The sequence below is a fragment of the Hemiscyllium ocellatum genome, chromosome 23, assembly GCF_020745735.1.
Source record: "Hemiscyllium ocellatum isolate sHemOce1 chromosome 23, sHemOce1.pat.X.cur, whole genome shotgun sequence".
Taxonomy (NCBI): domain Eukaryota; kingdom Metazoa; phylum Chordata; class Chondrichthyes; order Orectolobiformes; family Hemiscylliidae; genus Hemiscyllium; species Hemiscyllium ocellatum.
The window spans coordinates 28,082,714-28,154,802 of record NC_083423.1 but is presented as its reverse complement, the minus strand read 5'-3'; positions in this window follow the sequence as shown (position 1 = coordinate 28,154,802).

Here is a 72,089-nt window from a genome sequence, read left to right as displayed (position 1 = left end):
TATAATCCTTTACTGTGTTATGTTGTTTTATAATTCTATTTTATATTGTCAATTTTGGTAGTGTTTCTATAACGAACTGTAAATCTGTAATGTGTAATATAATCTAAAAATCAACATCAGGACAATATTATTCACATCTTCTTTACTCATTTGACTACTACTTGCCTTTTTAGTCAATTTTCACATGTAATTTGTCCAAGATGGCGGAGGAGTAGGTTGTACCAGCCGAAGCTCCTCTGTGCTATGTTTATTTCTCATTTTCTTTTCTTTTTTTCCCTTTTTATTGGTGTTATTCACCTCCCCTGTGGCAGGTCTCTCAGCCTGGTCTTACGGTGGCCCCCAGGCTCGTGGCGGGTCTCAGCCAGGTCTCTCAGCAGTGTATTGGCCCAGTCTTTTGGCAGCTCATGATGGCATCTCATTCTGGTCTCTTGGCGGCTCTCAGCCCAGTCTCTTGGTGGCTGGTGGTAGGTCTCGGCTCAGCGTGCAAATGGGTCCTGCCTGGGCAAGTTTCTGAGGCACCGCATGAGATTGGAGAGGTGGCAGCTTCATCAGCAGTGGTGGTATCTGTGGAAGCAGCATCAAAACAGGCAGCTGAGGTCTTCTGAAGAGCAAGATAAGTGGAGGACTCATCAAAGACTTGAATTTTTAAAGTTTGTGAGAAGATTTGTAGCTCGGGTGCTCGTTGTTGTGGTTCTGTTCGCCGAGCTGGGAATTTGTGTTGGTATGTGGCGCTTAGGCGGTTGGCACAGGATTCCCATTTCCTGGCTTAGCGTTTCTCGCCCATAGGTGTTCAAAGTCTAGGATGTCACCGAGACAGGGGAAGAAACGTCTGCAACACAAATTCCCAGCTCAGCAAACACAACCACAACAACTTGAATTTTTAATTTAGAGTCATAGAGATGTACAGCATGGAAACAGATCCTTTGGTTCAACTTATCCATACCGACCAGATATCCTAAATTAATCTAATCCCATTTGCCAACACTTGGCCCATATCCCTCTAAACTCTTCCTATTCATATATTCATCCAGATGCCTTTTAAATGTTGTAATTGTACCAGCCTCCATCACTTCTCCTGGCAGCTCATTCCATACATGCACCACCCTCTACATGAAAAAGTTGCCCCTTAGGTCCCTTTCACATGTTTCTCCACTATCCTGAACCTATGCCTTCTAGTTCTGGACTCCCCACTCCAGGGACAATAGACAATAGGTGCAGGAGTAGGCCATTCTGCCCTTCAAGCCTGCACCACCATTCAATATGATCATGGCTGATCATCCTTAATCAGTATCCTGTTCCTGCCTTATCTCCATAACCCTTGATTCCACTATCCTTGAGACCTCTATCCAACTCTTTTTTAAATGAATCCAGAGATTGGGCCTCCACTGCCCTCTGGGGCAGAGCATACCACACGGCCACCACTCTCTGGGTGGAGAAGTTTCTCCTCATCTCTGTCCCAAATGCTCTACCCTGTATTTTTAAGCTGTGTCCTCTGGTTCGGCACTCACCCATCAGCAGAAACTTGTTTCCTGCCTCCAGAGTGTCCAATCCTTTAATAATCTTATATGTCTCAATCAGATCCCCTCTCAGTCTTCTAAACTCAGGGGTATACAAGCCCAGTCGCTCCAGTCTTCCAGCGTGAGGTAGTTCCCGCCATTCTAGGAATTGACCTCGTGAACCTACGCTGCACTCCCTCAATAGCCAGTATGCCTTTCCTCAAATTTGGAGACCAGAACTGCACACAATACTCCAGGTGTAGTCTCACCAGGGCCCTGTACAGCTGCAGAAGAACCTCTTTGCTTCTATACTCAATCCCTCTTGTTATGAAGGCCAGTATGCTATTAGCCTATCTGTTGTACCTGCATGCTTACCTCCATTGACTGGTGTACAAGAACACCCATATATTTTTGTACTGCCCCTTTACCTAAATTGATTCCATTTAGGTAGTAATCTGCCTTCCTGTTCTTGCCACCAAAGTGGATAACCACACGTTTATCCACATTAAACTGCATCTGCCATGCCCCCATCTGACCACTCACTTAACCTGTCCAGGTCACCCTGTAATCTCCTAACATCCTCCTCACATTTCACCCTGCCACCCAGCTTGGTATCATCAGCAAATTTGCTAATGTTATTACTAACACCATCTTCTATATCATTCATATATATTGTAAAAAGCTGCGGTCCCAGCACTGATCCCTGCGGTACCCCACTGGTCACTGCCTGCCATTCCGAAATGGAGCCCTTTATCACTACTGTTTCCTGTCAGCCAACCAACTTTCAATCCAAGTTAGTACTTTGCCCCCAATACCATGCGCCCTAGTTTTGCTCACTAACCTCCTATGTGGGACTTTATCAAAAGCTTTCTGAAAGTCCAGGTACACTACATCTACTAGATCTCCCTCTTCAGAGTTACATGCTCAAAAAATTCCAGAAGATTAGTCAAGCATGATTTCCCCTTCATAAATCCATGCTGAGTCTGACCTATTTTGTTACTTCTATCCAGATGTGTCGTAATTTCATCCTTTATAATAGACTCCAGCATCTTTCCCACCACTGAGGTCAGACTAATTGGTCTATAATTTCCTGCTTTCTCTTTCCCACCTTTCTTAAAAAGTGGTACAACATTAGCCACCCTCCAATCCACAGGAACTGATTCCGAATCTATCAAACACTGGAAAATAATCACTGACGCAGCCACGATTTCCCAAGCCACCTCTTTCAGTACCCTGGGATGTAGACCATCAGGCCCCGGGGACTTATCAACCTTCAGACCTAACAGTCCCTCCAACACCAATTCCTGGCAAATATAAATTCCCTTCAGTTCAGGTCCTTCAGCCATTGTTACCTCAGGGAGATTGCTTGTGCCTTCCCCAGTGAACACAGATCTGAAGTACCAATTCAATTCTTCAGCCATTTCTTTGTTCCCCGTAATATATTCCCCTGTTTCTGTCTTCAAGGGCCCAATTTTATTCTGAACCATTTTTTTGCCTTTCACATACCTAAAAAAGCTTTTACTATTCTCCTTTATATTTTTGGCCAGTTTACCTTCATACCTCATTTTTTCTCTGTGTATTTCCTTCTTAGTGATCCTCTGTTGTTTACCCTATCCATGCGCCTCATGATTTTATAAACCTCTATACCATCACCCTCAGCCTCTGGTGCTCCATGGAAAACAGCCCCAGCATATTCACCCTCTCCCTATACTCAAGCCCTCCTTTATTTTGCTAGTTTACATTAAGAAAGACTTGAATGTTAACTATTTCTTTATTCTTTTATTTTTCTCTTTATTCTATGAAGTATGCTCAACTTTTTAACTGTGTTTCTCTTACTACTTACTATGTATCTATGTTTTTTTGCATCTAGGTACCTAAGATGGCATCTTGTGTGACAACATTGTGCACTTTTCACTGTACTTCTGACAATAAAATCTAAATCTAAATTCCTTTTAAAATTGGGGTCTTAATTTTATTCCCAACTTCCCATTAGTGGCAACTTACTAATCGCCTTCACAAGATCCATCAATGAGTTATTGTGGGAATAAGTGATACAGTGAAAGGAAATGCCAGCAAAGAACTTTCATGAATTTGTCAGGAATAATTGGCCTATTATGAATTTATTGACTAGCTTTAATTAACAGTATTTTTCATAAGCACATAAGGCTGAATGGCCAATTACTCGTCATCAAACCTGTCCACCATAGGGCTGATGACCATCCTTGGTCTCCTACATTGCCGCAATGAATCAGATCGTAAGTTGGAGGAACAGCACTACATTTTCTATCTGGGCAGCCTATAGCCCGGAGAACCCACATTGAGTTCTCCAATTTCAAATAACCTCCCTTCCCATCACCCAACTCCCTTCCTAGCCCCTCCCCCTCCATTCCATTAATCTCATTGACCTTTCCTTCTAGCCACCAACCAGATTTATTCCTCCCAGTGACCAACTAGGTCGTACCCTCTACCTGTGTTCATCTAGCCCCACCTTACCATCTAACCCCCCATCCCCTTTATCTGCAGTTCCCCTTACACCCATCCCCACTCCTGAAGAAGGGTCACATCCAAAACATTGACTTCCTCACCTCCTGATGTTGCCTGACTTGTGTTCTTCTAGCCTCCTGCTTGTCTACCTTGGATTCCAGGATCTGCAGGTTTTTTTTGTCTCTAATTAATACTCCTAAAGCCAGCCCATCACTTACAAAGCACAAGTCACAAGTACTGCCATCTTGCCAGGATAAGTGAACTTCTGATGACATTCAAAATCTCAAAGCAATCCAGAATAAAGTAGCTTTTTGATTGACAACATCTCCACAATCTTAAGGATTCATTCCTTCCACCACAAGTCTGGCGTATGTACCATCTACAAGATACACTACAACAATTTGTGAAGACTGTTTCAGCTGTATCTTACGAACCCAAGACCTTCACTACTCAGACAGATACTGAGAGTTCTGATACAATTTTACCAGATCTGAGCTGAACTCCTTCCCAAGCTAAGGTATACTACTCAGAATTGTACACTGTACTCCATTTGTGGTCTAGCCAGGGTTTAGTATAGCCGTTACAAAACTTCTTCACTATGATATTCTGTTCTTTGGTCATAAATACCAACAGTCCCTTAGCTTGTCTTTATACCTTCTAGCTTTTCACAGTTTGTGCTCAAGAACCCAAGTCTCTTTTGATTGACACTGTTAGCTTTTCACCATTTAAAGAAAATCACTGATCTATCATTTTTGATCCAAAGCAAATGACATCACACTGGCCTTCATTAAATAAATCTTCCACAGCTTCTCCACTCACTTATCTCGCCAACAAATTTATGATTTTATTGTCTTGTTATTAATTGCTGTACTGCTCTGTGTGCCAATAGGAAAACAAAGATATAACTTTTGATTATGTTGTCATTAATAAATAAACTGAATCATTGAGTCTGCTGTACAGATATGTTTAGATCATTCATAACTTTCTTTCAATTCAAATCCATTAACACTGCTCTTAAATCTTCTGTCACCTGTGCAACTGTTCAACTGGATCAGTAATTTGTCTTCAGTCTCATGAGCTTCTAATTCAAGTGGCAGTCTTTTAATATGGAACTTCATTGAATGCCTTATTATAATCTTAATAAATTACTATTGTTGACATGCCCCTGTTTAGTCCATTAGTTATTTTTTCAAAAAAAGCTCATAGATTTGACAGATACACACGCATGTTAATTTGAAACACTGATTTATTTCTTATTGTGACAACTGGAAATTTTACAGAAAACCATCTAATGGTAACATTGTATTGAGCATTCATGTAATTTTCACCAAAAGCCTCACATGGATGTGCACAAAAGAGGAACAGCTAATAGTGTAATAATATGCACAGTCTCATAGCAGAGAAAATATATTCAAGTATTAGCCCAAATAAGGTGTGGCTATTTTCCCTGACTACATGCATCCTTAAAATCGGTATATATAATTTTTTTTACCTGTTTTTTAAAATTCATTTTTGGGACATCATTGTCACTGACAAGGTCTTTGGTCTTGAGAAGGAGCTAAACTGCCTTTTATAATTCTTCAATCCATGGTGCATCCATGCATTACACTAATAAGGATGTTGTGCAAGAAACAATCGTGGACAGGTGAGATAGTTAAAATGGCGTGCGACTAAAGGGGATCTTGCAGTTGATGATATTCCAATGCATCTGCTGTCCTTATTCTGGGTATTATAGGTATATAAAAGGGAAGGGAGTAGCAAAAGTTAATGTGGGTACTTTAGAGGATGAGGCTGGGGAATTAGTAGTGCTAAGCATAGAAATAGAGTGACATTATATCAATATTTTGCCTCCGTTTTCATGGTAGAGAACACTAGTGTCATCCCAATAGTAACAGATAATGCAGAGATTATAGAAAAGGAGGAACTTGGAACAATCATCATCATTAGGGAAAAAGTACTGAGCAAATTACTGTGATTGAAGACAGACAAGTCTCCAGGGACTAATGGCCTACATCCTACGACTTTAAAGGAAGTGGCAAGAGAGATGCATTGGAGACAGTTCAGAGGATGTTTACTAGATTTACATCAGAGATGATGGATTTGTCTGATGAAGAGATTGGTCAGTTTAGGCTCATTCTGTCTAGAGTTTAGAAGAATGAGATGAGATCTCATTGAGATTTATAAGTTGCTAAAGGGGTTCAGCAAAGTAGACATAGAGAGGATGTTTCCTCAAGGGACAATCTAGAATGAGAGGTCATAGTTTAATATAAAGGTAGGAGATTTAAAACAGAGATAAGAAATTACTTCCCTCAAAGGGTCATGAATCTATGGGGTTCACAAACCAAAGCGCGGTAAATGCCAGGACTTTGAGTAAATTTAAGGAGGTGATAGACAGCTTTTTAATTAGTAATGGTCTAAAAGGTTATGGAGAACGAGCAGGAAAGTGGAGTTGAGGCTGAGTTGACATCAGCCATGATCGTACTCAATAGTGAAGCAGGCTTGAGGGGCTAAATTGCTGACTTTTGCTCCTACTTCATATATTCTTATGCTGACGTTTGCTCCTTTTTCCTCGGAAAAACGTTACAGGGCACTGATACTGAGATATTGTTTGCAGTATCTGCATTTACATTGGTAGACTGCACTGTCCAGAGTCCCAGGATTAAGTTCAGGTTGTTGGATTGTAAGCAGTTATGCTTTAAACTATCCATTTGCTTCAAGGTAAAGGGTCTCTCGGCAATCTTGCCTGGATATCAAACCCTTGTGATGCCACATGTTGGGCTTTAAGAGGACAAGAGTTCGAAGATACCTCTAAAAACTCTAAAATACAGTTAGTCTGTGAAGGATATAACTGGAGAAGAGCAAAGAGTCTGAAAGTCTGTATGGTTCACTGTGCTGAAAAGTGGGAGGAAGCTTGTGTGTGGATTGGAAAAACAAAATTTGACAGATTAACGCAGAGCTAAATTGTCCATAGTGTTAGGTAGGGGGTAAATGTAGGGATATGGGTGGGTTGCGCTTCGGCGGGTCGGTGTGGACTTTTTGGGCCGAAGGGCCTGTTTCCACACTGTAAGTAATCTAATCTAATCTAGCTGTAAAATGTGCCTTCCTTGTTCTTGAACATGGGGAACATGGCTTACTGTGAAGAACGGTTCTGAAATGAAATGTTAATAGTCAAGAAGGGAAAAGAACAAAAGTAAGTCCTTGGAAGCTAAGCATAATTTTGAACCAGTTCCAGAAGAATTGACTATCTGCTTACAAGACAGTATTAAATATATTAATGTTGTGTTTTTTTTCAGTTGTGCTAAAAATTAAAAAAGGAGGACTTTATTCTGTAGTTTAAATTAGGAGTTGTTTAAAAAGAGATTTAAGGTTTTTGTGTTTTGGGACTTTTCCTTTAACGAAGACTGAAAAGAAAGGAGTTGTAAGACCTGTTCTGAAGTCAGTGGTTCTTTTAGACTTTGGTTACAGTGAATGTCTTAAATTGTGAAATCTTGTCCTGTTGTTTTTGTTTTAGCTCTTGACTGGAATTTTTAATTTTTAAAAAGATACTTATTACTCTCTACAAGGATTGTGGTGCAATGTCACTAAGTGACATAGGAAAATGGATAGATTCACACTTGTTGGAGATGGTCAATGCCAAGCGCTTGGGTACTGTGAATGCAGCTTGCCAAATATTAGCTAAAGCCTGAATATAGACCAGGTCCTGCTACATGTGTGAATGGACTACTTCAGTGTTTGATGACTTGTAAATAAAACTGAACGCTATATAATTGTCACCAATTATCCCCACTCCTGACTTCAGCACTCTCCCCACACTCTTGTCAAACACTCTGTGCCCAAATGAGAGACTTGGCATCAGGAAGGAGGGGCGTGAACTGCTGAAATCCTTTTCTCCAATTCCTCTCTCTTCCTTCTCTTGTGATTTTTTTGTCTTTGAACATAGAACATAGAACATTACAGCACAGTGCAGGCCCTTCGGCCCTCGATATTGTGCCGCCCTGTGGTTCTAATCTGAAGCCCATCCCACCTACACTATTCCATGTACATCCATATGCCTGTCTAATGACGACTTAAATGCACTTAAACTTGGCAAATCTACTACTGTTGCAGGCAAAGCATTCCACACCCTTACTACTCTCTGAGTAAAAAAACTACCTCTTATACCTATCTCTCCTCACTTTAAACTTGTGTCCCCTCGTGTTTGCCGTTCCCATACTTGGAAAAAGGCTCTCCCTGTCCACCCTATCTAGCCCTCTGATTATCTTGTATGAAGTCACCTCTCAACCTTCTCTCTAACGAGAACAGCCTCAAGGCCTTCAGTCTTTCCTCGTAAGGCATCCCTTCCATACCGGGCAACATCCTAGTAAATCTCCTCTGCACCCTTTCCAAAGCTTCCACATCCTTCTTATAATGCAGTGACCAGAACTGTACACAATACTTCAAGTGTGGCCGTACCAGAGCTTTGTACAGCTGCAGCATAACCGCCTGGTTCCGGAACTCAATCCCTCTATTAAAGGCCAAAACACCGTATGCCTTCTTAACAATCTTGTCAATCTGGGTGACAACTTTCAGGGATCTGTGTACATGGACACCGAGGTCTCTCCACTCATCTGCACTCCCAAGAATCTTACCATTAGCCCAGTACTTTGCATTCCGATTACTCCGTCCAAAGTGTATCACCTTACACTTGTCCACATTAAACTCCATTTGCCACCTCTCAGCCTAGCTCTGCATGCTATGTCTCTCTGCAACCTACTACATCCTTAGTCACTATCCACAACTCCACCAACCTTAGTGTCGTCCGCAAATTTACTAACCCACCCTTCTAAACCCTCATCCAGGTCATTTATAAAAATAACGAACAGCAGTGGACCCAACACTGACCCTTGCGGTACGCTGCTAGTAACTGGACACCAAGATGAACATGTTCCATCAACTACAACCCTCTGTTTTCTTTCAGCAAGCCAATTACTGATCCAAACTGTTATGTCTCCCACAATCCCATTCCTCCGCATTTTGTACAATAGCCTACTGTGGGGAATCTTATCGAACGCCTTGCTGAAACCTATATACACCACATCAACCGGTTTACTCTCATCTACCTGTTTGGTCACTTTGTCAAAAAACTCGATAAGATTCATTAGGCACGACCTAACCTTCACAAAACCGTGCTGACTGTCCCCGATCAGATTATTCTTTTCTAGATGGTTATAAATCCTATCTCTGATAACCTTTTCCAACATTTTACCAACAACTGCAGTGAGACTCACTGGTCTGAGTTTTTCCATTTCTTACACCAACATACCTCACCCCCCCTCCCATCGCACTTACACATACCTGAGTCCAGGGATCCAACAATGATCCTTAGTGAAATTCCTGAAGCACCAGTTGTGCTGCTAGTAGGTCAGACATGCCTGTTTCAACAGGCAAGATTTTCCCCACCAGGATATCATTTTCCTGGGAAGATCCAGCAATGGTAGTTGAGTATCTAAGATGCACTTGAAATGTTTGGATTTCTTCCACAGAATCAGAGGATTTCCAATTAGTTCTTAAACTAGTGGATGGGACTTAAATGAGAACATTGAATTTCCTCCAATCTGGTGGCAGAATCAAAGGCATTGATGTATAGTTTTGTGATACATCTGTCTCACATTAAATAATGTACTAAAATTTAATACTCGATGAAGTTCATGACGCAGCAAATACCACATATTTATCCACTGGACTATGAGAAAACTTTTTTATAAGATTGTTACATTTTCAGTTTTTAACAATCAATATTATCTGGCATTTCATAGCAACAACTTCCTTTGTTTAAGAGGATAAGTTCAAATATTTATTCTGATTATAATTACTTTACTACAACTGCAGTCCTATGTTGCAGCGTTGTATTTGCAAAGTTATTTGTGTTGCATTGCAGTATGCTCAATTCTGTACATAGATTAAGTTTTGATTTAGCTGAGTTCCTTCATTTTTGACTGAAAATTAGCATAGATTTTGAGAATTAGAATATGGTGTGTTTTCCCTCGAACAGGCCAATACTTATATTAGATTTAGATTAGATTAGATTTCTTGGGGATCCAAGATGGCGGCAACCCAGCAAGTCTGAGTCTGTAGTGCTCTTCCCAAGACTTGGGTAAAGTGGGTCACCCCCACCCCCACCACACTCACCAAATCATTCATAATAGCTGTTAAATTTAAATAGTTGCTTACTATTACATTTAAATAGTCTAATATTTAGTGAAAAATGACCAAAGGGAAGGGAGCTCGCAGCTCTCAACAAGCAGGACCCCCTCCCCCACCCTCTCCCTCTTCAGCTGCAGCAGAGGCGTCCACAGCCGCCCCGGGGGACTTACCGACGGTAACAAGCCTTGTGGAGATGATCACCAAGCTGGACGCAAGGATCGATGCCTTTATCGAGGAGTCCTGAAATCGATGGGAATCACTCTTGGCCGCGCTGCAGAAGCACGGCCGAGACATCCAGGAACTCGAGCGCTGAGTCGGAGGGGCGGAGTTAAAGGCCGCGACCTCCGAAACCGCAGCTCAATCGGCCGTGGATCAGGTCCAGACTCTCGAACAGCGAGTCCGGACCTTAGAAAATCATATTGGTGACCTCGATAATCGAGGTTGTCAAAAAAATATTCGTTTGCTGGGCCTTCCCGAATGGGAAGAGGAAGGCCAGCTTACAGCATTCCTGGAGCAGTGGCTGCCACAGCTTTTAAATCTGCATGCTGGATCAGGCCAGGTAAGGGTGGAATGGGCCTACCGGGTCGCAATACGTGGGCCCGGCTCGAACCAGCACCCACGCCCGGTCCTGTTCCGGCCGCAGAGCTATAGGGAGAGGCAGATTCTCCTAGAAGCCTCTAGAAATCTTGGAAAAGATCCCCAAGCTATGATCTATAAAGGGTCCAAGATCATGCTATTCCAGGACTTTTCCCCAGCTCTGGTCCGAAAGAGGAAGGCATTCGATGAGGCGAAGAAGCGTTTAAGGGACTTAAATATTCAGTACTCCTTACGCTATCCAGCGACGCTACGCTTTAACCACGAAGGATCCATATATAACTTCGGATCACCAGAAAAGGCTAAGGAATTCTTGGACTCTCTTAGATAAACTATAAGAGATAGTGGATGTTGGTTGGCCTTTCCCCCCACTTTGCTCTCTATCCCCCCCCCCTTTTTTTCTCTTTTTTTTCTTACCTTATTGTTTAATATTATCATAGGGGGGCGGGGAGAGGGATTTGATTTTCTCCCCCCCACCCCCCTTGGGGTTGTTTTCTTTTATTACTTTATGTATATATGTGGGTATGTATGTATGTATGTATGTGTATGTGTATATGTATATATAAGTTGGTTAATGTTGGTGCGGGGAGGTGTTTACCTTATTCTATTTTACCTCTGTCTTTAGGAGCGGAGTTGTTTCTCCTTTGTTATTTTGTATTATTATATTTAATTATTACTTGTTGAGATTGTAATTTTATAGTTATATGTTTATATATGGTATTAACATTCCCAAATATATCCAGGTGTTGGTGTGGGCAGGGGTGCCACTGTTAACTCTAGCTTTGTATTATATTTGAATTCTCCTCATTTTATTGAGGAGCACCTGGGTCAAGGGTGGGGCATTGGTTGGGAGAGGATAAGATGGACTTTTGGAGAGGAAGTGACACCCCCTGGGAACAAGGGGGAAAATCTCCACTTAGGTACGTTTTATATTTTTTAAATTTAGAAATAGTTTTTTATTATACTGTTGTGAGTGTATTAGAGAGCCTTTATTTTTGTAAATTTTATATGCTCTATGCTCGGGATGTTCCAGATAGGGTTTCCCCTCCTGAGGGGTCTCGGATTTGCCCATATGATTATGGTTGATCAGTCTGTTAAGTGGTGCACCTGGAATGTCAAGGGGAGTAATTCGCCAGTCAAAAGGAAGAAAATATTATCAAATCTTAAGAAAGAAAGAGTTGATATAGCTCTCCTACAGGAGACACACCTGTCGGATAAAGAACACTTGAAATTACGACAGGGTGGATTTGATCAGGCCTTTTTTTCTTCTTTTAGCTCAAAAAGCAGGGGAGTTGTTATTCTTGTTCGGAAGAATTTCTCTTTCACAATCCTAAATCATATAAAAGACGAATCTGGATGATATATTTTGATTAAAGCCCTCATAAATGGAGAGGAATATGGGATTTTAAATTTGTACCGCCCCTCGGCACACCCCTTTAAATTTATAACGGAAGCTTTTTCTAAATTGATGGCCTTTGGTGCCCATCATACAATTAAAGTCTCCCCCTATAATTGTATTATGGATCCAGAAATAGATAGGATTCCCAAGAGTGCTGCAGGAGTATCTCCCAGATCTAGACAATTGGCGGATCTGAATAAAGAATTAAGATTGGTAGATGTATGGAGGTGTCTTCATCCACAGGGCAGAGATTTTTCTTTCTACTCTAATCCACATAAATGTCATACCAGAATTGATATGTTTTTTGCCCCCTTGATTTTTTTAAAATTCCATATCATCCTGTAAAATAGGTACTATAGCAATTTCCGACCACGCTGCTGTATATATGGAAACTAAGGCGAGGAACAATGGGACATCCGCTTGGCATTGGCATATGGACCCCTTCCTGATAATGATAGTAAATTTGTAAAGTACTTCTCCCAAGAATTTAAAACTTTTTTAGAAATTAATTCAGGTATGGCTAGCAATCCATCAATGATGTGGGAGACCATCAAAGCTTATGCACGAGGTTTGATCATCTCCTACTCAGCGACCCAGAAAAAATTGAAGGGAGAACAACAGCGTCTGCTCGAAGCACGCTTAAAAGCAGCTGAAACAGCATACGCTGATAGACCTTCTATTATAAAATTGCAAAGGATTACGGCTCTTAGGACAGCTCTAAACACTACGCTTACTCAAACGGCTAAGAGGGAAATATTATTTGCAAAACAAAGGTTATATGATTATGGCGACAAACCGGGTAGATACTTAGCATTTCTTGCAAAGAAAAAGAAGGCCCCTCAGACTATTACGTCTATCAAGGAAAGTACAGGTACTTTGACTCATGATCATAAAAAGATTAATGCGATCTTTAGAGAATTTTATTCTGAGTTATATAAATCGCAGGATTGTGAAGATAGGACTAGGAGGATGCAGTCATTTTTAAAAAATTTGACCTTTCCGGGCCTAACTCCAGAACAGGTATCAGTCCTAAATGCTCCTCTAACAGTCCAAGAAATACTTGATGCAATTAGGCAACTCCAGAGTGGAAAGGCACCGGGCCCAGATGGTTTTCAAGCTGAATTCTATAAAGAATTTACAGAAATATTGGCTGGTCCACTTATGGACATGTACAACTATGCATATAGTCAGGGCTGTCTCCCACCTTCACTGAAAGAGGCAAATATCTCTCTTATCCTTAAAAAAGGAAAAGATCCAGAAGACTGTATGTCATATAGACCAATATCCTTGCTAAATGTAGATTTTAAAATCTTTTCTAAAATGTTAGCACTGAGACTAGAAAGGGTACTGCCACATATTATAAAGGAGGATCAGACGGGATTTATTAAGGGCCGTAGATCATCCAATAATATTAGAAGGGTTTTGAATATGATTTAAGCCTGCCATCAGGGAAAGATACCGGGAGTAGTAGTTTCATTAGACACGGAAAAGGCATTCGACAGGGTTGAATGGTCATATTTGTTTTACACATTGGAAAGGTTTGGCGTTGGACAGGTGTTTACCAAATGGGTCTCAACATTGTATAGTGATCCCAAAGCAGTTGTGGTTACCAATGGATTGGGCTCGGATAGCCTCAGTGTGGGTAGGGGCTGCCATCAAGGATGTCCTCTCTTGCCATTGTTATTTACGCTAATAATTGAACCACTAGCAGAAGCTATACGGACTGATCCTAATATAACGGCCCAGAGGATTGGTACAGGTAAACATAAAATTACCCTTTATGCAGATGATGTTCTTTTATTCCTCAGTAATCCTCTGATGTCCGTACTTCGCCTAATCCAAGTTATTAATACATTTAGTGCATTCTCAGGCTATAAAATTAATTTCTCAAAATCGGAGGCTATGCCAATGGGTGGCCTGGCTATGACACCCCACTTAGTGGACGGATTCCTTTTTCCCTTTCATTGGTCCCTGGAGGGCTTCTTATATTTAGGTATTTTTATTACTCCAGTATTTGGTCAGTTGTATAAGGCTAATTTTGTGCAATTACTGGAAAGGATAAGGCAGGACCTCCAGCGATGGGGAGACCTTCCAATTTCCTGGTTGGGTAGAATAGCACTAATTAAAATGAATGTTCTGCCCCGTCTCCTATATCCTATGAGAATGCTCCCGGTGATGCTGCCGAGGCTGGCACTACGTAAATTATATGGCTGGCTGGGTTCCTTTATCTGGAATCATAGACGGCCCCTCATTAAGCTGAAGAAGCTACAGCTTCCACAGGCAAGGGGAGGACTGGACTTCACAGATTTTAGGAAATATCAGTTAAGTTCCCTATTAAGTTACATAGCTGATTGGGTCTTGTCTGATCCACAATCAATCTGGCTGGACATCGAGGCCTCTCAAGTAAAATACCCATTTATTAACCTCTTATTTTCAGACAAGAGGAAAATCATTACAGATCACTGTAAAAACCCCATAATACTAAACACAATTAAGGCTTGGAATATAATGCGGCAAAATGAGGGTAATTTACATAAAACATCCCCCTATGCACCGATAGTGGGAGCATGGGGATTCCAACTGGGGTTTACAGATGCCACTTTTAAACTCTGGAGATCCAGGGGTATCTCATGTTTAGGGGACCTATTTAAAGATGGGGTCCTGATGTCTTTTGAACAGCTGCGTCAGAAATTCGGATTACCTAATGGCGACCTCTTTCGATACATCCAAATTCGAGATTATATACAGAAGAAGACTACGTTATTAGATAGTCTTTATAAATCAGATAGAGAATGTAATGTCCTACGACCAGTGGGGGTATCCTCCGTCAGTACTATTTATCATTTACTACATGATGAAGTATCGGGAGATATGGACAATCTGCTTAAAACATGGGATCAGGATTTGGGACTAGAAATCTCTATAGAAATGTGGAATGATATTTGGGAAAATGCTAGGAGAATTACTATCTGTAACAGAACCCAGGCTATCCAGCTGAAGATGCTTCATAGGACGCATATAGCACCGGATCGATTGGCAAAATTTAAGGCAGGAGCATCTCCAATGTGTCCCAAATGCAAAATAGAGGTGGGCACTCTTGTACATTGCCTATGGACGTGTCATAAGATCCGTAGATATTGGACTAAAGTAGCAAGTACCCTGACAGAAATTTTAGGAACGGAAATTAGAGTGGACCCTATATCCCTCCTTTTGGGCTTTTCGAACTTTCCCTCCCTGGATATGCACGGCAAGAGACTATTTTCTATTCTCTCTTTCTGTGCAAGGAAAAATATTTTGGTGAACTGGGTGGCTGAGGGCCCCCCTGGACTTTCAAATTGGCACAGATTAATTATGGAATGTATTCCCCTTGACTTCCTTACAAATATGGTGCACCGAAAGACTGAATTACATAAATACAGATATTTCGGCCATCCTAACAAGGGCTTTTATTTAATGGAGATTATAAACCTGGCTGCTCCGGGGCCCGTTAGGAGAGGAATCCCGCACGAATATGGGTTTTATTACATTTGATGTTAATACATTCCGAAATGTAAGAGACTTAAATATACACTCTGGTTAGTGTAGGTTAGATTAGTGGAAAGTTGAGTTTTGTTTTTTTTTCTATTTCGGTATTTTTTTTCTTTTCCTTTGTTAAATTTTGACTATTGTATATTTGATTTAATTGTATGTCAATGTTTGTATTTGAGAGTTTTGTTTATTTTTGTAAACTTGTAAAAATGTTAAATTTCTAATAAAAATATCTTAAAAAAAATTAGAATTCTTACAGTGTGGAAACAGACCCTTCGGCCCAACAAGTCCACACCGACCCTCTGAAGAGCAGCCCACCCAGACCTCTACATTTACCCCTTCATCTAACACTACCTGCAATTTAGCATGGCCCATTCACCTAACCTGCACATCTTTGGACTGTGGGAAGAAACCAGAGCACTTGGAGGAAACCCACACAGACACGGGGAGAATGTGCGAACTCCATACAGACAGTCACCCGAGGCTGGAATTGAACTTGGGTCTCTGGCGCTGTGAGGCAGCAGTGCTAACCACTGTGCCACCGTGCCACCCCTCGCTAATATCTTTTTATATCCATGTAGGAGCTCTTACCGTCTGTGTATTTTTTAATATCATTTGTTGTTGATGATCATATTTAATTGTTCCTTTTTCTTGAATTATTCATTATTGGTTTCTAAAATGTTCTGAATATTTTGGACTACCATTAATCTTTGTAGCATTGCATGCCTTTTCTTTCAATTTGATGTCTTTCATTTCCTTAGTTAGCCACAATCATTCATCCTTCTTCTAGAGCCTTTCTTTCTCAGTGGAATATGTCATTGAGAATGTATGAAATATACCCATAAATGTTTGTCACTGCTTCACTACCACTTTACTTTCAAACTTTTATTCCCAGTCTATATAAAGTAACTGTGTTCATATCTTTATGTTTGCCTTTAAGTTTAAGACACTAATTTCAAAACCAAGCTTTTCACTCTCAAATTGAATGTAAAGTTCTCTTGTGCAATTGTCACTCTTGACTATGGGATTCTGTTCCCTGAGACCTCTCATTAATTCTGATTTATTACAGATTACCAGTCTGAAAACAAACTGCTTCTTAATTGTATTGCTCTAAAAGACTGCCCTAAATATACTCTACGAACTCATCCTCAAGGGTACATTTGCCAATTTGATTTGTCCAATCTATGTGAAGACTAATCACACACAGATGTGGTGTATCTTTTTTAGAAGCGCCAATTTTTTTTTCAATTGTACTGTGCCCTGCAGTGCAGCTATGAGACTTACAATTTATTTCTACTCCTGATGTTTTTCTTTCACTGTTTCTAATTTCCACCAAAATGGATTCTGCATCTTGATCTTACAAGCCAAGGCAATCACTGTGCTAATTTCACCTTTTTATTGACAGACCTACCCTATCTTCTTTTCTTTCTATTTTATTGAAAAGCCAAATAATCCTAAATATTGTGCTCCTTGACTTGATCATATTGCAACCATGCCTTGCAATGGCTGTCAGTTTATACTCATTTATTTATTTTTCTAATATCAATTAGTTTTGTTATGAATGCCATCCACATTCATATAGAATGCTTGGAACGCTGTCTTGTTACCGTATTTCCTTACTCTGATCCTATTTGCTAGCAATCCTCCATTTGTACGGTCTAATGCAGAGTACACTGCCTGAAACATTAAAGCCCACCAGTTCTTCTAAGTAAGTCTTTGAAGGTGATAACTTCTCTTTTCAGAGCAAATTTATGTTGAAAACCTTCGAATAACGTTTTCAAAATAATTTATTTAAAAAGATAAAAACTGGAAGGGCTCAAGTGAGTATTGAAAGAAAATCAAAGTGACTGAAGTCCAAGTAAGGAAAAAAAATCTGAGGTAAACAAATAGAACATTAGTTTGAATGAAAGAATCAAGGGAAAAAGTAGATAGTCTTAAGACGAACATGAAAGATGAACATGTATTGCAACACCTAAGTTTACAGGAAATAAATTAGAGAATTTTAGAAATAGTTAGGTTTAATGTAGGGGTAGAATCATTCTAATTGCATGGGAGGCCAAAATTCAAATTCCCAAAGTCAGACTGAATTCTCAGAATCATTTAAGGATACAGCCTTCCCAGCAGTAATAGTCAGGAAAAATATGTGTCACTCCACAGCCCATAGATTTAAATCAATGGATACAAACGTGCTCGATTGATAAAAATAAAACAAGTCCAGTTGGTTCTGATATAATACAATATTTCCGTTCTCGTGCAATCTCGTGTTATAAGAAAATTGCACAATAGCCGCACCTTTTAAACTAATGGGGCCGGTATCGTATTATAGCCAACACAGCTAAGGAAAGTTTGTCTTCCGCAAATAATGGTCCAAATTCTTCAAATGTGTTACAGCTAATTTGTGTTGACAAAACACGTGTTATAACAGAACAAACTGTATTCACAAACCCACCAAGATAGGATTTCTTTATGGAAGCTTTAGTAAATATTACACTTCTTCAGTGGTATGAGTCTTTCATAATTAGTTCTTTGTTTAAACATTTCAATGCAAGGGATGCAGATTGCCCAGCTCATGAGAATTCGCATCATAACTGCCCTTGGTAAGACATTGCTATTGTCTATTGCGAACGGTATATGGGATGTAGACTATTTGGTCCATCCGGCTCAGGTGAAGTCTAATTGATAACTGGTTTTACAAGGTTTTAGTTCTGACTGTCGCCAACATTGTAAGGGATGTATACTGTATAGCCTACTTATCTGCCCAAGTGAGGCAACCACACAAGCGAATAACAAATCTGACAGGCCATCATAAGGGACTCAAAAAGAAAAGGACTCAATGGAAAAGTTATAAATAAAGATAGGCATGTCGACCAAAGAATTAAACATAAAGGGCATGGCTGTTAAGGGTGCCAAACGAATTCTGGGAAATGGAGGTAAGCAACTTCTTTTAGGCCATGTCCTGAAAACTGGGACTAGTGTAGATTAGAGCAGTCTTTTGTCAGTGCAGACTCCATTGGCCAAAGGACCTCTTCTGTCCTCATGATTGTATGCTTCTAATTGGAAGGCAGAGGAGAGCGTCACCACGATAGGGAAAAAGGGCACAAGGTAAAGCTGGAAGCTACATATTGAGTGTGGGAAACTAATTAGGGTAATGAGGTGCACTAATGAGAGTAAAGGAGCATGTGAATTGATTAAGAAGTTGGCAAAGTCTAAGAGTGTCCTGGGAACTGGATGGCTGTGATCCTGAGGGAAAGCTGAGGAAGGGAAATCAAAATTTAGGCTATGATTACGGAGGAATAAGAAGATAGGAGAAGGCCATTGATAATGATGGGGAGAATTGAGGGTGAGCAAATCGAAAGAAACAGTTCCACAATCAATCTCCCTTCAGTTGGGTCAACATGGTCCCTTTCTGAAAATACACAGTAGAAATAGGAGGGATCTAAGATCTGTTTGCACAAATCAAATATCCAAATGTGTGTAAAATGAATCAGAAACCAAAACAAGAACTGCATGAGCGTACAATGAAGGACTGTACATTGAAATGAAGCACTCAGTGCAATACAAAGATTAACAGACTCTACCCATTCTCAATGACATTCCAATCATTCCATCCCAACGTTTGTGGTGATGATGGACAATTGATCCCAGTGAAGTCATGCAGGAGCCTTCATTGGCTCAAGTGTCTGATGGAGATTGGTATGAAGTAATTATGCATGCTGCTGATTGTAAAGTTAGATGGGCTATGCCACCAGGGATAATGAAGTGTCTGAGTGAGCTAAATGTCACATGGATGGAATGCATTTTAATTCTCAAGGCTTCAAATTCCTTGTACATGACAAAGAGGGCAAGCAGTCATGCGGGATAGGCGTCACCATGTTCAGATAGCTGCAAGGCAGGTATTTGGGTAAAATGAAACAGTCTGACAAGGTTCCAAAGGTTGTTTTGACTATGGTGAGTTTTTCAAGGAAAATCAAACATCTCTGCCCCACTATTTGTTCACAGATCCATACTGCAGTGTAAAATATTTGATTAGTGTAGGACTGTACATTGAGATGAAGCACTTCATGCAGTACAAAGATTAACAGACTATATCCATTCTCAATGACATTCCAATCATTCCATCCCAACGTTTGTGGTGATGATGGACAATTGATCCCAGTGAAGTCATGCAGGAGCCTTCATCCACCATTTCCCAGAATTCGTTTGGCACCCTTAACAGCCATGCAGTAGAATTACTGGTTTTGTTGGGTCAATGAAGGAGGAGAAGGAAGAAAGTCCAGCTTCAACAGCAACAGAGAACAGAAACTCGGAGAGATCCAAACAGCACTTGAAAGAGAGGCAGCCAGAATTTATAGCATTGTTAAGCATTGTATTGTGAAATGGTCTGCAGAAAGCACTGTGGCTTTCTGAAGATAAGTATATGCTAAATCTGGAGACATTTTTGCATGATTAGGAAGTCTGTCATATACATCTGTTCCCTTCTGAAGGAGGATCTGCTGCACCTGTGGTGCTGACAATTTTAGTAAAATCGAAGATCCCCACCAATTTCTATTTACTACAACTGGAACTTGTGTGCTACCTGCAAATTAGCCACCACAAGTAGACTCATGAGTTCACAGCTGCCCTGCTGTGGAAAGTACATCTTTTTGCAGTTCACCATAGACCCAGAGAGCAAAGCTCCCGATCGGTCAGATTTATCTCCATTACTAGGTTCCCTCCTGGGTGATCAACTGCATAAGTGGATAGCTTAGAGTATCCTGGCATTTTTTTACATCCTGACAGCAAGATGTTTCACTCACCCAGTGTCCAACTTGTTTATGACCACAAGCATCAATTTAGGAGAAGAGTGCCTGCTCTCCAGACAACTATCACAATGCTCATATTCTTAGACAAATCCTAGATGCCATGAATGTTTGATCACCTGCAAAAGTTCCACAACTGGCTTGACCAAGGGGTATTCCCATTTTGCATAGCTAATGCTGTCAGTGCCTAACTCCCTGGATTGTAGAACAGCAGTACCTCCCTGCTCATAAATCCATCAAGGCCATCATTGAATATCACTGAAATGAGCTTCTGTTGCTGAACTGCTCAAAAGGAGAATCCAGTACTCACTGGCCTGTGTCTCCAGGACGCATGCAGCTGAGGTCTATGATGGAGTTGAAAAATGTGTTGCTGGAAAAGCGCAGCAATACATTTTTCAGCTCTGATCTCCAGCATCTGCAGTCCTCACTTTCTCCTAGTCTATGCTGGAGTGACAACTTTAGAAAGGGGAGATTGATTGATTAGTGTTGTGCCTCTTTATATGGGAAAGAAACATAGATGAATGGAGATGTTGAGGGAGTGAAGTTGAGGTTGCTGCTTCTGAATAAATCAGGGCAGTTGTGGGAGGTGGTATACAAACCCATGTAGAGATCATAACGTTTCAGTTGGGTAAAGGACTGTTTGAAATCTAAGGACTCTGGAAAGGATTACTGAAATTTTCAAAAGCAAGCTATAAGCACTTATTGGAAGTACTGTTAGCTGTTTACACTGATGTTTGCTCAAGTAGTAGGTCGTTTTCTTGCAGATCTGTATAAAATGAAATTCAGCTGGCAATGAGTAGCTGATTGGTGTGAATATTTGTGACTAATTGTTAATGACAACTTTTGCTTGCCAACAACTATGTGATTGGGGGATCTGGCCTGGTCCATAACAAGCTGGAATTTATAAACGTGTGAGAAATTTAACTGCTAGAATTATGCATTGGTAGTTCATAGTTGTTTATCTGTAGCTAAAATCAATTTATTTGTAATAAATAACAATTCTTTTAAGCACAGGAACCTATGGAACCTGGTCCGTATTTTCTGTTAATCTGAATTTAAAAGACAGGTGAATTGTGAAATTTTGCAAATTTTGATGAAATCTTTAACTTTCGGCGTCTTCTAGAATAGTGAAACTTGATTTACAGCGTGCTGTGCAAGTGAGAGCTTGACACTAGAGAGAATTAAATGTTGGCTAGATTTGAGACTGAATGACTTGTACTAATGTGAACACTCTGAGCCTGGACCCAACTGTAATTGAGAGGAATTCCTGCCCTAAAGGGAATGTTTATTTTCTAATATAGAATTTATACTCTGTTATTTGGCAGTCAATGAAAGTTATTTTGTTAGCTTTGCTATAATGGCAGTTTCTGGGCAGAGCATCAGGATGGAGTTACACTGGAATGCATCAGGATTGTGCACACATTCAGCAAACATCAGTGAGCAAAGGTCATTCATTTATTGAAGACATGTAGATGGCCAACAGAATGTGAGCAATTCTTCATATCCACACATCTAGATAAAGATTGTGCTTCCCCAGCATCATGTTCCTTCAGCAGAGAATGGCATCTTCAATGTTCCAGACACAGCTTCACAGGATGTGAATCTGAGTGCTGTGGTGATCAGCAGTCTTCAAATTTGGTTCTGTTACTCCTATAACCAATCAGAAGCATTAATAATTTAATACACACTGTATTAATATAGTGTGCAGTGTAATTTTATGAACAAACTTGGTTCCATGTAATGTTGATACCCATGCACCCAAACTACGAAGGTAATGAAACATCGGAACTGGGTTCAGTTAGAGTTGAAGCCGCTTGAGCAGGAGGAGAGAATGAAAAAGCTAGTAATGAAAGTTCAAAGGAAAGAAAGGAAAAGGCAGAAAAAGATAAGGAAAGAGAAATGGCTGTGGAAATGAGAAAACTAGAATTTTTGTTTTTATTATAAGTACAGAAGAAGCATGTAAGGTAGGTAAGGGATATGAAGGGTTTTTATCTAAAAGAAAGGTAATTCCTTTTTCTTTAAAGGAAGCATCCAAGCTCATAGCAATATTACAGGATATGGGGATAATCAGACTTTCTTGCTGAAAAAGGAGAATAATTTGGCAGGAGTGAAAGCCAAAGCTGTGTCAGTAATCATGGGAATTCCAGTTGAGATTAAGGAGACAGGTTGCAGGAATAGGTCTCAGGTATTTTTCCATCGTGTGTGGTGACCAGAGCAATTGCTGAACAAAGTCCAGCGTTACAGCTCTCAGTAATAGCACAAGCAGATATTAGGATAGATGAACCTCTGTTTAAAAATAAGGATACTTCAAAAGAGGTGCAAGGCATGTCTTTGTTAATTGAGGCTCAGGATGCAGATCCAGAGTGAAGTAAGTTAGCCTACACAGCTAACACTGAAGCAAGGCTGAAGAGATACTAGAATGTTATTACATTATAAATAGAGTTTTGAGGAATTAGAGGCATCCTTGCAGACTTCAGGATGAAGGATGGTTGATTGTTCATCAAACACTGATACTGCACAGATAGCTCTCCAGTAAGGAGTTGTTGCAAGTAGCACATAAAGCTCTAATGGCAGGGCTTAAAGGAATATGGAAAATGCAGCATCAATAACATGTTTTTCACAAACATGTGAACAAGAACAGGCCATTTGGCCCTTGGAGTCTGCTGATGTGATTTCAAACTCAATTCTATACTCCTGTTTATTCCTCAAGAATCTTTTGGTAATCAAGAATCTATGTAACTCTGCCTTACAAGTATCTAAAGATTCTGCACCTGCTGCCTTTTGAGAAGCGAATTGCATTGATCTAGATTTTATTGCCACATGTACTCGAATACAGGAATACGGAATTACGGTGGAAGGTGTACAAAGTTGCCATACTCTGATGCCATCGTAGTATACAAAGACAGAATTGAAAACAGAAGCAGAAATAAGAAAAACCACCAAAAGAAAAGGAAATATCCAGATCACTGGATATCCACCTGCATCATAAGGCCTACCACCAGAAAAACAAAGCTACAAAGTCTATTCTTCAGTCTACAAAAGCTCAGGTGCCTCAAATTCACACATGCTGCTGCAACTGGAATACCATTGCCTCTGCCATCAGGCAGCTGGACCCAGCCATGTCCTGGAGCTGCAGAGCTAATGTCTTTATTTTAAAATTCTTCCATGGCTTCACTTCTCTTCTCTCTACCCATTCACAAACTCCGCCTCATCGTCTTGGAAGCCCACACCGCCCGGTTCTACCTCTTACCCAAAATTCACAAACTTGACTGCCCCGGCCAACCCATTATCTCTGCCTCCTCCTGCCCCACTAACTTATTCTACACCTTGACACCGTCCTGTCCCCCTTGGTCCAGGAACTCCTCACATATATTCGGGAACCACACACACCCTCCACTTCCTCCATGACTTTCATTTCCCCATCCCCGAATACCTCATCTTCACCATGGACATCCAGTTCCTATATATGTCCATCTGCCATGGCAAAGGCCTCCAGGCCCTCCGTTTCTTCCTCTCCTGCCGACACACTCATTCGATTGGCTGAACTGGTCCTTACCCTCAGCAGCTTCTCCTTCAAATCCTCCCACTTCCTTCAGACCAAAGGGGTAGCCATGGGCACCAGCTATGCTTGCCTCATCATTGGATATGTGGAACAGTCCATCTTCCATAGTTACACTGGCACTATTCCCCACCTTTTCCTCCACTACATTTATGACTGTATGGGTGCATCCTCGTGTTTTCCATGGGAAGGTTGAACAGTTCATCAACTACATGAACAACTTCCATCCTGATCTCAAGTTCACCTGGACCAACTCGGACACCTCCCTCCCCTTCCTGGACCTGTCTGTCTCCATTTCCAGCAACCAACTCAACACTGAATCTACTTCAAACTCACCAATTCCTCCAGCTACTTGGACTACACCTCTGCCCACCCCACCACCCTGTAAAAACAATATCCTTTACTGCTAAATCCTCTGCCTCCACCGTATCTGCTCCCAGGAGGAATAATTCTACTCCATAACATCCCAGATGGCCTCCTACTTCAAGGGCGATAATTTCCCCTCCCACGTGGTCAACAATGCCCGCTCATGCATCTTCTCCACTTCTCGCACCTCTGCCCTTGAACCTCACCCCTCCAACTGCAACAAGGAACGAACTCCCCTCCACTTTCCACCCCACTGATCTCCGGATACAGTGCATCATCCTCAACCATTTCGGCAAGCTACAATCAGACCCTACTACCAGAGATATATTTCCATCTCCACCCCTACCAGCATTCCACAGAGACTATTCTTCTGTGACTCCCTCATTTGGACCACGTCACCCCACCCTCCACTCCTGGCACCTTCACTTGCCACCATGAGAGGTGTAAAACGTGTGTCCCCACCTTCCCTCTCACCTCCATCCAAGGCATCAAACGATCCTTTCACATTTGGCAGAGATTTTCCTGCAGATCCAAACACCTCACCTACAGTGTCCATTGCTCATGATGTCGTCTCTTCTACATTGGGGGCTCAGGACGCCAACTGGCGGAATGTTTCAGAGAACATCTGTGGAACATGTGTACAAACCACCCCTACCCCCTGTGACCAACCAATTCGACTTGTCCTCCCACTCCACCAAAAACATGCAAGTCCTGGTCCGCCTCCACCACCAAATCCGAGCCACCCAATGGCTGGAGGAAGAACACCTTGGGACCGTCCAACCACAAGGTATCAATGTCGATTTCACCAGTTTCCTCATCTCCCCTCCCTAAACCTCATCCCAGATCCAACCCTCCAACTTGGCATCTTGAACTGTCCTGCCTGTCCATTTTCCTTCCTACCTATCCACTCCACCCTCCGCTCTGACCTATCACCATCACTCCCCAACTGCGTCTACCTATCGCCTTCCAAGCTACCTTTCACCCAGCCCCACCCCCCTCCTAGTTATCCCTCAGCCCTCTTAACCCTCCACCCGCCCCATGCACACGCGCACATGCACGCGCACACACATTGCTGATGAAGGGCTTATGCCTGAAATGTCGACTCCTCTCCTCAGACGCTGACTGACCTGCTGTGCTTTTCCAGCGCCACACCTTTCAGATCTGATCTCCAGCATTTCGGGTCCTCACTTTTTCCTTCACTTCTCTCTACCTCTAATAACCTCCAACCCTAAAATCCTCAAATATCTGTACTCCTCTAATTCTAGCCACTTGCGTATTCACCATTTTAATTCCACTACCGTTGGGAACCCTCCTTTGGGTTTCAAATTCTAACCCATAGAATTTCCTCCCTAAAGTTTTTCCTCCTTTAAAACATACTGCATTTATTTCTGGTCTATCTGCTATATTGTTAAACTTGAAAGGATTCAGAGAAGATTTACATAGGTCTTGAAACTACATTGTTTCAGTCCAACCTGCAGGCTAGCACTTTTTCTCAGTAAGTGGCTGCTTCTGGTTGGGCCTGGGAGTCAGTTTGAATAGTCTGCAGTTCGTGAAGATAAGTGGGTACACCCAGTGTGGCCCTGGGCACTGATCATGGCATATGGCGCTGCAGAGGGTCTTGTTCTGTGTCCAGTCAGTCCTCAATTTTGGGTATTATGATGTTGGTTAGGGCGTTGGGTCCACCCCATGGAGTCGGGTCGCAGATCAACATCTGGGTTGGGCCTTCGAGAAGCAAGTAAGTGATTAGTCACTTTGTTGTTGTGGTCCCAATTCCAGTGTCAGCAGTTAGGCACTCGGAGGTCCTGGTCTTCATTGGCTCAGATCCAGTCAGGCTGTTGTTTGTTTCCGGAGGTTGAAAGATCGCAAGCCCTGTAAGTAGACTTACGAGAGCATTGTTAGTAATTCTGACAATTGAGATTTATAAGAGTGGAATGATGCAAAGAACAGAAGAATCTGCAGGTCCAAGGTAGAAGTATGGTTGACATTGCAAATAGATGGTCTATCGTGGCCATCCCAGGTCTGAGTTAAGCTGCTTATGCAATATTCAACTAGATATTGAATATTGCATAAGTCAAAGCAAAAACTCTCTTGTGAGAAAGAGAAAATCTTAAAAGGTGCGGTAAATCAGGCTGAAAAGGAATCATATTTAAACATTGCAGCTCCCATCAGGCATCACTGCAATGTGCAGAAACCACAATGTAGGGCTGGAAACAAAAATAAAAGGACTATGGGTGAAGACTCAAACATTTCAGGAGCAGAGCATAAGGAAACCACTTACCAGTACTTTTAAAGGTGATGATCATTAGATAATTTAGAGAAGAATAGGATTCTGTTCTAACACAGAAATGTTTTTGGGTGACAAAAAGAAGAGACTGGGACTCTTAGTGAGGCTCCAAAGTATGGAAAAACCTCAGTTACTGCCATAAAGCTTGGGAAAAACCTCCAGTACAGCTGCAAAATGCAGAAAATCTTTCATCACTACATTCCTTAAACATCTTTAAGGAAGATCAAATGCTTATTCAAATTTGGAGGCTGTGGCATCAGAAATAGCATTGCCAAAAAGGTTTAGTTTCAGAAATAGGCCACATGGACACAAAGTTGGATATTCTGGAGAAAACAACTCTTGAGGTGTGGAATAGCTTCTGAATTAGATGTTAAGATAGAAGCTGAAGTAATAAATACACTTCGCACACAATTGTGAGCATTGCACATAATGTTGTTACCTTCCAAGAAATTAACAGCATTAAATTCAGAGAGGGATTGAAAAAAGGGAAGACTTTAGCAAAGCAGGAAAAGAATCTAAATACTTCCATTGGTCAATGGTACACTGTATACTAAAGGGATAGTAATGCAAGTTGTGAGACATTTCTATTACTGTAGCAATGTAAGAAAGCAGAAGACCTACAAAGAGATCAGAGATGGGAACAGTGGTTGATCTAGTGATGCCAGATAGATTTGAAATTGCATGCTAAAGTGCAGAAGTATCAGTTTACTACGTTCTTATATGTGGTTAGACTATAGCCCACAACATCCTTGACGAAACTACTAGCGATTTTGAATCCATTCTCAAGTAATTTGATACTTATTTTAGCCCAAAATGGAACCTCATGATTGATCAGAAGAAAGTTAATCAAGTTCCAAAAGCAAGGAAGTCATTAGACTAATTCCAAGGAATGCAGGGTGTCATGGTTCCAGAACACTAAAAGAAGAGCTCATAAAAGATTGAGCCAACGTAAGCATCAGTTATGAGAAACTAGCAGTTTTTTTTTATATTTGAAGAATGAATTGACTTTAGAGCAAAGGTTTCAGAAGTCAACACAGGCCAAGGTCAGGACTCGGACCATTATCTAAGGAAACACTGAGGTTTCATACAAATTGGTCAATTGGATAGGCCCAAAATGATGATGTTATCCTCCCAAAAATGTACTAAGATGATAAAAATGCAGGAAAGAAATAAAACCCCATATTAAGACATTCATTTTGCAGAGCAATGTAATACGATAAACAAGTGCCCAGTCGAAGGACCCAAGCACCTCAGCCTGAAAGTACCGGACACTGAAAGCATTACTGCAAGTTTTGGAATATAGCAACACTACAGAAGCAGCTTTAAAGAGAGAATTCCTCAAAAAGCAAAAGTACTTGGACATGACGAAATCCGGGAAATTGAAGATGAGGATCAGCATGGCCATCCAACATTTTTAGCTTAAGTCAGAGAATGCCCACAGAGGTTCTGGAGAGTCACACTGCAAGTTAAAGGCTTCAACAGAGAAACTAAATTAGCTACCAGTGCAGCTGTATAAATTTTGAGGCCAATTACTGTGATTTACATCGATTGGATGTTCATCCAGCTAGCATCAGACTGCAAGGTCATTCTGTGTCACACTTAGCTACAAGTTGTGAGAAATCAAAGAGATTTTTCTATGTCTTGAGAACTAAGCCAGATCTATTTTAAGCTTGAATGCATGTACTTTTAAAAAGATTGGAAGCAGCCTAAATATTACAAGAAGAAAATGGTAAGGAATTTTGTCCAGAATTCACATAACCTTTTAATGGTTTAGGAAAGCTCAAGCAAGAATATTGCATTGCATTACAGGGATGCCAAGCCAAACGGTTGATATATATTTTCTAATTATATTTTCCAGTCAATATATTTAGAATGTTTATACCTCTTAAAAGCTTCTGTCATAAGAGCCCACAGTGTTGGGGGTAGTATATTGTCATGGATAAAGAATTGTGACATGGGCAGGAAACAGTGAGTGGAGACCAGGGGTTCCTTTACAGGCTGGTGATCTGTGATCAGTGTGGTTCTGCAGGTATAAATGCAACATTTTATAATATATATTAACTTAGTGGAAGGAAATGAATATACTGTAGCCAAATTTGCAGATGACACAAAAATAGATGGAAAAGCTGGTTGTGTGAAGGATGCAAACAGTTTAGAGACATGTTGATAGTTTAAGTAAGTGGGGAGGAAGTTGGAAGCTGGAGTATAATGTGGGAAAAAATGAAGTCGTCCATTTTGACAGGGGGGAGAAATGAACCAAATGTTATTTAATTGGAGAAAAACTGCAACACAATGGGACTTGGGGTACTAGTTAACAAAACTCCAAAAGCTAGCACAGAGGTGCAACAAGTAATAGGTGCAACAAGATCTAATAGAATATTGTCCCTTATTTCAAGGGTGTTGGAATGGAAGAGTAGGGAAGTCTTACTGCAATTGTACAAGGTGCTGGAGTATCATATCTGGAGTACTGTGAACAGTTTTGGTTCCCTTATTTAAGGAAAGATACCATGTATTGGATGCAGTTCAGAAAATGTCTTTTCCCTAGGAGATGGGAATTCAAGACCAGGAAGCATTCTTTTTTTAGGTCAGAGAAGAGAAACTTAAGAAAGATGATGGGCAATTGTTTTACACAGAGCTTAGTTCACGTGCGGAACGAACTTCCTGAGGAAGTGGTGGATGTGGGCACAGATACAGCGTTTGAAAGTCATTTAGCTAAGTATATGAATAAGAGGGATCTGAGCCAGGAGCAGGCAGATGGGACTAGTTTAGTTTGGGATTGTGTTGGACTGGTTGGACTAAAGGGTCTGTTTCTATGTTACGTGACTCCAAGGTTCACGAGGATGATCGCTGGTATGGAGGGATTGCCTTTCTTCCATGTAATTGAACAAGGTGGTCCAGACAGAAGTCCATCCAATTTTTTTTAGCAGACAACAATCTGGGAAAACAAGCCAGTAGTGTATTCAATTTGAAGATAGCTACAAACAACCGACTTCAATGAATGCACCCAGACTATGGTCGAGGTTGTTAGTCACTTTTATTACATCATATTAGCTCATTTTGTTGCAATGGAAATTTTGTCACTACTAGCATTTCCAGTGTCAATATCTCGAATCCTTGAAAGCAAGTAATTTATAACTTATCGAATGAATAACACAGTTATGTAATATAATCAAAAAGAAGCATGATTGAGGAGTCTGGGTTAAGTTATGAGAGTATTTCAAACAGCAGGCCTTATACTCAATGAGAAAAATCAAATTGCCAAGTTTGGTATTCATGTTCTTGGATCATATTCTTGGATCATATTCTGCCTTAACAGAAAAGATTAATCATTTGATCGTGGTCTAAGCTGTTTGAAACTGCACCAGGTATCAATGGACATCAATTTGTGTGATTTGAATGGGTCTTCCTCGCAGATGATCACATTCAAGTAATCACATGTTTAAAAGTGATCAGAGCTTGTTAAATTTGTGCAAGAATAATCCAATGATAGTGAGGCTGATTTCATTTAGCTTGCTGCCCTCGTGTTTTAACAGCAGTTTTGTAGGTATCAAATGTAACTCTCTTACAATTATAATATCAACAGTAATAAACAAATTTTAGTGTATTTTCAGACATTTTCCCCAGCAGCATCCCTTACCCCTTCCATTTCAACTGTCATGCCATCTTTGCTTATTCTCTGTCATTCTCTGGAATCTCTGTGCCCATTCTGTCAGGGTGATCGTTTTGAAGAAATACAAAGATGCTCCACCATCCTGCAGAGAGTGGTCTTATCCAGTATCCATTTTGTGCTACTGCCCAGAAAACCAGGCAAGTCTCCAAGGTGTACACCTAAAATGTATTGTGAATTTTAAAGAAGTTTAAATAAGAATTCTATCACTTGTCATGTAATGTATGTGATGAAAATACATATATGAACCAATGGCATGTAGTTATTGGTCTTCGTGTATGGAGGGTTTGATATTTGGCTTGTCAGTATCTCTGGAATCAAGATTTTCTTTAGAACAAGTTTGAAATACAGAGCTGCTGTGGTGGTAATGGGGATTTTTTTTGCATTGGAAGAACTTTATGAGCAGACAAAATAAATACTGAGGAGAATTAACATGCTTTCTGTAACAAAAGATCAAGATTTTGTTTTGCTTTCGGCAAAAAACTCATTCCTTCACATGTTTTTGTTTTTCACTTTGCAGAGGTCCTGATGGAAGTTAAATGTGAGAGACAATTTCTTCTGTTGAAATAAGACAGTTAAGGACTGATAAGGAATAGTTGATCCTCATTGTCAGGATTTTAATTTGAATATTCCATACCAACCTCCCATCTATAGAATCTATCTATAGGCCCGCTGTCAAGGAAAGGCCACCAGCATTCTCAAAGATCCATTCCACCCTGGCAATGCTTTTCTACAACCACTACCATCAGGGAGAAGGTACAGAAGCCTGAATACATACACTAGCCGGTTTCGAAACAATTTCTACCCTACTGCTGTTAGAATAGTGAATGGACTCACAAACTCTTAGCTTTTGCTTGTACCTGTGTTTTGGTTTTTGCTGCTGTTTACTTATTAGTTACTTATCTATGCTATTTAACCATGTGATCGACTGGTATTGCTAGCAAGACAAAGCTTTTCACTGTGCCTCGGTATGCGTGACAATATATTCAATTCAGTTCAAAGTGACATCACAAAACACCGTGTAACGTGATTGAAGGGAAAGAAACTGATTGAGTAGGATTCGTGAATATTTCTAGTTCTTTAAAGTAAGACCTTTATGTCTCCACTGTTTCTCTTCTCCTTAAAAATAGCAAGTTAATTCTCATGATTTTCTTTCATTACAGTAAAGTGTAAAGAGCAGGGAGTCTACAGGAATTATTTCACAAAATAAGTCAAAACGATAGTGATGGCAGGACAGATGTGTGTTGGTGGTGCAATGTATGGAAGCTGTTGGGCACCATGGTGTCAGAAATGTTTGCAGCTCAAGGAATGTTGAATCTGAGTTGAGGAGCTGAGGTCCAAGCTGCAAACATTGCGCTTCATCAAGGAAGGGGAATGTGACCAGGATACTTTGCTCCAGAGCGTGGTCATACCTCCCAGACTAGGTAATTCACATTTTCCTGTGATTGGGGACAGGAGAATGTGACTGGTTGCATTTGAGGAGCCATGGCTCTTGCAATTTGCCATCAAGGTTCTTGCAAGCTGTGCACATAAGAATAGGGACACAAGGAAGATGAGAAAACTGACGACAATACCATGGTACAGGGAGTTATTCAAGTCAGGAGAGGAAATAGGAATGTAGTTGTGGTAAGGGACAATATATTTAATACAATAGATAGTGTTCTTCACAGCACTGAGTGGGGTTGAGAAAACTGTGTTGCCTACTTGATGCCAGAGTTAAGGACATGACTTAGGGCTGGAGAAAATCTTGGAGTGGGAGGGTTAAGATCCAAGTGTCGTCATTCATGTTAGTACCAATGACATTGATAGGACTAGAAAGAATTTCAACAGTTAGGAAATGAATCAAAAAGCAGAGCCTTCAAGGTTATAATCTCTGGATTTCAAACTGAGCTCTGGGCAAACTGGCACAGGATAAATAAAATCAAGGAGTTAATCCCTACCCACAAAGATTAGTGAGGGTGGAATGGGTTTCTATTCTTGGGTCACTGGCACCAGTAATGGGTGGAAACGATAAGTTCTGATAGGACAGACTTCACTTGAACTGCACGAGAATCGATGTCATAGAGTCACAGAGTCATAGAGATGTACAGCATGGAAACAGACCCTTCGGTCCAACTTGTCCATGCTGACCAGATATCTCAACCCAAACTATTCCCACCTGTCAGCACCCATCCCATATCCCTCCAATTCCTTTCTATTCATATACCCATCCAGATGCCGTTTAAATGTTATAATTGTACCAGCCTCCAACACTTCCTCTGGCAGCTCATTCCATACACGTACCACCCTCTACGTGAAAAAGTTGCCCCTTAGGTCTCTTTTATATCTTTCCCCTCTCACCCTAAACCTAAGCCCTCTAGTTCTGGACTCCCTCACCGCAGGGAAGAGACATTGTCTATTTATTTTATCCATGCCCCTCATGATTTTATAAACCTCTATAAGGTCACCCCTCAATCTCCAACATACCAGGGAAAACAGCCCTAGCCTATTCAATCCCTATAGCTCAAATCCTCCAACCCTGGCAACATCCTTGTAAATCTTTTCTGAACGCTTTCAAGTTTCACAACATCTTTCCAATAGGAAAGAGACCAGAATTACATACAATATTCCAACAGTGGCCTAACCAATGTCCTATACAGCTGCAACATGACCACCTGAAGGGTGACCTAATACAGGTTTATAAACTCATGAGAGGCAAAGGATAAATAGACAAAGTCTTTTCACTGGGGTGGGGGAGTCCAGAACTAGAGGACATAGCTTTAGGGTGAGAGGGGAGAGATATAAAAGAGACCTAAGGGGCAACTTTTTCACGCAGAGGGTGGTCCATCTATGGAATGAGCTGCACTCAGCGCAATCCCATAAAAGCTCCCCAGTACTGGGAACATTAGTAAGCAAACCCGTATTTATTCAGAATTCCTCCCCCCCGGGCCCCCCAGACCACCAGACATAGCCCTCATGACTACACAAAGGCTCTAATCAATATAGCTGACAAGTCTCCATCAATATAATTCAGAAAGGGCCATCATGTTCCATAAAACATTTTCGTTTTCTGGTGCACCATACTCGTAAGGAAGTCCAGGGGGTATGTGCTCCATAACTAATCTATACCAGCCCGAAATTCCCAGGGGTTCTCTGATACCCAACTCATTAGAATATTCTTCCGTGCACAAAATGAAAAAATATTAAACAATTTCTTCCCATTCCGTGTCCAAACAAGGGAGATTTGGAAGACCCAAGAGGAGGGACACCAGATCTAACTTAACCTCAGTTTCCAAAATGCTCGCTATGGCATCACATTACCAGCGAAGCTTGTGGCATGACCACAAGCAATGAGTAAGAGTGCCAGCATCCATTTTGCATTTAACATTGGGGACACTGCTATCTTCAATTTCGCAAGCCATTTCATTGCCAAATGAGCCGTGTGGAGTATCTTCATTTGGATAGCCGGGGTCCTGTTACAAATCAAAATCTCCCCAACCTTCTCCCAAATATCCTTCCACATCTCTGACGAGATTTCAGCCCCAATTCTTGAGTGCAGATTCTCCATATTCACTCAATGTCCTTTGAAACATTACTTCCTAACAAGTGATACAGGGTGCTGACCGAGAGAGCACCTGTAGACCGGAACACACTCCTTTCCATAACCAACTTATAGGGACTAACCATCAATATAGTATTTTTTTGCATAAAGTCCCTAATCTGGACGTAATGAAAGAGGTCTTAGGTAGCTCAAATTTCTGACTCAGCTGCTCGAAAGATATCATGATCTCCCCTTCAAATAAATCTCCCAAACAGGAGATTCCTGGAGATTCCCAGAATTTAAAGCCAGAGACCGTTGACCCCAGAGAATTCCAACTTTCCTGCTGTGGGTATGAAAATACCTTCCCCTCACCTTGCTGCATCATTCTCCATGCTTCACTGTTTTAAGGACAATCGGGTTTCTGCAGTGGTCCGTGCAGTGGGTGGGACGGTGGCACAGTGGTTAGCACTGCTGCCTCATAGCGCCAGAGACCCGGGTTCAATTCCCGCCTCAGGCGACTGACTGTGTGGAGTTTGCACATTCTCCCCGTGTCTGCGTGGGTTTCCTCTGGGTGCTCCGGTTTCCTCCCACAGTCCAAAGATATGCGGGTCAGGTAAATTGGCCATGCTAAATTGCCCGTAGTGTTAGGTAAGGGGTAAATGTAGGGGTGTGGATGGGTTGCGCTTCGGCGGGTCGGTGTGGACCTGTTGGGCCGAAGGGCCTGTTTCCACACTGTAAGAAATCTAATAACAGTCCTCTTGTTGTTCATAAACAACAAATTGACGAGGGGGCATTTTGTTTGGGAAGCCTCAATGTCCAACCAGATTGTTTGCGGGTCCTGGCAGACCCAGTCAGCCACATAGGAACTCAATTGATATTTCTTAATGTCCAGGAAATCCAAACCTCCTATGCCGCCAGATAAAAGATTTGAGCCAACTGTAAAGGCTCCATAGTGCTTGCCTTGGCAGCATCAAAGGAAACATTTGCATGGGATATAATAAGCAAGGAAGAACATTCATTTTAACCAGAGCTATTCTTTCCAACTAAGATATTGGAAGATTCTCCCAGCATGGAAAGTCCTGCCTTATCTTCTCTAGCAACTGCACATAATTAGCGTTATATAATTGATCAAAGACTCGTGATAAAAATGCCTTAATACAGGAAACCTCCCTGTGATCACCAGAAAGGGAAATGGGTTCCATCCCCAAAATCAGATATATTCGTAAGGCCCCCCACAGGCAAGGCCTTCGACTTCATGAAATTAATTTTATACCCTGAGAATAAGCCAAATAAATTAATCACTTGTATTAAGTGGAGAACAGATGTCAATGGGTCGTATAAGAAAAGAAAGACATCATCCGCATAAAGGGTAATTTAATGCCTGCCTGATCCTACCTGTGGGGCAATTATGTTGGATATAAATAAAGGTGGCGAGAGAGGGCACCCTTGTTGGCAGTTTCTGCCGACACTAAAACTATCTGACCTTATACCATGAGTGAGAACCGCTGCTTTTGGGTCGCTATATAACACTGCCACTCACTTGGCAAAAGTCCCTTCAAGACCAAACCATTTCAGGACATTAAAAAAAAGGTATGGCCACTCTATCCGGTCAAATGCGTTCTCTGCATCCAGGGAGACGACCAAATCTGGAATCGATCTTTGCTGGCATACTTAGACCATATTTAATGCTCTTCTAATATTGTTGGTAGACCCACTACCCTTGATAAAACCTATCTGATCCTCCTTTACGGTGAAAGGCAATACCCTCTCCAGCATTAATGCCAGCATTTTCATGGAGTTTTAAAATCCACGTTCAGTAACGATATGGACCTGTATGAAGTGCAATCTTCTGGGGCTTTTCTTTTCTTACGAATAAGAGAAATATTTGCTTCTCATAAAGAAGATGGGAGGCAGTCCTGATTGTATGAGTAATTGTACATATCCAGGAGTGGCCCTGCGGCATGTCTATAAACTCCTTATAAAACTCACTTTGAAATCCGTCTGGACCAGGCGCTTTACCACTCTGGAGCAGCCTCACTGTCTGCTGTATTTCCTGAATTGTCAGGAGAGCATTCAGAAAGGATGCCTGCTCTGAAATTACACCCAAAAGGTCCAGGGTCTTAAAAAAAGTATTCCATCTTCATCAATCCGTCCTCATAGCCGTCCAACCGGTACAGCTCAGAGTAAAACTTCCTAAATGCTGCATTAATCTTTTTGGCATTGCAAGTAAGAGTATCAGCATTCTCTCTGATGGATGTCATAGACAGTGGGGCATTCTTCTTTCTGGCCAAGTATGCTGGGTATCTACCTGGTGTGTCACCATACTCAAATAACCTCTGTTTCGCAAAACAGATTTCCCTCTTTGCTGTCTGGGTGAATGCAGCATTTAAAGTAGCCCTGAGGGCTGTAATCCGTTGCAATTTGGTTACAAACAGTCTGTCAAGTATGCTAACTCAGCTGCCTTCAGGCGAGCCTTGAGCAAACGTTGCTCTTCTCCTGTCTGCCACTGCCAGGTCGCAGAGTAAAAAATAATCAAACTCTGTGCATAGGCCTTGGCAGTCTCCCAAAGCAGCGATAGATTACTGGCCGTGCCCAAATTAATATCCCAAAAGATTTTAATTCCTGCAAAAAGGACTCTATAAACTTGATAGCTTTCAGGAGGAAAGGGTCCATGCACCAGTGCCAGGAGCCTGTCCTGTTACCACTGTCCTTGATCTCTATGCACACTGTCGCTTGATTGGAAACGGCTATGTTCCTATTCTGCAATATAGCACCGAATTCAAAAAGGTTGATGGGACAAAAAAAATGTCAATTCTAGTATAGATCTTGTGCAGATTGGAAAAAAAGGTGCAATCCTTACCTTCAGGGTAAAGACATCGCCACACGTCCACCAACCCCAGCTCCCTGTTCAGGTCCACCAACTGCCTGGATTGCAGGGACATTCCCACAAGACCCTTAGACATTCTGTCCACTTCAGGGTCAATAAAATGATTAAAGTCTCTCCCCATAATTGTATGATGTGCTCCAAGGGCCATCAGCCTGGAAAGCGCATCTGTTAAAAATTGAAGGGCGTGCACCGGGGTGGGGTGGGGGGGGGGGAGGTTATACATTCAAAATCGCATATTCCTCTCCATGTATTAAAGTTTTAAGAATTATAAATCGCCCACACCCATCCTTGATTTGAAATGGAAGGTTCTTCCAGATGAGAATAGCAGCTCCTCTACTTTTCGAATTAAAGGATGAGAAAAACACGTGGCCAAACCCTCCTGCAACTTCAAATGCTCCTTATCGGTTAAATGTGTTTCTTGCAGCAAGGCTACATCGACCTTCTCCTTTCTAAGGCTTCACAGTATCTTTTTTCTCTTAATTGGTGAATGACTCCCTTTAACATCCCAGATGCACTATTTCAACGAATGGCATGATCGTCCGAAACAGTCCATGACCTCCCAGCGGAAAAACCCCACTCATAGCGCGCCAGGTGAAAACCATAAACAGTTTGTATAAATTTTTTTTAGATTAGATTACTTACAGTGTGGAAACAGGCCCTTCGGCCCAACAAGTCCACACCGACCCGCCGAAGCGCAGCCCACCCATACCCCTACCCCTACATTTACCCCTTACCTAACACTACAGGCAATTTAGCATGGCCAATTCACCTGACCCGCTCATCTTTGGACTGTGGGAGGAAACCAGAGCACCCAGAGGAAACCCACGCAGACACGGGGAGAACGTGCAAACTCCACACAGTCAGTCGCCTGAGGCGGGAATTGAACCCGGGTCTCTGGCGCTGTGAGGCAGCAGTGCTAACCACTGTGCCACCGTGCCACCCACTTTAAAACTACCAAATCAAAACTTCTAACAGCTATTTCTACAACATACCAACATAATAACACAAATGATAAGAGATTTTTCCCCCTTGCCCACAGGGGGTGCTCATACGACCCATTAACCGCTCCATGACTCGTTCTGGCTGAAGCCATACTCTGCCGCAGGCAACACCAAGTAAGAAAAAACACAAACATTTTATAACAAGAAAGTTAAAAGTGGGTATTCAACCTGCCCCCTCCCTATTGTAATCCTAGGCACTCCTGGTAGAACAAATATATATAAAACCTCTCCTGCTTCCTCCAAACACGTGCCCCCCTCCCATCCCACACCAAAAAAGAACAAAAGGAAATAATAATCAGAAAAAAACAAGGAAACAAAGGATGGTGGGAAGAGAGAGAGGAGAGGAGAGAGGAAAAGGAGAAAAAAGGAAACAATTATGACCCCGACATATATTTAAAAAAACAAGACTGCCCCCCCCACCCCCCGACAACCAGGCAAATTACAGAGAAAAAATAAAACAAGCATAATTGTCCATATTATTCACGCCAGCCATCTATTTTAAAGCATCCAAGAAGTCCTTTGCCTTTTCCAGTGAGTCAAAATTGCACACGGACCCTCCATGGCTAAAACATAGTCTTGCTGGGTACCCAACTGAATACTGGATATTCAAGTCCCTCAGATGCCTATTTACCTCATCAAAGGCTTTCCTCTTATGAATCACGACTGGAGAGAAGTCTTGAAAAAGCATAATTTGTGATCCCTTTTATATGAAAGTTTGAGGATCCTTCCCCAGTGCTGTAGAGGCTTCCAGCATCATTTGTTTATCTCTATAATGCTGGAATTGCACTAGGACCGGGCGGTGGGGGAGGGGGGTGCTGGTCCGAACCGGGCCTGTGCACTGAGACCCGGTGGGCCCGCTTGACCCGCACCTGGCCGACCTCGACTTTCAGCTTCAAAAACTTCCAACTATTGCTCCAAGAACTGATGAGCTGACCTTCCACCTCCCATTCAGGAAGCTCCACCAGGCAGGTGTTCTTCCGATGACCTTGATTTTCGAGGCCGTTGAACTGGTCCTCCAAGCCATTCGTACCGTACCCGCCATTCCAAGGTCTGGACCCGACCTGCCAAGGATTCCGCTGTGGTTTCATTGGCCGTAGCCTGTTGCTCTGCATCCCCAACATGCTGCCCGAGATGCTGGATCTCCTGGTTATGCTTCTGCAGCGTTGCCAAGATCAATTTGAGCCTGGCCTGGGTCTCTTCCATCGATGAATCAATCTTCTCTCAGAGTTTCACAAACTCCAACATCAGGCTGTGCTCCACAGTTAAGTCCCCTGGGGCAATCACGGAGGCTGACGCTGCAGCCACTGGCACATCCATTAGTGCGGTGGGGGGAGGTCCCTGCTTTTTGTGGTCCTCGCGTTCCCTTCCCTTTGGTCATTTTTCCAATAATTTTAAACTAACATAGGACAGTTGTAGGGGTCAGAAAATAATTAGATTAGATTAGATTTAGATTAGACTTACAGTGTGGAAACAGGCCCTTCGGCCCAACAAGTCCACACCGACCCGCCGAAGCGCAACCCACCCATACCCCTACATTTACCCCTACCTACACTACGGGCAATTTAGCATGGCCAATTTACCTGACCCGCACATCCTCGGACTGTGGGAGGAAACCGGAGCACCCGGAGGAAACCCACGCAGACACGGGGAGAATGTGCAAACTCCACACAGTCGCCTGAGTCGGGAATTGAACCCGGGTCTCAGGCGCTGTGGGGTAATAGAGGGTGAGTGCCCTGCTTTGTCTGGGTTCTGATGTAGAGCTCAACAGGACAGATCTACTGGGTCGTCACCATCTTGAGTCCCCCCATAGAGGACTTTGAAATAGAGGTGAGGTGGGGAAATGTAGGTATTCAATGCATTAGGATATAGCAGCATTACAATGCAGTGATCTGGATAATGAAAGCCAGAGAGAAACAGAATGGGTAGAATGTACAAATAGAGAAAAATGGTAATAAATAGAATCGAAGGGAGACAAAATTGTGAAAAGGCAAAATTAATGGCTCTTTACCTAAATGCATGTAGCATTCATAGCAAAATAAATGAATTACCAGCACAAATAGAGGTTTATGAGTATGATCTTGCAGCAATTACAGAAACATGGTTATAAGGAGATCAAAGCAAGGAACTAAATATTCAAGGGTAAGTGAACCTTTGCAAGGACAGACAGTAAAGACAAGGTAGTAGGGTAGCTTTCTTAGTATGGGATGAAATAAATATTATAGCACAAAATAATCTTGAATTGGAATATGTCAAATCTATAAGGCTTAAAGTAAGAAATAACAAGAAGGGGACATTACTGCGAGTAATCTACCAGCCCCATATAAGAGTAGCTATACAGTGAGACAGAGAACAAATCAGAAGATAATAATGTTTCTATTCACTTGTGAGACATGGCATCACTGACTGGCCAGCATCGATTGCCCTTGAGGAGGTGGTGGTGGTGAGCTTCCTTCTTGAACCACTGCAGTCAATGTTCTGTAGGTAGACCCACAATACCCTTAGGGATGGAATTTGAGGATTTTGACCCAGTGACAGTGAAGGAACAGCAATATATTTCCAAGTTAGGATGGTGAGTGATTTGGAGGGGAGCTTATAGGTGGTGATGTTTCTGTGTACAGAGGAACCTCAATTATCCACATTTGATTGTCTGAATATAAGATTATCTGGCAGGATCGCAAGATCCCGATGTTTGGCTAAACTGTGCTGTTCTGGCATTCGACTATCTGGAATTCAGTTTACTCAAACAAAATACTCCCCACCCGTATCCTTCAGATACTCGAAATTCCTCTATCTGCTGTCCATGTTGGCTGAGGTGGAAGTGATTGTTAATTTGGGAGATGCTGTGTAAGGATCTTTGGTGAATTTCTGCAGCACATTTTGTAGATTGTACACACTGCTGCTACTGAACATCAGTGGTAGAGAGAATGGATGCTTGTGAGTGTGATACCAGTCAAGTGGACTGTTTTGTCCTGGATAATACCAAACTTCTTGAGTGTTGGAGTGTTGGAACTGCACCCATCCTAGCAAGTGAGGAGTATTCATCACACTCCTGACTTGTGCCTTGTAGAAGGTAGACAGACTTTGGAAAGCCAGAAGATGAGTACTCGCCACTGTATTCCTAGCCTCTGATGTGCTCTTGTAGCTGCTGTGTTTATGTGGTGAGTCCAGTTGAGTTGCTGGTCAATGATAACCCCAGGACATTAATAGTGGAGGATTCAGTGATAGTAACACTATTGCATGACAAGGGCTGTGATTACATTGTCTGTTATTGGTGATGGTCATAGCCTGGCACTTGACTTACACAAATGTTACTTGTCATTTGTCAGCCCAAGCCTGAATATTATCCACGTCTTGTTACATAGAAACATGGACTGCTTCAGTGTCTCAGAAGTCATGAATGATGCTAAACATTGTGTAACCATCAGCAAACATCCCCTTCTCTAACCTTATGATGGAGGGAAAGTCATTGATGTAGCAGATGAAGATGGCTAGGCTTAGGTCACTAGCCTGAAGAATTCTTGCTGAGATATCCTGAAGCTGAGATGACTGACTTCCAACAATTAACCATCTTTTTATGTGCTGGGTATGACTTCAACCAGCAGAGAGTTTGCCCCCGATACTCATCGATTCCGGTTTTGCTAGGGTTCCTTGATACTGTGCTGAGTTGAATGCAACCTTGATGTCAAGGGCTGTCACTCTCACCTCACCTCTGGAATTCAGATCTTTTGTACATGCTTGAACCAAAGTTGTAGTGAGATCAGGAGTTGAATAGCCCTGATGTAATCCAAACTATGTGTCAGTGAGTAGGATATTGCTCAGCAGGAGTTTGATAGTATTTTGATGACATGGGTGACTCTAATCTTCACATATATTGGGGAAGTCAGATTGACGGAGGAATTCATAGTACAATTGCGACAGTTTCCTAAAACCATATGTTGTGGATGAAACCAGGAAAAAGACTATTTTGGATCTAATAGTTTGTTATGAGACAGGTTTAATAGATGATCTCTGAGTGGAAGATCCCCTAGGGAGGTAGTAGTGACCATGATATCGTACAATTTAGCATTTAGTTTGAGAAGGTCAGAAACAACGATGCTAAACTTAAGTAAGGGTGATTACAAACAAATAAGATCAGTACTGGCTGGAATGGATTGGAAAGCATGTTTAGCAACAAAGACAGTTGAAAAACAATGGCAGACATTTAAAAAAAAAATTCATAGCATCAAAGATATATTCCAGAGGGAAAGAATAATTCAGGAAGGGAAAATCAAATGATTGTTAATCAGGGAAGTCAAGGATAGCATCTAATTAATAGAAAAATAGTGATAAACCAGAGGCTTAGGAAAGTTTTAAAACAAAATAAAGTAAAACAAAAATAAAGAGTGAGAAAATAAACTTTGAGAGTAAACTTGCAACTTATATCAAAATGGACAGCAAATCTCTTTGTAAGTATAACAAAGAACAGAGGGGCCAAAGTGCATGAATATTGGTCCAGGACAGATAAGCGAATAATAATGGGAACCAAATAATGGCAGTGCAGTTGAAAAAAAATGCGATGTATCAAGCTTCCCAATAAATGACATTAAATAGCATTCTAAAAGTACTAAGTAATGAAGGGGCAATGGCTTGAGACCACCCAAAACTCAGGCAAGCCATTTCAGGCCTGCACTCCAAATCAATCTTAGGCTGGCTCACTCCCTCACATTCCACAACATGGTGACTGTTGTGGTTCTGTTCGCCGAGCTGGGAATTTGTGTTGCAGATGTTTCGTCCCCTGTCTAGGTGACATCCTCAGTGCTTGGGAGCCTCCTATGAAGCGCTTCTGTGATGTTTCCTCCAGCATTTATAGTGGTTTGTCTCTGCCATTTCCAGTTGTCAGTTCCAGCTGTCCGCTGCAGTGGCCAGTATATTGGGTCCAGGTCGATGTGTTTGTTGATAGAATCTGTGGATGAGTGCCATACCTGTAGGAATTCCCTGGCTGTTCGAACTCATGTTGTTTGTCATTCATGTGTGTGGCTACTAAGAATAGCTGGTCGTGTCATTTCGTGGCTAATTGGTGTTTATGGATACGGATCGTTAGCTGTCTTCCTGTTTGTCCTATGTAGTGTTTTGTGCAGTCCTTGCATGGGATTTTGTACACTACGTTGGTTTTGCTCATGCTGGGTATCAGGTCCTTTGTTCTGGTGAGTTGTTGTCTGAGGGTGGCTGTTGGTTTGTGTGCTGTTATGAGTCTTAATGATCGTAGTAGTCTGGCTGTCAGTTCAGAAATGTTCTTGATGTATGGTAACTTGGCTAGTCCTTTGAGTTGTGGCATGTCCTCATTCCATTGTCTTTCCCTTAGGCATCTGTTGATGAAATTGTGGGGGTATCCGTTTTTGGCGAATACATTGTAGAGGTGTTCTTCCTCTTTTTACAGTTCTGGTGTGCTGCAGCGTGTTGTGGCCCTTTTGAACCGTGTCTTGATGCAACTTCTTTTGTGTGTGTTGGGGTGGTTGCTTTCGAAAGGAGACACTCTTAGGTTGCCTAGGAGACACTCCTATCCCTGGCTGAAAGCTCTCCCTCCACTCCCTTAACAAGTCTGAAGGGTCAACCTGTTATGATCATTCAGGGTTGGGGTTCACCCATCACCTAGGCTTAAGGCTCATTGTACCCTTTCCCAGTTACTATGTGGGCTCACACTCCACCTTCCAATCTTCAACCTTGGCTCTGGGGCATGCTTCCATCCTCTCTCCACTTCTGTCCCCTTCTACTGCTTCAGTGCTCACATCTCCCTGCTCCCTCTGCCCAGATTCTGTTTTCGCTGCCACCCTGTCCACCTAGGCTCAGGGACTATCTTCATCCCCACCTCACCCCAGCCTTCATTCGGGCTTATGCAATGGCCCAGGCTCAGCTGCCTGCCCTCCCCAGCTCCCATCCACATCAGGCCCATCCACATCAGGCTTTTGCTTGTCCCATCCTACTGCCTAAGCTCAAGGCTCACCAGAAAAATTCTCACCCTCTGCCTCCTCTCAGACTCAGGACTCACTCCCCCTGCTATCTTCTCCCCAGGATCAGGTCCCATCCCTCCTTCCCAGACTCGAGATTCACATCATTCCCCTCTCTGAGGCATTGGGCATACCACCTCACTCCCATCCACCAGGCTAGGGACTCACTCCTCCCTTACCCAGACTTGGACTTGGTCTCTGCTCCCCCAAGCTAATACTTCACCCTTCACTCTCCAGGTTCAAACTTCGCTACCCCCATCCTCAGGTTTGGGCCTCACCATCCTCTCCCTCAGACTTGGGCATTAAACATCTATTCCCAGTCTGCCAACTGGGATGGGCATTGATGGAGAATGGAGTGGATCGTGTAGTGTACTGGAATGCAAAGAGAGAGGGTCTGCCGGATTTAGGTTACGGGAGAAAATAGAGTGGGAGAGGAAGTAGAGTGTGATTGTTTGCAGGATGGAGTGGATTGATTTGAGAGGGGAGACAAGGGAAGGAAGGGGAGCAAGCAGGAAGTGAGGAAGAGCGCAGAAGGGTGAGGACTATCTCTAACTATATCTAATTATAGTAATTACAACAAGTAATATAACTAATACTAATAACACAAAAACAGCACTGTGCTGATTTGTCTATGTAAAACAATCAATCAGTTTTGTAACTTGAACTTAAAAATATTTGGGATTTGTCTGAGTTGCTCCTTTTCTTTTGAAACAATCACAGTTTACAGCAAGCATGAAGAAGAATTCTATTTTCCTTCTTTTGCTTACTTCTAGGCTGTGCAAATGTTTGATTCAGCTAACTTTTCAGTTGATTTAATTTGAATACTGTTGAGCATTTTAAAGAGGAATAAAAGTTTGCAATTGGGCTTGAAGTGCAGTGTTTTCATTTCACTGTCATTGCTTATAATAGATCACCACTAGATGTCAAACATTGACTGAATGAACGCTATTGGATACAGATTATTGTAAAGGAGTGTGATCAAATGCTGTTGAGTGCAGGATGGTGTCATTTTTCTCAAGAAGGGAAATAAATCATATGGATTCCAGGAAAATGAAAGCAAGAAGTGAGTTCTCAGAGCCATTGGGTTTCAGTGACATTTAATACTTTTTAGGAATGGTCAACTAGCTAGGGACATTTATTCCAAATCTGACAACTATCATATACTTTCTTAAGAAAGCTTTTAAGAAAATGTCAACAGTGACTTTGGAATTTGGAGCATCCTGTTGACGAGTTGGACCGAAGGGTCTGTTTCTGTGCTGTACACCTCTATGACTCTATGACTGTAACATTTTAGAAGATAATGAAAAAATTATATCTCTTCAGATATTTTAGCTCCGTGCAGCCCCCAATTGCCCACAACAATATCTACAAATGGATTCTTCATAGGATTATATGCTATTATTCATTCAAGTTCAGGGTGATACAAGTGGAAAACATGCCCGTTTTGCATTCAAAGTATTGACTGCAATATGACAGCACTATGCAACTACTGAAAAAGAGGCTTTAAGGGTTGTGAACATTTCTCAGATTACTGATCAGATTGAAATTTCAGGTGGACACAGATCACAAACTTCTACTTGCATTATTGAGTATCAGACAAAATATTAAGAATCCAGATGTACAGACTCAGATTAATGAGATATGATTACTTATAGTCAATGTCCAAGAGAAATTGCAGGCGATGCACTGTCCGGAGCGAGAGTATGTCAGGCTTGAGCAGAAAATTTAGTGCCCAGTGAAGATGTAGAATCATCTACAGTAATCACTGATTTCATTACTGGCTTTGGACAAGAAGTTACAGGAAATCTGTGAAGCTATAAAAAGTCGTAAAATGCTCAAAATCAGATAATTCTCTCCAGATTTGAGGAAGAATTCATGGCACTCACTTGGAAATTACTAAGTGTAGAGAATGAGCACAACAGTCTGCATGGTGACCCATCACAACAGTCTGTGTGGTAGCCAAACATTTCAAGAGAAATAAAGAATTTCATATCATCTTGCCAAACATTGTCGTCAATAGTCAGGTACTAATAGAGCCATTCATCTCTGTGAGTCCCATAGATGGGCCTTGGCAAAATTGGAATTAAACTTATTTGACTTTCAAGAGAATGCACTCTTGATTCTCGTAGATTACTTTACCAGTTGAATAGAGGTTTCTAAGCTTCATACAACTATGGCTGAATCAGTGATTAAAACATTGAATAAAATATTTTATATGCACGATTTTCTAGATGAGAGAACTTCAGACATCTGTTCACAATCTGTGACTGAAGAGTTCAAGAACACAGAGATATGTATCAACCAGCTCACAAGTCCTCCACTTCATTCACAGGCAAAAGAAACAACAAAGTGGTTAAACATAGTTACTCATGGCTAAAAGCACAAATTGAGAGTTCGCCTTAATAAGTCATAGATCTGTACATTTGAGTAATGTAACCTCACTGGCAGAGTTAGTCATGGGTGGAAGACTTAAAGCTGTAATTCCTTCATGAGAAAGCAAAAGTAATGGGATAATTTCAGGCATACAGCAATAACTTTGTCAGCACTTGAACCAGGCAGTAGGCTTGGATTAGGGATAGAAGGTCAAAAGATACAATTCTCAGAAAGGCTTAGCTGCTTGGAACATTTAGGTGAAAGAAAAAAAAACATTAAGTCTACCTGAAGCAACAGGACAAGCAAGTATGATGAGCAAATATTGGACAAGGAGAACTGAACTGCATCAACCACCTCATAAAATTGTACAAGAGTTACAGAATGGTGACAGGCCATCACCCTTATTCAGCATTCATGCAAACCAGGTTAGGGCAAGAAATGAAAATTCTATAAATGCTCAACTTCTAATGATTGGAATTTGATGGTGGATTGGGTGTTTTGAGGTAGACAAGATGGCGATAATATAAATGGCTTAAAGAGCTTGTTGAAATTATGTTAAGAAGTGGAGAGAAACTGATGGTGAATCTATAATGGGAATAAATATGTTCATGATGATTTAACTCTCACATCAACAATCACTTGCTATTGAGATTCCAAGGAAAGAAGAATTGAAGTACTTTACGAGAGAGCTGTAATCAATATTATTTATATTTAATTGCTAATAGTCTATTGGAGCTGCTGTGAATCAGCTTATAGCCATTCTTAGATAAGGCAGTGACTGTAATGTAGCAGGTCTCAGTGAAGACTGTGGAGTATTTGTAATTTCACTGGAATGTTGTAGTAATCATGAACTCCAAGCTGATGGTCTGAGGATGTGGGTTCGAATTCCACTGTGCAAGATGGTAGTATTAAACTTGCTAAAAGTCTGAAATTAATGACAATCATGTAACCATTGTCAGTTGTTTTCAAATCCTGTCTGGTTCGCTGATGTTCTTTTGGGAAGATGATCTGCTATCCTCCAGACAGACAGTAATATGGTTGATTACTACTCTCTGAATTGGCTGAACAAGCCACTCAATTTTACCAAACTGCTACTCAGTCTAAGCAATTGTGTGAAACTTTACAGAATACCTGGCACCAACACAAGCACTGGAAAAGCTGATATGAAACTGGCCAGTTGGCCCTGCAAAGTCATCCTTATTAGCATCTCTCTGGGGTTCTGCCAAAACTGGCAGAGCAGCACCAACAACGCCCCCCCCCCAGCCCCCGCCGAACCCTCAGGTACCTTCCCCTGCAACTGGAAAACTGGAAAACTTGCAAAGCCTGTTGGCACACCACCCCCGCTCACCTCCATGCAGGGTCCCAAGCAGTCCTTCCAAGTGAGACAGACGTTCACCTACCTCTCCTCCAACCTAGTTTACTGTATCCGGTGTTTCTGATGTTGTCTTCTCTACATCGGGGACACCAAATGTGAACCAAGGGAACATTTTGTTGAGCATCTCAGCCGGGCCCATAGGGGCCGACCTGACCTCCTAGTCACCTCCCATATTCCCACTCATTTTCTGACATGACCATCCTTGGCCTCCTCCTTTGGCACACGAATCAAACCGCAAATTGGAGGAACAACACCTCATCTTCCGCCTGGGCAGTATACAGCCCAAAGGACTTAATATTGAGTTCTCCAATTTCAAATAACCTCCCTTCCCAGCCCCTCCCCCCTCCCTTCCATTTATTTCATCGACCTTTCCTTCTAGCTACCAACTGGATTCATTCCTCCCATTGGCCAAGCAGCTTGTATCCTCTACCTGTGTTCGTCTATCCCCAACTCCCAACCCTGCCACACCATTCCCTTTATTTGCAGCTCCTCTTACATCACCCCCAGTGCTGAAGAAAGGTTATCCACCTCTCGATGCTTCCTAGCTTGCTGTGTTCTGCCAGCCTCCTGCTTGTCTGTAGAGAGAAAAACAGACTTAATGTTTCGGGTCCAGCGACTGTCCATACCTTACTTGTTTCTAAATATTTATTTTTTATTGATCATTTTGTTAATACTTGGATTAACCTTTAACAAATTGATCATTGCAGCTGTTGCACAGCGTGCCCAATTCTAGGTTTGACCTATAAGCTGTGTGTAAAGGATGTGAAATGAATAAGACAAGCTAAGTAGCTTGCTAGGTTTTTTGTAATTCTTAAAATTATTAAGAAAAAGATTTACATTTGTTTGGCGATTTTCACAACCACTGTACGTCTCAAAGCTAGCGATGTACTTGTGAAATGTATTCACTGTTGCAATGTAGGAAGCATGACACCCAATTTATGTAAAGCAAGCATTGTCAAAGTAATAATGATAGAAAATCTGTTTTGTGTTTTTGATAGAGGGAAAATTATTGGCCAGAGCAACTGAGATTATTCCCTTGCTCTTCTTCAAAATGTTCTCATGAGATCTTTTACATCCACCCAAGGAGACAGATGGGACTGTGGTTTAACATCTCATTTGAAAGATGGAAATTCTAGCAGTGCAACATTTCGTTAGTATTTCACTGAGCTGTCAGCCTTGATTCTTATGTTCAAGTAATGATATGTGACTTGTGATTTAAAGGTGAGACTGCTACCAACTCTCCTGACTAGATACAAGACAGAATTCTAGTTTTAAAATATTAGAGTTGCAGGTCATCTTCATGTGAGGTTATTCTTTTCAGCTTCTATCTCCAGGTCAAAACAAATCAGCAGTATTGCAATTCTTGGGAGACTCCAAGAGCAGGAGATCATATGCTTTTCCCCTACCTATTGGCAAGTTTCTCATGGTTCTTACATATGCATGGTCAGCCTAAAATCATCAACCTAGGTTATTTTTCTTAGGTGTATGGAAGATGCATATCATTGGAAGAATGAAGAAGATACTCAAAGGTATGTAGTCAATGCTTTTTGCCCACCTTTCAGAAACATGGACATTTAACCTTCCTGCTGTAGCTGAAATGCTTTGATGTGATTGGTATGTGTTACAGGATTTTTAAAAGTCCTAGATTCAGAATAATTTCAAGACCTGAGCTGACATTTTTATAGCATATTCGGTGGATTCTTGACATTTTGCTACATGTGAATCTAATATGAAATGTTCCATCATTGCAAATATTGGACTTAGTGTTGAGTTTTTAACTGGCTCAAACAATATGTTTTAATGATTGTTTATCCTTAAAAATATCTAGGCTTTGCCAACCTCTAACATTTGAAAGGAGAACAGATCAGCTTCTTTCAATAATTGATTTGCATTTTTATACTGCTCTCTTTAACCAGTTTGTTTTATTGGTTTATGTATGAGAATCAGTCCCTAATTAAAATTTTACCAATTGATGGTATTCGTGAATTAAGGTTATAAAGCAAGTAATCTTCCAGAAAATAATTTGATATACTTATTTTGAAAATATGAAGTTATTAAATTCTGTCATCGGACACCAGAGCATGCAAAATACAATGCATGCTATCCTAAGCGTTATCTTCTATGTTTTGTATATTTTCTAACTTATATTGCTGTGAATGCATTAAATCTAAATTTTATACAACAATAGTACTGTATTCCCTTGAGTAGCTGATAACATCAGCTTGCATTTGTATAGGGGGGATGTTGGCCAACTGTACAAGTATTGGCAGAGATTTGGGAGTTTCATCATCTTTAGAAATCAAGTGACATGAGACATGCAGATCTATAGATTCCGAGGAAGTGAGTTCCCAGTATCTGTTGGGATATTAAGACAAGGGTCATGCATCGCTTACTTTCTTCAGAAAGGATAACATCACTGGCTTGAATTTTGCATTAAGAATGTGACTAACAGCACACTTTTGTTATGATAGACAATTTCCAGAGCCTGCACGTACGCAGTTAAACATGAAAATCTGAAAGTGAACATCTGAATTGCCTTGCGTATCCACAAGCTACATTATATTGGCAGATTCATAGTAAAGTCAGGCTTGAAATCTATGAAGGAATTTGCACTTGCTATATTTGACCACTAAACACCCCAGTAAATGTTAGGTTTGATATGTTCATGAGTAACTGAATTGTTAACAGTAAAGCGACTTTGAATTAGTGGCACACAAGCACTCTGGTTGTATTTAATGCAATGTAATTTTGCATATGTGAAGACGTATTTCTGTAGTAAGTAATTATTCTTTGAGATTTTAATTAAAATGTTAAACTTATTTCTGTCTCATTCCAATTCCCACCTGTTTTTCCGAATCTCTGTCTTGCTTTCTGTACATGACTTAAATCTGATTATATTCTGTTTTATATACCCTCATTTAGACTCTTCCTTCTGATTGGTTGAAGAACCACACGATTGCATCCTGTTACATAGATGCTGTAGACAGTGCAGTGTTGGATTTACACTTTGCTAGCATGTTTGAAAGCAGGGTGGGGAAATCATAAAATTCAGAATCTGACCTACCTATCACTTCCCCATCTGTCCCGACCTGTTTCCCATTTTATGGTGGATGATGAGGTGTTTAGGCAGCTTTGGCTGCCTAAATAAGTCTACTTTGGCTCTTATATGGCCAATTGAATATCACTTGAGTGTTGCATTTTGTAAGTAGTGCAGACATTGATGTTAAATGGAGAGTCTAGCAGCTGATATCAGGCAAGCAGGGGTTCTTCTTTGGATGGTTCACTGTGTCCACCGGAAGTGATTCTTCCAAAGTCATATGCGCCCTTTAATTCTCCCTCTGCCTGACCTCTGAAACCAGCCCTTGCACCTTTTTGCTGCAGTCAAAATGAAAATTTATTTTATGCAGAAGATCATTATAAAAAAATGGTGCCTTTCCAAGAATTTTGCTGGAATCAGAATCCACGTGGGTAGAAAGGAAACTACATAAATATTCTGGCTTCCTTTATTCAGTTGGATTGCTGCTGACATAGGAGACTTTGATTTTATTTTTGTTATTCATCAATGAGATATGGTTAATAGACATGAGATTTGGGGATCATAGCATCCATGCAGAGCAGATAGAGGCCATTCAGCCCATCAAGTCTACACCAACCCTTCAAAGAACATCTCACTCCCAGCCCCCCTCCCCCCCCCCCCCACCAAACCCTATCCCCATAAACATGCATTTGTCATGATTAATCTACTTGGTCTGCACATCCCTAGACACTGTGGGGAAATTTAGCAAAGCCAATCCACCTAACACACATTTTTGGACTGTGGGAGGAAACTGGAGCATGCAGAAGAAACCCACACCAACACGGAGAATGTGCCAACTCCAAACAGTTACCCAAGGCTGGAATCGAACTCCGGTCCTTGGTGCTAAGAGGCAGCAGCACTAACCATAGTGCCACCAAACTTAATCTATTCTCATCAGACCTACTATTTGAAGTTTTGTCACAAATAGTTCTAAATAGTGGCAATCAATCAAACAACTAAAAATGGGAGGAGGTTCCACAAACATCCCCATCCTCAACTCTGGGGGAGTCTAACGTATACAATCAGACAAGATGATTGTATCCATCATCTGCCAAAAATGTCAAGTTGTATAGTACAACCTGACTTCCTCCCGAGGTTTCCAGCTTCACATCTTCAACCAGTTGAATTGACTATATACCTTGTCAAGAATTGGATGGCTGCTGGATAATGCAAGTTCTGTGGTTCCTGTTGACATTCTGGCAATAGTACTGAAGACAAATGCTCCTGAATTACAAGTGCAACACTGACATCTACCTAGCAATGCAGAAAATTTCTGAGGTGTGTCCTGTGCACGAAAAGCAGGACAAATCCAACCCAATCAGTTATCATCTTTTCAGTCTACTCTCTGTCAAAGAGTTGGAAAGAGTTGTTAACAGTGCAATGAAATGCACTTATTCAGAAAAAAACCTGTTAAACGGCACTCAGTTTGGTATCGACAGGGTCACTCAGCTCCTAACCATATCATAGCCTCAGTCCAAATTTGAACAAAAGGTCTGAACTCCAGATGTGAGGTTGAACATGCCACAGATTGTGGCATCAAAGGTGTCCTGCAAACCGAAGATCAATCAGAATTAAAGAAAAACATTCTGCTGATTGGAGTCATATGTAGAACAAAGTAAGATGGCTGTGATTGTTGAACAGCAATCATCTTAGTTCCGGAATGATACATAGGAGTTGCTCACTATCCTACACCCAACCATCTTTAGCAGCTTCATCAGTAATGTTCGCTCATCATAAATTCAGAAGGGAGGCTGTTCATCAATGATTGCACAATGTTCAATGACTTTCGCGACACCTGAGTAACTAAAGCAGCACATCTACATATGCAGCAAATCCTGGGCAACATTCAGGCATGGGCTGATGAGTGGCTGAAAATGTGTGGCTGGTTAAAGCGCAGCAGGTCAGACAGCATCCAAGGAACAGGAAATTCGACGTTTCGGGCAAAAGCCCTTCATTCTGATGAAGGGCTTTTGCCCAAAACATTGAATTTCCTGTTCCTTGGATGCTGCCTGACCTGCTGCGCTTTAACCAGCAACACATTTTCAGCTCTGATCTCCAGCATCTGCAGACCTCACTTTTTACTTGATGAATGGCTGTAACATTTGTGCAACCCAAGTATTGGGCAATGACCATCTCCAGTTAGAGAGAATCTAACTATCATCCCTTGACATTTAATGAAATTGCCATTACTGAATCTCCCACTGTCAACATGTTGGATGTCACCATTGACCAGAAACTGAACTGGAATAGCCATATAAATACTGTGGAGACAAGAGGTCAGAGGTTAGGAATTCTGCAATGTGTAACACACCTGTCTCCCCAGTGTCTGTCCATCAGCAGCAAGGCACAAGTCTGGAATATGATGGAATACTCACCACTTGCCTGGATTGGTCCAGCTCAAACAACAGTCAATTAGCTTGACATGATCAAGAACATAACAAGCTAGTTGATTGGCACCCCACCTTCAACATTCACTCCCTTCATCACTAGTGGACAATGACAGAAGTGTGTGCCATCTGCACTGCAGTAGCTTACTAAGGCTCCTTAGACAGCACCTTCCATACCCTTGACCTGTACCAGCTAGAAGGAGAAGGGCAATAGATGCATGGGAACATCATCTGCCAAATCCCCTGCAAGCCACATGCTATCTTGACTTAGACTTATTAGATTAGATTACTTACAGTGTGGAAACAGGCCCTTCGGCCCAACAAGTCCACACCGACCTGCCGATGCGCAACCCACCCAAATCCCTACATATACCCCTTACCTAACACTACGGGCAATTTAGCATGGCCAATTCACCTGGCCCGCACATCTTTGGACTGTGGGAGGAAACCGGAGCACCTGGAGGAAACCCACGCAGACACGGGGAGAACGTGCAAACTCCACACAGTCAGTCGCCTGAGGTGGGAATTGAACCCAGGTCCCTGGCGCTGTGAGGCAGCAGTGCTAACCACTGTGCCACCGTGCCGCCAATATTGCCATTCCTTCACTGTTGCTGGGTCAGAATCTGAAACTCTCTTTTTAACAACACTGATGGTATGTCTACATCCCAAAATTGGCAGCTGTTTAATAAGGCAGCTCACCATGACCTCCTTGACGTCAGTTATGAATGGGTAATAAATGCCACCTTAGTCAGTAAGGCCCATATCCGTGAATGAATAACAATATTTAACTAATGCGGTGTTAGCACATTAGTGGCAAATATTAGTTAGAATCCAAGAACAAACAACTCATCAATAAAATATGACAAAAAATGCAGCCTTCTCTTAACCACCCACAGTATATAAAACCAGATTTTTAATGTTTTTAATGCATACATTTATCATAATAATCAAGTTTAATATTTAGTTTCAAGATATAATTAACAGTATTACCATTGCAGTTTAAATATTGCTAATAGTATTTGGCTAAGTAATATATTCATTTAAATTAACCATTCTCATTTCAAGAAATGGCTGATATTGTACACTGAGCCAATTTTTGTTTTACTTGCTAAAATTCTGTTTGGGTATTCTGAGAGTTTCAAATCACCAAAGGAATCTCTGATCACTAAGAGAGCTCCATCATATTGATGTTGATGCTTTATATTAATGGAACCGTTCTGTTAGTGGAATCTTTCTCAAATCTTCTGGACTTAATATGAACAGTACTGTCGGTCGCTTCTCTTTACACTTGTATTAAAGTCCAATGTTGTCGTTGTTCTTGTGAATGTTTACAATAAGGTGCCAAGATCTGTAAGATCAACACAGAAAATGTTACTTACATACACTAGTGCAGCCAAATCAAACAGACTTTCTGTGCCACCTTGCAGGTATGTGGGAAATTACAGCATTTCTTAAAATGATTGCACATGAAATTGAAGGTATTAATAAATCACATTACTATACAAATGGACCCATTATGCATTATCATCATGCACAGCCAGATTTTGATCTTTGAAGCCGAAAATTACTATTTTTGATGTAATTGTCCATGACATCATCATTACATACTCATTAATGCTCCATGACCTCCAGGTGAACATTGTGTTCCTTCCCTTGGGCCACTGTCTTCTACAACTGCATTAAGTCAGCATAAATTAGAGAGTGTCCATCAAACAGTGGATGTCTGGATGGAGCTATGAAGCAGAAAGGAGCAGAAGACATTGGTTTTGTTGCTGGTCACCAAACAGTAGTGAGAAGGTTGGTGAATACATTAACCACAAAATTAGAGATGCATGTAACAAGGATGCTACATAATCATGAGTAATTTTAATCTGCATATAGATTGGGCAAATCACTATAGCCTCAATGCAGTGATCATTCCAAGATGATTTTTTGACCAGTGCATTGAGGAACCAACTAGGGAATAGGCTATCCTACAATTGATATATAATACATTGAGGTGAAGTTAATTAATAATTTTGTTGTGCAAAACTCTGAATAGTGATCGTAACATGATCAGCTTCTTCATTGGGATAGTAAGTAAAGTAGTGCAATCTGTAACCAGAGTCCTAAATCTAATAGCAAACCACAGAAGATATGAGATGTAAGGTGCAATATACTGGCCAAATACATGAAAAGACTTGATGGTGACTATGAAATGGCTGAGTTTTAGGGAACAAAAAAATTTAACAGAAATAGTGGCCCAACTTTGACGAACAGAAAAAATTAAGGACAGTGTTCAATCCAAAGAGGAGTCATATAAAGTTGTTAGTAAAGTAGTATGTTTGATGATTGGGAGCAGTTGAGAATTCAGGAAAGAAGGACCAAGTGATGATTAAGTAGGGGAAAATAGAGTAAAAGCTCCTCAAAGTATGTAACAAGATAAAGATTATTTATGAAAGCCCTTTACAAACAGAAAAGGAAGAATAGCTTAAGGAGAACAGGGAAATGGCAGAGCAATTAAACAAATACTTCACCTCTATCTTCACACAAAAAGACAAACATGATTTCCAAGAAATGAAAGGGGAGCAAGAGACTCTTGAAAAGATGGAAATTAAGAAAATTCATATTAGTAAAAGGAAAATGCTGTTGAAATTAATGAAACTGAAAACTAATAAATCCCATCATATTAAAGGATGTGGCCATGGAAACAGCAATGAATTCATTGTATCCTTCCTAATTATGTAGATTCTAGAACATTATCAACAGATTAGAAGGTCGTAAATGTAACCCCACTATTTTTTAAAAAAAGAGCTGGGGAGAAAACAGCAAATTATAGGCCAGTTACCATGATATCAGTAGTAAGTAAAATGATGGTGTCTGATATAAAGAACATGAGGACAGAGTACTCAGAAAATGTCAATGGAATTAAACAAAATCAATATGGATTTATGAAAGAGAAAATAAGTTTGATAAACCTCCTGGAGTTTTTGAGGATATAACTAGTAGAATAAGTAAGGGAGAACCAGTGGATGCAGTGAATTAGGATTTTCAAGCTTTTAATGAAATTCCATATCAGAAGTTAGCATATGAGATTAACACCCAGAGGATTCAGCTAAATATACTGCCATGGATTGAGAACCGGTGAGTAGACAAGAAATGGAGTAGGAATAAAATTAATACAAGACCCTGGGGAGTATTGCCAAACAAAAAGACCTAGGGGTGCAGATGCATAGTTCCTTGAAAGTGGAATTGTGGGTAGACAGGGTGGTAATGAAGGTGTTTGACATGCTTCATTGGTCAGAATATTGACTGTAGGAGTTGGGGCATCATGTTATATCGGTACGGAACATGGTGAGACCACTTTTAGAATACTACTGCAGTTCTGGTCACCCTTCTATACAAAGGATGTTGTTAAACTTGAGAGGGTGCAGAAAAGATTTACAAGGATGTTGTTGTGATTGGAGGGTTTGAGTTATAGGGAAAGGCTGAATAAACTGGGGCTTTTTTCCCTGGAGCGTCGGATGCGAGGGGAGACCTTTATAGAGGTTTATAAAATCATGAAGGGCATGAGTAGTGTGAATAGCCAATGTATTTTTCCTCGGATGGGGCAGTCCAAAACTAGAGGGCATAGCTTTAAGCTGGGAGGAAAAGATTTAAAAAGAATCTGAAGGATATCTTTTTCATGCAGATGGTGATGTGTGTGGGGAACGGGTTGCCAAGGGAAGTGGTGGAGGTTGGTACAATCACAACATTTAAAATGCGCCTGGACGGGTATATGAATAGAAGGGTTTAGAGGGATATGGACCAAATGCTGGCAAATCTAGATCAGATTTGGATGTATGGTTGGCATGGATGAGTTGGAACAAAGGGTCTGTTTGAGTGCTGTATAATTCTATGACTCCAAACGGACCTTTCTTGGAGCAGAAAGTTGTGACCTGTGGGGAACTGCAGATGTCTGCTTGAAACATCAGCTCTTCACAATATGTTTTGAATGAGGGAATCATGTTTAATAATTCCAAGTTTGCTCATGACACAAAACCAGAAGGAATTGTGACAGAATGAAGAGGAGGTAAAAAGGCTTCAAAGCAACTTAGATAAGTTGAGTGAACGGGTAGATACAGTAGAACATGGATAAATGTGAAGTTATGTACTTCAGTAGGAAAAACATAATAGCAGAGCATTGTTTAATGGTGGCAGATTGGGAAATATCTGAGCTGACATTGTACAACCAGTCACTGAAAGCAGGTGCACCAAGTAGTTTAGAAGGTAACTGGTATGTTGGCTTTCATTGCAAGAGATTTGAATTATAGGTGCAAGGATGTCTTGCAGCAGCTGTACATGGTTCATGAGCCCGCACTTGGAAAATTGATGATAGAACAGAAATATATATTTGCCATAAAGGGAACACAGCAAAGATTCGCCAGATTTATTTTCAGGATGGCAAATCTGTCATACGGGGAGAGATTGCATTGGCAGGCCCTGTATTCACTGGAAAAAGTGAGGACTGCAGATGCTGGAGATCACAGCTTAAAAATGTATTGCTGGAAAAGCGCAGCAGGTCAGGCAGCATGAAAGGAACAGGAGAATCGACGTTTCGGGCATTCCTGAAGAAGGGCTTATGCCTGAGACGTCGATTCTCATGTTCCTTTAATGCTGCCTGACCTGCTGCGCTTTTCCAGCAACACATTTTTAAGCTCTGTATTCACTGGAGTTTAGAAGGATAAGGGAGGATCTCGCTGAAACATTTTAAAATTATGACAGGATGCATTTTGGAAAGGCAAATAAAGGCAGGACTTACACACTTAATGGTAAGGTACTGGGGAATGTTGCTGAACAAAGAGACTTTGGAGTGCAGGTTCATAGCTCCTTGAAAGTGGAATCACAAGTGGATGGGTTAGTACAGAGGGCGTTTGGTAGGGTTGCCTTTATTCATCAGTGCATTGAGTATAGGAATTGGGAAGTCATGTTGAGACTGTACAGGGCATTGGTTATTGGAATTGGAATATTGCGTGCAATTCTGGTCTCTCTGCTATAGGAAGGATGTTGCGAAACTTGAAAGGGTTCAGAAAGATTTACAAGGATGTTATCAGAGGCTGAATAGACTGGGCTATTTTTTCCTGAAGTTTTAGAGGCTGAATGGTGACCTTATAGAGGTTACAAAATTATGAGCGGCATGGAAATGGTGAATAGCCATGTCTTTTTCTTAGGATGGGGCTGTCCAAAACTAAAGAATATAGCTGTAGAGGGAAAAGATTTAGAAAGGACCGGAGGGATAACTTTGCATCTATGGAATGACTTGCCAGAAGAAGTGGTGAAGGCAGATACAATTACAACATATAAAAGGCATCCGGTTGGGTATATGAATTGGGAGGATTTAGAGGGGTATGGGTCAAAAGCTGGCAAATCTAGGTCAGATTGAGATGTCTGGTTGGTGTGGATGAGTTGGACCAAAGCGTTTGTTTCTGTACTATATGACTCTATGACTTAGCAGACTGAATGCATGAATGATATTTCCTTGGCTAGGGGAATTTCTCGAACAAAGGGTCACCATCTCGGCTTATGGGGTAAACGATTTAGGTCTGAGATGATGAACCTGTGCAACCAAGTCATTGAATATGTTTAAGAAAGAAATATATTTCTAGAGGCTGAATGTGTCAAGGATATGGGGAGAGAGCAGGCTTATGGTTTTGAGATAGAGGGTCAGCCATGATTATATTAAATGGTGAAGCAAGCTTGATGGGCAATATGACGAGCCATTGCACCTATTTTCTATGCATCTATGACATTATCACTGCTGAATGGCAAAGCATAAATATATTCATGCTCTATTTGATTATTGTTTAATTGTGTATACAGTACACCAAAAAACTGAAACTAATAATGTGTATATGCTGTAACCTAATCATATATCTGAAACTGTAATAAAGAAACTAAATGCAAAACTTAATATATTTCAAATAAGATAAATTAGTCAGCATAAAGATAGATGCACTTTCACAATTTTATGTTTGTCATCCATTTTTAAGAGTTATGAAGTCATGCACACCATTTGAATTGTTGTATTGTAGAACTTACATCCCCCAGTGGAAAGAAATCCTGTTCTCTGGAGCAGTTCTCTGGCCAGAATACCAGAGTTTAGTAGGCACTACTGAGCCTCGAAATAGACCTGTGAAGGAGACCTGAAGGACTTTTGGAGTAAGGTAAGTTGGGAGCTTTGAACAGGATTTTCTTTCATACCGTAGGGAGAAGTGAGTGTGTGTGGGCGTGGATAAAATATGTGTAGATAGAAAGGAATGGGTACTGTATTCTTGGTGAAATACCCCTGATGGGAAAAAAAGCACCTCCCCAGAAATTGTACCCTCTTCTTTGTGCTGTTTTAAATGCTTTAAAACGGAAACCCTATTCCCATCTACCTTCCCATGACATTTGCTGTAAAGTGTACAGACTGTAATTGTAGAAACATAGAAAATAGGTGCAGGAGTAGGCCATTAGGCCCTCTGAGACTACACAGGCAATAAATATGAGCATGGCTGATGAAGTAATTTCAGTATCTTTCTCCCATTTTCTCTCCATACTCCTTGATCCCTTTAGCCACAAGGGCAATGTCCAGCTCCTTCTTGAATATGTCTAACGAAATTGCCCAACATCTTGTGGTAGAGAATTCCACAGGTTCACAACTCTGAGTGAAGAAGTTCTTCCTCATCTAAGTCTTGAATGGCATTCCCCTTGTTCTTAAACCGTGACACTACTTATGAACTTACCCAGCATCAGGACCATTCTTTCCCCATCTAGAGTGCAACCCCATCAGGATTTGATATATTTCTATGAGAATCCCCCCAATTCTTCTAAATTCCAATGAGTGAAAGGCCCATTTGATCCAGTCTTTCTTCTTAATGTTGGTTCTGCCAACCCAGGAATCTGTTTGGTGAACTTTTGCTGTACTCCCTCAATTGTAAGAATGTCCTTCACCCGACTACAAGGCCAAAACTGCACACAATACTCAAGTTGTGGCCTCTCCAAGGCCTTGTGTAACTGCAGCAAGACATCTCTAGTCCTATCCAAATCCTCTCATTAAGAAGGCCAGCATGCCATCAGCTTTCCTTCCCACCTGTTGTACCTCCAAGCCATCCTTAGGCAACTGTTGCATGACATACAGATGTCGTTGCACATCCCCTTTTCTCAAACTGCCACCATACAGATAATAATCTGCTTTCCTATTTTTGCCACCAGAGTGGATAACCTCACATTTATCCACATTATATTGCATTTGCCAAGTACTTACGCACTCAGTCAGCTGTCCCTGTAGCCACTTAACAGCCTCCTCGCAGTACACACGATCACCCAGCTTAGTTGTCCATTATGAATTCACCTGATTCTAACTGTAAAGGGCCTAGATTTCTCCTCACGTATTTATGGAAGCTTTTGCAGTCAGTTTTTTATGTTTTCCACAAGCTTACTTTTGTATTCTACTTTCGCCCTTCTGAATTAAACCCTATGTCCTCCTCTGCTGAATTTTAAATTTCTCCCAGTCCTTGGGTTGGCTACTTTTTCTGGACAGTTTATATGTCTACTCTTGGCTTTAACACTATCTCTGATTTCCCTTGTTAGCCATGAGCTATCTTCCCTGTTTTACTCTTACACCAGACAAGGGTGTATAGCTGTTGAAGTTTATCCGTGTGTTCTTAAATGTCTGCCATTGCCTATCCACCATCAGCAACTTAAGTATCCTTGTTTAGCTTATCCTAGCCAATACATGTCTCATACCATCAAAGTTAGCTTTCTTTAAGTTCAAGACCCTAGTCTCAGATTTAACGATGTCACTCTCGATCTTTGTGAAGAATTCTACCATATTATAGTCACTCTTCCCCAAAGGACCTCACACCACAAGGTTGCTAATTAATCATCTTTCATGACACAATTACCAATCTAGGATAGTCTGCTATCTAGGGGTTCCTTCACATATGATCAAGGAAATCTTCCCACATGCATTCCAGTAAACCCTCCTCTATCACATTGCTACTAGTTTGGTTTATTCAATCAATAGACTGAAGTCATTCATAATGACTGCTGTACCCTTACTGCACACACCTCTAATTTCTTGTTTGATGCCATTCCCAGCCTCATAACAACTTTTTGGTAGCCTGTACACAACTTCCACTAATGTTTTCTTTCCTGTTTTCTGTAGCCCCACCCATACAGATTCTATATCATCCAGGCTAATGTCCTTCCTCACTATTGATGTAATGTCCTGTTATGGACCAGGCCAGACCCCCTCAAAACATTTCAAGAAAGTAGCCCAGACCCCAACTTTGGTAGTTGTTTTAAGCGGGTGCAAAATGGATATTCCAGGAGTGATGCAGCTGGCCCAACCACTTAGTGTTAAACAAAACAGTATTTATTTGCAAGATTACCGAATGCAACACAAACAAATGAGAACAGAATACAGAATAACTTAACCTATTCGAAAAGCCTACAGACTATCCCAACTTAATGACGCCATTCCAAATACTTACAACAAACTCCATAAACACTTCTTGTCAAAAGAGGTAAAATCAAATACAGGGTCTTAAAGAAGAGATCTGAGAGAGACAGAGGATCAGCATGGATCTGCATCATTGGTACCAGCAGCTTCACAATTGATTCTTGCGAAAATCAAACCAAACCCAAATCAGAGAAAAGCTGAGCTGGGAGAATTGGCCACTCCCTTTTCATTGCACATGTGTTTTCTTTAAACTTAAAAGTGTCTTCAAATAAGTCAGCCTCAGACATTTTGGAACTTGTATTTTTACGACCTCCTGAAAAAAAGGATAACAACATAACTTTCTTAAAGGTGCAGCATCATCACAATTGTCCACCCCCTTTAAAAAATGATGAACCGTCAACACCCAAAGATGTTTTTATTTTAAAACCCCTTAATCTTAAATTTTAGTAGACTACAGCACCCATATAAATAACATTGATAATAATCGTGCAAACATACACTGCAAGCGAGCAATCCTTTATCCGAAATGCTCAGGACCAGCTGGTTTTCGGAATTCAGAATTTTTGAAATTTCAGAATAAGTGACAGTTTGATGGTGAATTTTTAAAAAATCTTACCGGAGGAGCACACTCATTACCTAAAATGGGATTTTGAAACAGAATCAAGTCTGCTGGTGTTGGGCTACACCCCTCACATCGCATCTGAGTGACCCGCATCAAGTTGGTGTTGACTTGGGTTAACTATTTGCATGCCAAACAACCGTGTTAATGAGATAAAAACTTCACAAAAAACCTTCGTACTTTGGAGCTTTTTGGATATTGGGATTTCGGATAAAGAATTGTCTCCCTGTACTACATTCTATTTCAGTCTGCTTTATTCCTGCCATCGAATGCCTCCATTTCTCATTCAAGTTTCAACAGTGCATCGGCAATCACGTTTTCTTGTCATAGAATCATAAACCATAGAGTCCCTAGTGTAAAAAAAATCATTTGGCTCAACAAGTCCACACTGACGCCCCGAAGGGTAATCCACCCAGACTCAGTCCCCTTCCCCCATTACTGCCACATACGCAATTTTCAAATTGAATGACTGTAACAACAAGATTCATCTAAGCAATCTGGAATTTTTGTCCTTAAGTTTCTCCTCAAACTTCAGTGGGTTATGGTCAGTGTATATGATTTTCTCAGATACATTACTGGTAACATAAACATTGAAATGATGTAAAGCCAGCACACCAAGCTCAAAATCTTCTTCTTAACTATCGCATATTTCTGCTAATGAATGTTCAATTCTCTGGAGAAATACCTGACAGGCCTTGCTACCTTTCATCGTCTTCCTGTAAGAGCACAGCACCGACATACACATTACTTGCATTGATAACCACATTGATAATCATTGATTGGCTTTGAGTAATTAGATGTAGCTAATATTGGGGCAGTGGTTAACTAAGTTTTCAGGCTATCAAAGGCCTTCTGACTGTCCGCTGTCCGCTGTCCAATTTTGGCTTTCGTAATGTTGAATGGACTGTATTGGTTTAATATCATGCCATTTGGTATGAAAAATGCATCATCCACACTTCAGAGACTAACCAGTAAGGCTATTTCTGGATTACCCAACTGTATGGTATATATTGATGACCTGGTGATTTCTAGTTACACATGGAAGGAACATTTTCAACATTTATCAGAATTGTTCGAGTGACCTCGGGAGGCAGGTTTGTAATAAACCTCGCTAAAAGTGAATTTGCCAAAGTCCAAGTCACCTTCCTAGGCCATGTTATTGGATATGGACAAATGGCCCCACAGAACGCAAAGACAAAAATAATTGGGGAGTTTCCCATACCGTCGATGAAAAGTGCAGTACTATGATTCCTGGGATTGAGTAGATTTTATTGAAAATTTATATTAAATTTTAGCAGTGTGACTGCTCCATTCACTGAATTGCTAAAGAAAGGCAAGAAGGAAGGCAAGAGTGGAAGGGGAGTGGCGTTTCTGATAAAGGATAGCATTACAGCTGTACTGAGGGAAGATATTCCTGGAAATACATCCAGGGATGTTTTTTGGGTGAAACTGAGAAATACAAAAGGGATGATCACCTTATTGATTGTATTATAGATCCCCTAATAGTCAGCAGGAAATTGAGAAACAAGTTTGTAAGAAGATCTCAGTTATCTGTAAGAACGATAGGGTGGTTATAGTAGGGGATTTTAACTTTCCAAACCTAGTGTTAAGGGTTTAGATGGAGAGGAATTTGTTAAGTGTGTACAAGAAACTTTTCTGATCCAGTATGTGGATGTACCTACTAGAGAAGGTGCAAAGCTTGACCTACTCTTGGGAAATAAGGCAGAGCAGGTGACTGAGGTGTCAGTGGGGGAGTACTTTGGGGCTAGCGACCATAATTCTATTAGTTTTAAAATGGGATAGACCAGATCTAAAAGTTGAAGTTCTAAATTGGAGAAAGGCCAATTTTGACAGTATTAGGCAAGAACTTTCAAAAGCTGATTGGGGGCAGATATTCGCAGGTAAATGGATGGCTGGGAAATGGGAAGCCTTCAGAAATGAGATAACGAGAGTCCAGAGAACGAATATTTCTGTTAGAGTGAAAGGGAAGGCAGGTAGGTATAGGGAATGCTGGATGACTAAAGAAGTTGACGATTTGGTTAAGAAAAAGAACGAAGCATATGTAAGGTATAGACAAGATAGATCGAGTGAATCTTTAGAAGAGTAGAAAGGCAGTAGGAGTATACTTAAGAGAGAAATCAGGAGGGCAAAAAGAGGACATGAGATAGCTTTGGCAAATAGAGTTAAGGAAAATCCAAAGGATTTTTACAAATACATTAAGGACAAAAGGGTAACTAGGGAGAGAATAGGGCCCCTCAAATTTCAGCCAGGCAGCCTTTGTATGGAGCTGAAAATGTATTGCTGGAAAAGCGCAGCAGGTCAGGCAGGCTTATGCCTGAAACGTCAAATCTCCTACTCCTTGGATGCTGCCTGACCTGCTGCGCTTTCCCAGCAACACATTTTCAGCTCTGATCTCCAGCGTCTGCAGACCTCACTTTCTTCTCGAAGCCTTTGTATGGAGCCGCAGGAGATGGGGGAGATACTAAATGAGCATTTTTCATTAGTATTTGCTGTGGCAAAGGACATGGAAGATATAGAATGTAGGGAAATAGATGGTGACACCTTACAAAATGTCCACATTACAGAGGAGGAAGTGCTGGATGTCTTGAAACGCATAAAAATGGATAAGTCCCCAGGATCTAGAACTCTGTGGGAAGCTAAGGAAGTTATTGCTGGGCCTCTTGCTGAGATATTTGTATTATTGATGGTCACAGGTGAGGTGCCGGAAGACTGAAGGTTGGCTAACGTGGTACCACTCTTTAAGAAGTGTGGTAAGGAGAAGCCAGGAAACTATAGACCAGTGAGCCTTTCGTCGGTGATGTGCAAGTTGTTGAAGGGAGTCCTGAGAGACAGGATTTACATGTATTTGGACTGATTAGGAATAGTCAACATGGCTTTGTACGTGGGAAATCATGTCTCACAAACTTGATTGAGTTTTTTGAAGAAGTAACAAAGAGAACTGATGAGGGCAGAGCAGTAGATGTGATCTATATGGACTTCAGTAAAGCGTTCGACAAGGTTCCCCATGGGAGACTGGTTAGTAAGGTTACATCTCCTGGAAACCAGGGAGAGCTAGCCATTTGGATACGGAATTGACTCAAAGGTAGAAGACATAGGGTGGTGGTGGAAGGTTGTTTTTTAGACTAGAGGGCTGTGATCAGTGGTGTGCCGGAGACCGTGGTAGAGAGGTCCAGGAAGAGGAGGGCGGTGTCTGAGATGGTCCAGGTGAATTTGAGATCGGAATGGAAGGTGTTGGTAAAGTTGATGAACTGTTCAACCTCCTTGTGGGAGCACAGGGTGGCGCCAATACAGTCATTGATATAGCGGAGGAACATATCAGGGATGGTGTCGATGTAAGTGCAGAAGATGGACTGTTCCACGTACCTTACGAAAACAGGCAGGCATAGCTGGGTCTCATGCAAATGCCCATGGCTACCCCTTTGGTTTGGAGGAAGTGGGAGGAGAAGTTGTTGAGTGTGAGGTCCAGTTCACCCAGGTGGATGAGGATGTCGGTGGAAGGATACTGGTTGGGACAGTGTGAGAGGAAGAACCAGAGGGGTTTGAGACCTTCGTGTGAGGACCAATTCAGTCAGGCAGATGAGGGTATCGGTAGAAGGGTACTGGTTGGGATGGTGTGAGAGGAATGAGAACATTCTATTTTGGCTTCCACAATCTCCTTTGGCTTTCCTTCACTGTCAAAATATCTTTTTTGAGCATGTTCACATGACACACTCTGAGAGATTTCTTTCTGTCTAGAATCCTTATCAAATAGTTTACCTAACTCAATTTCCTTTCGACTTGATAAAGACCACTATACCTTGATTGTCAAGGTTCACCTATCACTAGAAATAACACAAACACATTGTCTTTGATAGCGAAATTGCGAGTTGTTGATTTCTTGTCTGCTTCCTGTTTCATTTTATGTTGTGACTCTTTTAAATGCTGTCTAGTCAACTCCCCCACTCTATTTAATCATTCCCAAAAATTTGACACATAGTCCAAATATGTGAGTCTCTGAATTATGCCTTACCAATTTCTCCTTATTACATTTTAGCAGTCCTCTCACTTCATGTCCAAGTACTAATTCAAATGGACTGAATTTGGTTAATTCATTTGGGGCATCCTTGATTGTAAAAAGTACAAACAGAATTCCCTTATTCCAATTATCTGGATAATCTTGACTATAAGCCCTCAACATTGTCTTTAATATCTGATGCCACCTTTCTAGCACTCCCTGTGACTCTGAATGGTATGCAGCAGATTTGAATTTATTATTCTTAAGCTGTCCATAACTTCCTTGAATAATTTTGATGTGAAGTTTGACTCTTGATCTGATTGTACTCTGTGGGTAGTCTGTATTCATTAAAAAAATTGAGTAACTCCCCTCCAACCCTTGTGGCTGTGATCTTGCATAATGGAATGGCCTCTGCAAAATCTAGTGAATGCATCCATTATTGTTAGCAAATACTGATTACCAGTTTTTGTTTTTGGTAGGGAACCTACACTATCAATTAAGACTCTTATAAAAGATTTCTCAAATGCAGGAATAGATATCCAAAGTGCAGATTTTATTACTGCCTGTGGTTTTCCAATTATCTGACATGTATGACATGTCTAGCAAAACTCAACTACATACTCGTGCAGTGCAGGACAGTAAAAATGTTTTTGTATTTTAGCTTGAGTTTTTCTCGCCCCCTAAATGCCCCCCTACTGGTAGTTAATGCACCACCCACATCACCCCCATTCTGTATCCCACTGGCAATATGACTTGACGAACTTCTGCCCATTTCTCATCTGCCTGAATATGTGATGATCTCTCTTTCCTCATTAAGGCATGAATTTTAAAATGTAGCATTCAGGGATACATTTGGATTCTTTTTCTGTGTATGCCTTTTGATACAATGGCTTTAAATTTTCATCTTTCTGCTGTAACTCAGTTAATTTATCTGAACTAAAGATGTCTGCTAAAGACGTTTGCTTTGTCATCTGTCTGCTCCTGGTTTGTGTCAACTGTTTGATCAAACAAGGTGTCTGCTAATTCCCCTTCAACTTCCTTATTTGTACTCTTTGATCTCCTGTTTCAATTGGTGACCTTGTGACCTCATTAACATATAACTGGGAAAATCACAGGGTATGAGTCCTGCAATAGTTCAGTTGCCTGAGTTTCCACTGGCTTTTCAACCACAGTAGGCAGCACACCTACCTATGAACCAGCTATATCGTTAGCAAGGACAGATGATATTCCTGGAGCTAAGAGTTTGTCCAGTATCCGTACCATGACTTCACTCTTCACTGAGCACTCTAACCGGACTCTATATAATTGTGCAGTTCTTGTCTCACTGTGAATTCCTATTACTCGTATCTTTTCGAGCAACAGTCCTTCAGAAGTACATACCTACTCATCTTTCAACATCAAAGATTGAGAAAATCCTGTGTGTCTTAATAATACAACCTCTTTACCTGCTGCTCCTAGCCTATGCGAATAAACTGTACCTTCACATGTATATGGTTTAAGAAAATCTGACACATTGTCTTTAACAAAACTCCAACCAGGTTGTACATTCTGGTGCAGCTTTTTAGCCCCCAGTGTGCTTTTTGTTATCACTTCAACAAAATTCACTGGGTCATCCTGATTTCCTATATTTGGCTTTCCTGTGCTTTTCCTAACCCACCAGCACTGTGATTTTGTTAGGCCTTTTTTATTGCAGTGAAAACACTGGAGTTTTTTAACTTTTCTTTCCCCGTTTGCAGCAAAAACTTCCAGCTCGGCGAACAGAACCACAACAAAGAAAGTCAGAATAAAAGTATGTACAAGTGAAATGATAGAGCAGCAAAAAGCAAGGCAGGGATGATATGAGCATTGATGTAGACACAGAGTGAGTGAGTACTAGGAGATCAAGCAAGGAGCCCTGTGCTGCACCTAGACCAAACTATGAGCTGGGTACATGTCCTTATTCACGAAATGTCTGGCAGTAGTATTCCAATGAAAATTGCCAGTGTGCTCCAAAGTGTACCATTGATTGAAATGCAGACCCATAATGTAATTTAATTGAGATAGTGCCATGATGATGCAGTGAGGCTAGTATATTTCATTGCCAGTCGTCATGAATATGGGCTTCATGCAGCTCGTGCCAAGATGATGTTGGGGCTAGGTGTCCAAGATACAGGTGTGCAGCACCAAGTGGTATTGCTTACTGAAGACATGAGATCAGGTATAATGAACGTGGCAATGAATAAAAATTTTTGTAAATAGGCCTGTTGCCGCTCATGATCGAAAATCTTATTTCAATGTCTAAAACTTGGTTAAAAAATAGGATTTTTTTCAACATTACGAAGGTCTTTGTTGGACAACTCACCCAATTTTATCAACTTTCTCACCATGGCCCATATTGTTCGGGGCTGGCAAGATTGTAGTCTATCCTTTTATCACTTTTGATGATCAAAATATTTAATCTATGATGTTGCTCTGTTTTACTCAGTGTTTTGTCCCAATTGTAGCAAATTTTTGTTGAATTCAAAAATTTATCATTATACTTACCATGGAAGTTTAAAACAAGGCATCATATGTGCACACCATAAGATTACAATTGGGAATTATTTCGGGCTCCTTTAAAGCAAGGCTGAACTTTATTTAGAAAAGTTAATGCTTTGGCTGGAGTAGAAGTCCAGAAGATTCTCAGTAGTCTGCGAGAGCTCCTTTGGTTGATTAGAGGTCATAATTTGACACTGAAGTTGCAACAAATTTGAATTTGAAGCTGCAATAGGTTACGTTGAGTTTTCCTTCAGTGTTCAAGATATAGCTGTTTATTGGCTATATAGTTGTTTGCTGCTGGTTTGATATCTCTCAGATGGTATTTCATGATGGCATCTGTCCCAGAACAAATACTTTCATTTTTGAAAGCAGCTAACAAAAATAGAAACCATTGCAAACAAACATCAATTTTAAAAATAAAGGGGTAGGTTAGATCAGTGTCTTTTCACTCTGAGAGATTGAGAGAGTCAATGTCTTTGTGTTTGGAATAAGGAGCCACTGCAATGGTCGAAAAAATCAATTTCATATTTGTTTAATGACACTTTCCTTTCAACATTTCTTTAGTCCACGATGAAGCAGAAAAATGAGTCAGCTGGTATCATACAGGTTAGTTTGTTGAAGATTCATCCTTACCTAAGGGAATTGTGAATTTTATATGTGTCTGGGAGAGCCACCTGACACCTAGGAGGAGGGGTTCATAGGGCAGGGCCTGACAGCCAGACAAGAGAAACAGCTCCACTATACCCAAAAGCAGAATATAGGGAGCTAGGAAATAAATTAAAACACAAAACCTCAAAGGTAGAAATTTTAGGATTACTCAGGAGTGAGGTCAGAAAAAGGAGACTAGACTATCTGAATGCATTGTTGGAGAGGTTAAGATTCTTGAGTTGAGGCATTGGGAACTGATATGAGGAAGATGGGATCTGTGCAAGCTAGACAGGTTGAACTTCAATAGACCTGAAACCAATATCATTGCAGGAGAATTCTCTACTGCTATGGGAGAGAATTAAACTAGAGTGGCAGGGGGATGGCAAGTTGAGCAGGAAATTGAAAGAGGGAGGGAAACAAACAAAGATGCAAATGAAAGATTGAAAAGTAAAAACCAAAGCTGAAAGGACGGGAAAATTAAGGCTAGCAGCAAAGGCCATAATACTGAACAAAGTGTAAAAATGTCACAAAAGATATGCAATATCTGAATGCATGGAGCATTGCAGTAATGTAGATGAATTAAAAGTGCACATATTTGTGATTGGATATGAAATGATTGTGAGTTTAGAGACATAGCTGCAGAATAACCAAAGCTAGGAAGTGAATATCCAAGGATATTCGATCTTCAGGAAAGACACGCAGAAATGAAAACTACATGGTGTGGTTAATTAAATGTGAAATCAGTGCAATAATAAGAAAAGATAATGGTACAGGAAATATAGATGCAGGATCAGTCTGGGGGTGAAGCTAAGAATGAAGTAAAGCAATGAAACTAAGCATTAGTGGAAGTGATTAATAGACTTTGAAACAGGAAAGATAAGGTTAGAGAAAATATTAAGCAGAAATTTGGAGATACATGCAACAAGAGTGCCAGTCATCATAGATTGTTTTATTCATTCATGGGATGAGGCTGTAACTAGCTAAGCCAGCATTTATTGCACATACTAATTGCTCAGAGGGCAGTTAAGTCACAACCACATTATTGTGGATCTGAAGTCACATGTAGATCAGACCAGGGAATGATGCCAGATTTTTTTCCCAAAAGGACATCTGTGAACCTGCTGTTTTTTTTCCTGACAATTGACTCCTAGTCATCATAAGACTTCTAATCCCAGGTTTTTGTTGAATTCAAATTCTACCATCTGCCATGGCAGGATTCTGAACACGGGTCCTCAGAATGTTACCTAGGCCTCTGGATTAACAGTCCAACAATAATACCAGTAGGCTGTCTCCTTCCCTTAAGTGGCTTTAATCTATATGTTGACTGGGAAAACCATATTAATAATAATTACATGGCTGGTAAATTCCTAGGATGTATATGATATTTGTTTAGATCAATATGTCGAAGAAGCAACTAGGGAACACGCTATCCTCGATTTGCATTTGTACGGTGGAAAAGGAATTAATGAATAATCTTGTTTTGAGACGTGCTTCAGTGAAAAAGTAATCATCGTATGTTGGAATTCTTCATTCTAATTAAATTAAGTAATTTAATCTGAAATTAGGGTCTTAAATCTAAATTGCGAAGGTATGAGGAGTGAGTTGGTTGAAATAGACTGGGTATCTTTATTAAGAGGTCTAATGCTGGATAGGCAATGGCTGATCTTTAAGGAACAAAGATATACATTGCAAAAACTATGTTCCTTTTGCACAGAAGAACACATCAGGAGAAGTTGCCCAACTATGGTTAACAAAGGAATATGGATAATATTAGAACCAAAGAGAAATAACATAATGTTATGGAAAAAATACAAATCTGAAGGTAGTAAGCACTTTAGAAAACAGCAAAGGTGGACCAATAGGTTGATTAAGAGAGGAAAAATAGAGTATGAGAGTAAAACTAAATGGAGTATGAGAGTCCATCTTTATGAACCTTGTAAAAACTTACATGCAATTGTGAAAATAAAAAAAACAATTCAGCGAAGTCAGATTTAAGCTCTTTACAAGGTGAAATAGAGAACTGATTTTGGAGAACAAGGAGATGGCGCAGCAATTGAATAACTACAATAGCATTCAGTGAAGAAGACACAAGTAACTTGCCAGAAATGCTACGGTCTATACAGAAGAAATTATAGGAGATTAGTATAAGTAAAAGAAAATTAGGGGGAAACTAATGTAACTGAAATATGCTCAGTCCCCAAGGCCTGATAATCACCATCCCAAGTGACTGAAGGTGGTGTCCAGAAATACTGGATGTGTTTTCTTGTCATTTTTCAAAATTCTGTAGATTCTGAAACAGTTTTGGCAGCTTGGAAGATGGCAAATGTAACACTACTGTTTAAGAAAGAGAGAAACCCTTAGTGAAATGTTCCGGGTGAGACAGGTTCACCTGCCTCTCCTCCAACCTAGTTTACTATATCCGATGCTCCCGATGTGGTCTTCTCTATATTGGGAAGACCAAATGTAAACTAAGGGAATGTTTCACTGAGCATCTCAGCCGGGCCTGCAGGGGCCAACCTAGGTAGCCTACAGTCCAGAGAACTCAACATTGAGTTCTCCAATTTCGAATAGCCTCCCTAGCCATCCCTCCAACTCCCTTCCCAGCCACTCCACCTCCTTTCCATTCCTATCATCCACCCTTCCTTCCAGCCAAGTGGATTCATTCCTCCCATTGACCAACTAAATCATACCCTTTACCTGCTTACCTGTGTTCACCTACTCCCACCTCACCATCCTCCACCCCCCCCATCACCCACTTTATCTGCAGCTTCCCTTACACCCACCCCTAGTCCTGAAGAAGAGTTACAGCTGAAACATTGACTTCTCACCTTCTGATACTGCCTGGTTTCTTGTGTTCTTCCAGC